The sequence below is a fragment of the Phoenix dactylifera genome, chromosome 11 (genome assembly GCF_051530095.1).
Source record: "Phoenix dactylifera cultivar Ajwa chromosome 11, Ajwa_hap1_PhDact_Kaust_v1.1, whole genome shotgun sequence".
Taxonomy (NCBI): Eukaryota; Viridiplantae; Streptophyta; class Magnoliopsida; order Arecales; family Arecaceae; genus Phoenix; species Phoenix dactylifera.
The window spans coordinates 24,573,192-24,644,660 of NC_143200.1; the positions used below are offsets into that span (position 1 = coordinate 24,573,192).

Here is a 71,469-nt window from a genome sequence, read left to right on the forward strand (position 1 = left end):
CCTTAGATCGGAATGTCGCTCCATAAGTATGGTACTATGTGCCATAAGGAGATTGGTTGAAACATGGGTCATGTTAGTGTTTTACTGCCATGCCAGCTGTGAATATGAATATTTTGGCAATAATATTGGGTCTCCTGGTATTAGGATGCCATCCATTGCTTCAGAATAATTGGACTATAATCGGTGGCGGTGTAATCTTCCAGAGTATATATTCTGAGAGACCAACGAAGCCAAAGGATCATATGGTCAGTATATTTTGTGGATTCGAAAAGTGGAGATATCTAGAATAATCAGTGGTGGTGTGATCTTCCAGAGCATATATTCTGAGAGACCAACGAAGCCAAAGGATCAGATGGTCAGTATATTTTGTGGATTCGAAAAGTGGAGATATCTAGAGCACTCAGGTATTTATTATGTTCCGGCATTGGATCAGATGGTCCAGATCAAATACAAGAACTGACTCTATACCGACTCACGAGCCCGTTCACGGTCCTCACGGGAACCCTCGACCGTCTCCTTTTGATCAGCCGCCTCTCTATATATAGCCACCACGCAAACTGCCATTATTCTCCTGCGACGACGTCGGAGGGAGATCCTCTGTCTCTCCCTTAAGCCCCACTGCTTCTCCCTTCTCCCAATCCGGTCTCACCTCTCTCGGAGCGAATCCCTTGATTTCTGTCCCTGCTATCGGATCGATCGAAGAAGCCACCAAGCCAGCGACTCTCTCGTGCCCTAATCTGCGCTGCCTAGCCCTCGGTCTCGCTCTCGCTAGCTCCTCGGCCTCGCTCTGTTTCCGTGGATTCCCATCTTGATCGGGGGAATGGCGGTGATCAACATGGCGGCGAAATATAAAACAACGGTCAAAGAGCCTGGGATTCCAGGAGTGCTCAAGATGGTGAATCTTCTCTCCAGTCCGCTCCTTTCCTCTGTTTCTTGAATTCTTGCTGTTTTGTATGCTACTCCTTCTTGACCTGCTTTTAGATTGTTAGTTTGACGTTCTTGTTAATTCTTGACTGGTCTGGGACTAGTATTTGATATCTGTCTTTCTTTGTGAACAATTTGGAAACTTCTTGCCTGGATCAATTGTTGTGGAAACTTTGGTCATACGTGTGCTTGGAATCAGGACATTTCTTGAAATAAATCGCGTTTATTGTTTTCTTTTCTATTGATGGTTATTGAGTCGACTGCCATGGTTGAGTAATATCCTCTCTTTTGCTGATGATCAATGTTGCCTTTTGGTTGCAGTCTGAGGAAAAAATTATATTCATTCCAAACGATCCTAGGTCAGCAATGAAGCTTAATGTGGATTTTAGAAGCATTAAAGGTACCGGCTGCTCTATTCTTTTCTCTTATAGAAAAAAGTGTAACTTTTTTGAACAATAATACATTTCATTTTCTAAATTCTAGGACCTTTATGTAGTTTGACAATCTAAAAATGATACTTGTTAATTTCCTTTTCACCCCTTAAAAAAGAACATGAATTGTACGATACAGAAAATATTGCAATAAATTCATCAAACAAACAAACAGTTTTAATCTGTTTGTTGATGGTAAGAGCAGAATGTTGGAGTTAAAACTAGGAAAATAGGTGCATTCCCTATCCACACACCTCTATACTCCTATTGACCGAAAAAACACATCTGATGTAGAGCTGATCAAGGGTTTTCTGGCCTGCCCAGCTCGGCCTGGAATTTTTCGAGCTTAGGCCTTAAAAAAAAAGGCCCATGGGTCGGGTCTGGGCAGAAAAAGCAGCCCGACCCAAAAATCGGGTCGGGCCTGGGAACTTTTAAAAATAGCCTGGCCCAGCCCGTGTTTTATATATAAAACACCACACACACACACACACACACACACACACATATATATATAGTTTTAGAGAGCCCATGAAGCTGTTGGGCCATTCTGGCCCATTTTCAGATTCTAAACAAAGAAAAAATCGGGCCTGTCGGGTCGGGCCTGGACAAAAATTTAAGCCCGACAGTCGGGCCGGGCCTGGGCATAGCCATCGGGCCTAATTTCTGCTGTAGAGCCCGGCCCGGCCCGGGTTTTGATCAGCTCTAATCTGATGGATCACAGGAACTTTCAATTGGATCCTTGTCAATTGGGTTTTAGCATTGTCTCCTTGAATTCTATCAGCTTTATGTTTTTTTTTTTTGTTTCAACCCTTCTTTATTTTTATGCATCTCTCCTTCGATCACTGAACCAAGAAAGAAAGCAACTTTCGATGCTTACCAAGAGCAGATACAAATTAATTGGATGCAATGGCACTAATTTCCACGATACAGCTGTATCTATGACTATCATCTTCAGATTGCATTATGTAATACACTTTTTTCCCAACGTGTTTTGTTTAATGGGGGATTTTGTTTACGCGACGTTAAGATATCTCCTCTCTTTCTCACCTTTTCTCCTCCAAATGATAATATACGTCTACTTGATTTGTAGTTGAAGATAAATTTGAAATAGGGTAGGTGAAGGATATGTTCAAGTTGTGAAGTCTGAAGCCTTTTTTCTTTTCTTTTCTTTAACAGTGGTTAGGCCTTTTTTCTTTTCGCTCAACCACTCTCCAACCTCACCCTAATACCATATAGAACCAATGACCATAATTATTATTTTTTTGTTTTTTAAGGTCCAGGGAGAAAGGTTAAATATTCAGTTAAATAGCATGTTTTAGTTGATCAAGGAATTTAACATCTCGTTAGAAATTCTCATGTTTTGCCAAAGTAGTTAAAATCAGTCCTTTCCTTCAAGTAGTAGGATTCAGCAGGGTCCAACTAGTTATGATAAAAATACTCCTGCTTTTATATTATGTAGGCCAAATCAATATCTGGTTCCATCCTGAAATTATTTAGGACTAATGCATTCAGATTGATTTCAGCCTGATCATGTCAAAGGCTGTGACCTGCTTTTGTTCTTTTGACATTGTCAGACACATAAGAGATCAAAAACATTCTTTCAAAAATTACTGAATTTGCAGCCATAGTGCTGAAGAAGTGATTAATCTATAAACTTCTTCATTCTTTATGTGCTTTCGATTGGTGGATATATAAAATTCTCAATTATTGATTTTTTGAATGCTTGATGTGAGTTTTTTGATGGCTGCTTTTCAGATTTTTGAAGGTGCTCAGACTTTTACACCATATATTTAAAATTTTATGTTTCTTTTTTACACTTCACTGTGCTGCACTTCTGTTCAAAACTCACATTTGAAATAGACCACTCCTCTTTGAAGCATCTATATGGGCTCCAAGATTATGCATACTGAACCAAATATAACCCTTATTTCTGCATAAACTTATGTAGGATCTAAGGTTAAGTAGCATCTGGTGGCATGATGCAGGATGTTCACAGATTCACTCAAGTTTCACATGATCTCTTGACCTATTTTCTCTGTTTGTGTGTAAAGATCTTTCCCAGACTACAATCTACGATTCCAGGTACTTAAACCAGTCTCTGAATCTAGAAGCACATTACCCGATCATTGACCAAAGAAACGATAGAATTCACTTAAATTTCTGAGTTTGCCATCTTTAGATATTAAATGGCATGTTATGAAAGAGCTCACATCTTTCTCCCTGTTTTGAAGAGACATTCAAAACAATGGCTCGATGACTATAGGATGAATACTACCAACTTTGTCTGTGAAAAATTCTATTTCTTTGAGATTCTGTTTGGTATGTTGGGACAGGAAAAGGTGATTGGCATTCTTTATAATGGCTCTTTTATGTTATTTGATTATACTTCTACTTTTCTTATCTGAATTTTAGGTCACAAGTTCAGCAAAGATGGTTCCAAACAAGCATTGTTAAATCTTACACAAGATTCTGAGAAGGTATTAGTTATCATCTAACCACTAATTACGTAGTTCATGAAAGTTGCATGCCGCAAAAACGTTGGTGGACAGATTCAGACACGATAGAATTTGTAATTTATTGTCAATGTTGGCAACATGCATATTGTATAGATTGGTAAATTTAATTTATTTCATGTTTTATACCTTTTGCTGTTGCATTAGGCGTGCTTGATAGATTTACATTTATTTCAGGGCGGAGGCTACATTTTTGAGTTTGACAAATTTTCTGACCGCAATGTTTGCCGAGATTTTGTAGGTAAATTTCAATCTCTTGCATGATAGTTTCGTCATCTTTGCCAACTGAGATCTACATGGGGTCCCCGACTATTTTTATTTTTTATTCCAAAATTTGTTAAATAGAGGGAGCCCCTATATTGGCATATGTTGCTTTCCTTCAGCATTGGTTCCCTCTTCAGGGAGATCAGTCCTAAGTTGTCGATGTAATCACCATTCAGTTGCTCATCTGATTCATGTTTCACACTGTTACCACTAGTTGAGGACAATGATTGCACAATATAATCAGATGTGGAATGGATAGGTTAGGAGTGCTTTAACCTGCTATGATGATCCTGTAGTTTTTACTTTCAGGCTGTTTTGAGTATCATGTGGAGATCAATTAGAATTTTATAGACCATTAACATCTTATGATTCTTATCATATGATTTTGTTCAACGTTGCAGAACTCAACATGCTTCTCTGTGGTCTTTGACATAATAATGAGTTCTTGGGACTCAACCAAATTTTGAACCATATGTGATCTAACCTTATTATAGTGCTATACTGGTTGAGGATGTGTCCCTAGTGTCATTGCAATTAGTTTCACTGTAGGCTTTGAATGGTTTATGTTTTGTCTGACATGGTGTAATTTCATGGTGACATAGTGTTATGTTTCTTTTGGTTTATTATGTGGATATTACTTATTTCGAGCAGTATTGATAGAATCATTATGTTCTTCCACCTATGGCTGTCACCATAAATAGAATATGTCACGTGTAAAATGATTTTGCAAAGCATTACCTTAACTTTTAATGTGATATTTGTAATTTAATATTCGTTAAATGGTATTCTGATGATATTTTCTTAATTTAGTCAGTTTCCTAGAAGTGAGCATATTCTTTTTAGCTGAGTACTCTTTAGGAGCCTAATTTGTTGGAATCTATTCTGTCCATTGCCCATCTTGTATTACTATCTTGCTAAAGTTATTAGCTATAATGCTAGATACTGGTATTAATTTGATATTTTACAAATTATTTCATCCTTTGACATTTGCTTATGGTAACCCAATCCCATACATTCAGTGTACATGAAGCTTGTTCATAAATTGTTTAAGCTAATTAACTTTGGTTGTGGAATTTCAGTCCTACTTTGTTTGCTCTTGATCAGAATTCTTCCTATTGATATATTTATTGCTTTCTTGAAGTTTATAGTGCGAGATGAATGGTTATTGGATACTATTTTCCTAGGTCAGGTTCATGTTGGGATATATGTTACTGTTAGACTATGCTTCCCTAGGTGAGTATGCTATTCTCTGAATTTTTTTAGATGCTTCAAAAAGGATTTTCCTTTAGGATGCCTTTAGTGCATGTGGAAGGAATGTTCTCTTGAAAATTTGAAGCAAAATAGTTGAGAAGATGACATATTCCTGGTCCTCTCAAGACTAGTAGCCTAACTTCCAGCTCTGTGTTTTGTTTTTGTGTGCGTACATATGTAGACATGTGCTTGCATGGCTGCATGCACACATATGTACACATGTATAGATGGAGAAAGAGTTCAGCTATGATCTCCTTGATAAGATTTTGAGCCTGTATCGTATCAATATGAAATTGAAATCCAGACCATTAATCAGGGGCTACCCTATTTTAATGCCTAAAACAAACTACTACATCATTTGGGTGTTTCATCCTTAGTCATCAGTGAGCACACAGTGGGTCATATAATTCAAGAATCCATTTCATTGATCAAGAGCATCTTTAGACCGGCAGGAACCAAAATGCATAGTGGACCATATAACTCCCGAATTCATTTCATTGATCGTGAGCATCTTAAGACCTGCAGGAACCAAATTTTTCTGGTCTGGATGATCCTAAACAATAAATTAAAGATAGTATCTTGCCGACAACATGCTACTTTTGTTTCTACACCCACCCAATGCATAAAGAGGTGCTATGGCGGAGCAGAATAGTGTTAAAACAATATGGAAACTTGGAAACTTTTGAACATCTTTTTTTTTTTTAAATTTTATTTTCAAGTTCTTCAAATGTTAACATCTGTGTTTTTTTCAATTTTCAAGTGTTTCAAATGTTGTAAATAACCTTTAGCATTGTAGGTTTTTAATTTAGACAACTGATAATTGATACACGTATGTATACACTTGTTAGATATACATGCCTTTTTGTGCACATTGTGAATGCGGAGTTGAGCAACTACGATGCTTTCACTAGGTCAGATGGTCAGCCAATTAGTGCTAGTATAGGAAAACTATTTTAACACTAGGAATAATATATCTATTGACCTTTTTATGTCCAATGTATTTGATTTACCTAACTATGTAGTAGCTGGTGGCATCTGAACAGGAAAAGTTCTAGGGAAGTTTCAGGCTATGATGTCCTCTAAACAGAATGAACAACCAGTGCCTGAAAAACCTGCTGCTACAATGCATGGTGAACAACTCAGCACCACGGAGATGGAGCACCGGATGAAGTTGTTGAGAGAGGATAGGTAACTTACTCTGGTTATACTTGTACTGTCATTTCTGTTGATAACCAGGATATTGTTTTGCTTTTAAAACTTTTTTCTTGATTCCTATTACATTTTGCCTATTACAGTCTCATCTTAACATCAATAAGTATATTTATTCTTTTAATTATATTGCCTGCCATTAAGCATTATCATGGGCTTTCTGTTGTTGTTGACCTTGGCTCTTTTTTTATTATTAATGATATACCCTTAATTTATGTTCAATTTAGGATCATTTTGATTCCATAATGCATGTATCTATTTATACTTGTTCTTTCTACTGCTTATGTTCTGAAACAGTAGTGAGGTTGTTCAATTTTTTGGCACATCATCAATAGTTAATAAAGCTAGACATGTATTTCCTGCATATGACATCTCCTTAGTCTGCTGAAATATATATAAAATAGGTTTGACAAGCAAGCTGGAATGACGCCAGAAATAATAGGGAGCTAAGAAAAAAGAGGGAGAAGATATTAACATAGGGGAAATAAGAGATGAAAGATATCAAGCGGAATGCACCAATAAATTCAAACAAAAATAACTTAAACTACCAATTTTTCATTCTCCATTCATTCTCTACCATATGACTCTGTATAGGCACTACATGACTCTTTTTTATTCTAGACAATTCACGATTATTTTCTTTTCCTTTATTCGAGCACCACTTTCTTCTTTTCCCTTTTCCCTTTGCCTAAGATAGCCTTTTTCTCAGGCGGCTTCTCTTAGGGATTATAGGCGTGCCCCCAGACACACTTTGACTTGTTCTGTTGGGTCGCCAGGCATGGAGGCATCTGACGTTGAAGCATGACAATAATACATCTCAATTTTCTAGAAGACACCACAATTACTTCAATAGACTCTAGGAAACACATGCTTGAAGCTTAATTAATAGACACAGAAACTCTTAAGAAAAGACATTCCACATTTATCAAATGTAATTGATGCTAAACAACCTCCAAGTTTTCATACGTAATAAATACTCTTTAACTAGACTTTTGACTTGGAACAAATTATTGACTACTCCAAAATGGGAGGAGCCACACATGGAACATTTTATGTATTCCAATATGTGTGTGGCCTGCAATGGAGGATTATTCATTGTTTAACCGGTGGAAGATTGTAAAGTATGCATTTGATAGTGACTCATGCATGTTTAAGTCCTTATGCATTCCTTTTTTCATTTAATGTCCTAAAGCTAAAGTTCACTAAATTTTTGAGCCTAGAGCTTAGAATTTGATGTGTAGTGTGTGTATTTGTGTAAGTTGTGTTCTAGATTTTATGTGATTATGTCATGTTGCTTCCACATTTTCACTTTATTTGTTTGCTCTTACTGTCTATAACTCAAGATTGGTCTTAACTTTATGGGAGTTTTACCCAATTGAGAAACATCTGTTTATACACACTTTTCCATTATTCTAAATCAATTATCAGTGCGATGATACAAAAGTGAAAAATAGGTATTTATGCGGTACAGATTAAATAGGACAGGATACTGTTAATGTGAAAACTGATTTTCCCAAATGCAAAATGAAGGATTTATTATATGCATTCTAAAGTACGGGAAGATTCACATTATATATATAATTCTCCTATCTTTCTTAAAACATGAAATATTATAACATGCCAAATACTTGTGATAAGTGTGATCTCTCCACTGTTATATTGGTTGACCTTTTCTTTATCATTGTAATAGACTGAAATAGATTCCCACTTTTGCCAATTATTGAAACTTGTTACTGGAGTCGTCATTGAAGTTTCTGACCGGTTGGATTTGCAGTCCTCATGGATGGAGATGGAAGATGGTATATTGTTTGACTTGGATGTGTAATTATTTGGCAACTAAATATGGGTTGTCATCCTATTGTAATGGTTATCTATAAAATTGTGAAATTTCATCTTGTCCTTTTGTGTTTTAAATGAGCGAGTTGGATGAGGTTTAATATGGAGAAAAGTTGATTAGGGGGTCGTTGGTTAGCCCTCTATTTTCAAGCATTCAGCTGGTGTTGACCAGCTTAATGATACGGACAGACACGAAGTCAATAGGAGAGAGAAAGAAAGACGACAGCAAGAGAAGGCCTTGTTATATATTTCAGATATTGAATCATCATGCACTTTAGGCCCTTCTTAAAGCCATGACACAGGGTCACATGAGTAGCGAAAGACTGAGCTCGCTCATGCTCTCATGCTTCACACCAACGCTTTAAAGCCATATCATGTGGATTGGTAAACTCCGCTTCATTTGAATTTCTTACTCATGAGAGTCATCTTACTACTAGTATTAGTGTTGCAAGAAACCTCTAAGCATTTGAGCTCCCATTGACTAAAGATAAACTAAGTTGCTGTATTGGAATTTTCTGGCGGAGTGGTTTCGTTGGAGATTAGTGGGTACATCTGGTGCCTTGGAAGGTAATGCAGTTAGTATAAGGGGGCTTTAGAAGATGGCTATGGAAATAGGTTTTAATGGGAAAACCATGTAGCGACCAGTGGGATCTGCTTCTGGAATTCGAAAGGAGATTGTAAGAGTGATTAATTCTTTTCTTTTGGATGAGGATGAGATTAAGGATTGGTAAGGGAAATGGACTGAGATTTTGGCTCGATATATGCACCAGAAGTAATTGAACTCTTTACCCATGCTTTTTCCAACTAAAATTGGGGAAGATTAGGCTTCTGCTTGTCTTTTTGGTGGGAATCCAGAGGTGGATTTTCAGTAGCAATATATCTTATTAAGCGAGAATTCTGGTTGATGAATCTAGTGGTACGTTATATAACTTTTCTTTTTAGACACAGTGGGTTGACAGATTGGAGGAAAAAGAATGAAGGGTTTGTCTTTAAGCTAATGATCTGGAAAATGCCTTTTTTTTGGTTCAGTAATATGAGTCTTTATAAAAGAACAATTAATTTCTGTTCGAGTTTGACTGCTTGCTATCCACAATATTATGTTGATTGTTGGCAGCACAGATTGATAATGTAGGAAACAGATGATTTTATATCTATCTTTTATTTTCTGATTTTTCTCCTTGCTGTGGTTTTCTCAAGAGCATATAGAGTAGAAGACATTTTGGTGGTGCTGCATTGTAGCTGACCCCAAATAAATGGGACATGGATTCATGGTTATGATTAGGTTCTTATACAATGACAGTGTCTTTGAAATGTTAATGCTTCCAAGTTTATAACTTTTGGAAGTTCTGGAGCAACTTTAAAATAAAAACTATGGCAACTAGCAATTCTTGGTTGCTGTAGTTTCATTTTAAATAATTAGAGTCAACATTGGTATATGAATTTGAAACTGAGATCCAAGGGCTTTGTGTGAATTTGCTGTGTGGACTTCAGAGCTTTGTAAGGAGTCAGTTGCTGATTTTTGCAGTTTTTAAGTATCTTAATTTTGCAAATTACTGAACTGAAAGGTAATTTCTGTAGTGAATTGCAGAAACTACACAAGCAGTTTGTCATTGGTGGTGTGTTAACGGAATCTGAGTTTTGGGCAACAAGAAAGGTCAACATTTTGTTCAACTTATATTTAGATATTTTTGGCATAAGCATTTCTTTATCCTCCACTTTTGATGCAAATCCTAGTAAAATTTTCTTTGGGTTTGTTTTTGATGCAGAGTTTACTTGATGATGATGCGCAGAGAACATCAAAGCAGCAAGCAGGATTCAAAAGTGCTATGCTTGCAGATGTTAGGCCATCGACTGATGGTCGGGTATGATATGGATCCTGTGTTCGAGTTACTCTTAATCCTAGTTATATTGTTTTTACCATCAATGTAATCTAGGATACTGCTGCTTTCACTGCAATTAACTGCTGTAAGAGGAAAAAAAAAAGATTCTTCAATATATTTCAATACATACTAGGATTTGTTTCAAACTTTTTGTCTGTTCTCATTTTTTGTTTGATTCTGTATTTACATGTTATGGAAGGTTTTTGACTTTCATTGCTCACATTCCTTTGCAGACCAACAAAGTCACCTTTAGCCTTACCCCAGAGATCATTCACCAGGTATCTGTGTTAGTGTAGTAGTGGTTGTACTATTGTTTCATCTATGCACTTGCCTTAGCATTTAAGGTTCCATTATTCGAAAAAAATGAGAAAAATGGAAAGAAAAAAAGAAAAATAGTAGGAATTTTTGGATGATCTTATAATTTTTTATATTATGTTTAGACAACTTTGGTGCTGTAATGCTGTCTTGCTGCTGGAGCTGCACCTGTACAAGTGTGTTAAGACATGATATTAATTCACATGGTCGTTTTTTAATTTTAAAGCTTGTAATGGAAATATCTGCACAGGTTTCCTTCCCTTTATACAAAAAGAAAAGACTTTTAATGGATTTTATATAAAGCCCAACTCTGTATATATTACTTACCTGCATGCCTGGGATGTATTTGTTCTAACCTTGACCTGCTTATGCTTAAAAAGTTGAGAAGTTAAGTATTTGGTATTATGCCATCTCATTTAAATTTTTAATATTATTTTTAAAAAATCTTAATAAAAACATTACTCGAAGGAAACTTTTCTTTGGGGCTAGCCAATGTTAAATTGGTAGGAACAAATTTCATAAATAGTAAGTTCTGCTTGAACTGGAGAAGAAAATAATTCATCTCCATAATTTCAGGACCCTGAAACATAGGGGTGAGTAGCATTTGATTGTCTTGTTTTTTTTACTTAGAGCTTGAATATCGGGTGGACGAATGGTCATTTGACAATAGTTCTATTTAAATGATCTAGGTGTAAGATAACAGAGATTGTTCACTACCCAACTTTATGATACACATGATGCTATAGAGGTAATTGTGTAATTTCATATTGCCAAAAGAAAATGTAGTTTATCTTTGTCGTCTGCTTGTGATGGTGTAAGACTAGAGACTTGTATTCACCATAACATTCCTCATGTGCATCTTCAACTTATACAAATTTATTCATATGGCAAACTTTTGTTCAGCATTCTCTTACTTTTTCCTAAGATTCACTAGCTTTCATCAAAACCATGTTGCACTAAGGTTTGCAGTACCAGTGTATACCATCCATATCGGGCATATCATATCATACTGGTAACAAACCGATACTTAGTACGAGGGGGGTGTACCGAATATCTGTATGCTGAACCAATTCTTGTACCAGGCATACCAATACTGTACCAACATAGTATTGGTATAGGGTTCAATACTGAGATTTTGAACCATACATTGCACCAACCAAGGTTTTAAATCTGTGGGACAAGGATGTCCTGGTTTCTCTATGGAACGGGACACCTTGCTATCCCATCCCATCCCAGTGGTAGTTTCGGTCATGCATCCTGGTAGATATCCTCCGTCTCTCTCCCCTTCTTTCTTTTCTTTTTTTCTTTTTCTTCTTTCTTTCCTTCCTTTCTTTTTCTTCTACTTTTTTTTTCTTTTTCTTATCCCTTTGTTTATTTCTTTTTTTTCCTTTTTTCTTCTTCTTTCTCTTTCCTTTCTTCCTCCTTTCCTTTCTTTCTTTTTCTTCGCGCTTCGTTTCTTTCTTTCCTTTCACCTTTTCCTTTTCTTCATTTTTTCTTCCTTTCTTTCTTTCCTCTTTCAGCTTCTCTCCTTGCATGGATGGGTTTCGGAGTCCCGATCCTATCCCAGTCCCATTTTCTTATAGGAACGGGATGAGACGGCTAGGATGGCCCCTATCCTGCCGGGACTTAAAACCTTAGCACCAACTACCTCATTAGCTTTTAAGCTGCCACTTATCTCATCAAACAAAGCTGATAAGCTATTTACTTAAGTTTTAATATGTAAGTTTGCTTTTTGATCCCATGGATTGGCCTATGACAATGAGGGAGCCTCAGATTACTTCTTCTCTTATGGCAGTCTGTGATTTAGCTAGTGGCTCATGTTTTGTGATAATCATGGTGCATGGAGATGGGACTTGGGAACAATGCCACCACATGTTTTGTGATAATCATGTTTTGGTTCTTATGCATTTGTTACATGCTATCTGGTTAATGAACTTACAACTTCACACTTATGTGCATGCACGCACATGGATGGGAGGGAAGGGAGGGAGAGAGGGTAGCAGCTTGCATTAGAGTGATGTTGGACTATTCTTTTACGTATCATCAGTTATATGTTGGTTGGTGTTGATTAATTCATTGTAAGTTTGTTGAATGTACTTTTTGAACAATTCATTTCTAATTTTGAAAATATCTTGCAGATTTTTGCTGAAAAGCCTGCTGTTCATTGGGCATTTCTGAATTTCGTCCCAAGCAAAGTAATGATACTGATTTTAAAGCATGCTAATCTTGAAGATATCTTGTTCTTTCTCTTATATTTTGTTATCATTTTGTTGAAACATCCAGATGACAGAAAAGGATTTCTGGACAAAATATTGTAGAGCAGAATACCTTCACAGGACAAAAAATTCTGTGGTTGCTGCAGCGGAAGCAGCTGAGGATGAGGAACTTGCTGTATTTCTAAAGAATGATGACATATTGGCAAATGAAGCCCGCCGTAAGGTACTTGCCTTACAGCATCTGGACATATGTAGTCACATTCATATGTGTGTTTTTCTAGTGCAACAGCTGTTATATTGCAGGTCAATATGAACCTTTCTTATGCATGTATCCTTCTTTTTCCTGGCATTCTTCTTGTCTGCAGATTAGACGGGTCGATCCAACATTAGATATGGAAGCTGATTTAGGGGATGACTACATTCATCTTCCTGTATGTAAATGATCTGTGTTCATTTTTTTATTCTATTCTTAGATGATGCTGTGATGTTCATTGTATGCTTTTGAGAAGCTGAGCAATTCATGTTATGTATTATTTTGATAGTTTTGGAACAATGTTTTTTTTTTCTTTCTGTGATGAAGTATGGAACCTTGGAGTACCTTTCTATCTATTTTCTATCATAGTGTATATCACATGCGACATCAACTTTTTGGATGGTAAAATTAAAGATTTATGGTTCTTTGCTTTCCTTATTAGGCAGTTTTCATCCTAAGTTGATGTTTCTTGTATCGATTTACAGCTTGGTCGTTGTATTCATATTTGTGGTTCGGAAGTCCCCAGTGTATTGTTTTATATTATCTCAGGATCTTTTTCAATAATGAATTGAAAAGAAAAATTATCGGCGTTTCAAAATTATGGTGGGAAAAAAGAGAGAAAATATAGCTTGAGCATGAACCTATACTTTGAGTAGTTTTTCTTTATTGACTATTTTAATATATAATATATGGCTTGGTATCATGATGTCTATGAGTCCACAACTTCAGGAAATTTGTTGTGCTACTCATGTGATAGATATTGTCACACTTGTGAGGGCTTTCTCCCTCAAACAGTATGTTGATATTAAGATAACTATATGCTTGCAATCTATTTGTACATGAAGAAACTAGTCATGTGACACATACCAACATGCTTGTGAAGACTTTTCCTTCTCAAGCAGTATATCGATATTAAGATGCATTATGCTTGCAATCTACTTATACATGAAGAATCTGTTGTTCATTTTATATGCATGCTTTGATGCCTGCATGTACCTACGACATTGGTAAAATCTTTAGCATCAATGTATCTCTCCGTTACTTTAGAAAGATCTAGGAAGCAAATTATTGAAACCCTAAAATCCAGAAAACTTAGAAAAAGCATTCTATTGCTTCAGAAAAGTAGTAATTGTTAGAAATCATATAATTGGTGATGACATGTTTGTATAACATAAATATAAACCCAATATGAACAAATAAATTATGCATGACAATTACTTATTGAATAGATGTTGGGATTTTTAAACTTAATGAGATTGATATCCTCCATAATAATTCATTCAATTCTTCCCTTTGGTTGATAGTTCAATATTAGGATATGTAACTTTGTACAAAATTTATCTTTTAAATTATAGATTAAAAAAGTTGATCCTGACAAATTTGTTAAAGTATTTTTAGTGCCTTATCCTTATTGGATTCTTTTTTGCTCCTCTTATGGTGACTTGCAGGATCATGGAATTCTTCGGGATGGTAGTAAGGAGACTGTTGATGCTGAGAATGACATAGCTAGGAGGACCCTCTCACAGGATCTTAATCGACATGCAGCTGTTGTTCTTGAAGGAAGGGCATTAGGTAGGACGAGTTCACACTGTTTACGCTATTAAATGCGCTATTTTCTTTTTGTTTGTTAGCAAAGCAAATAAATCTAACATTTTATCTTTTGTAGCTTTTTTTTGCTATAATGAATGACTCATATAAGTCTAGTACGAATCCATCTAAAATGTCAAAAAATAATAAGTCTCAGAGCGCTCTTGGCAGCTCCCCCTTACCAATCTAGAGAACTCTCCTAGAGTGATTTGTCACAAATGAAGCTACCTAATTCATAGCTCTATTGGCCTCCTTATAGACATGCTTGGCCCGAAAGGCGACGTCTCCACCTACCATGCCTCAAATGTCCTGGAGTAGTGGATGGCAGTCACCCATGCCACTGGTGCACCTCTGCACCTAGCTGATCATTGTAGCCGAGTTACCTTCGAGCGGGACTGCGTTGGCCCGCAGTACGCGCCGAGCTTGACGTAGACCAACCCAAGTTGTCCTTAGCTCCGCCCCATAGATAGAAATATCGAAAATTTGGCACCCACCAGCTAACACCACCTTAGAGTCCGGGCCTTTGATCGCAAATCTTGCACTACCCCTTCTGCCACTATCCAACACATCCATCAAAGTTAACCTTGAGAAAACTCGGGGGTGGGGGCTCCCAGGTGATAAACACCGTCCGTGACGTTACAGGAGCAGATGTAGAGCCCCATATGTCTCGAGCTGTCAAAGGTCCGTTTGATGGACCTGCATGGATAATCTCCGCAGCCTGCACACAGGCTCGCTCCACAATGAATCGAGATGTAGGACTGTTTTTTCCAAAGGTCCAGGCATTTCTGGCCAGCCAAATATGGTAAACAAAGTAAGTTTTCCTAATGGCCACATGCCGGGTCTGAGGAGTGGCGGCCCACCGTTTGAGCATAGGTGAAGGGGACGGACTGGTACTGAATATCCGACGGGATATCAACAAGCCTCCAAGCTCTCATAGCTTGATCGCATTGAAACAAAATGTGGTCCACAGACTCCTCCACTTGGCACTTAGGGTAGTGCGGCTGGATGCTCAGTCCACACCTGCTCAGGACAAATTTTGTCGGTAGTCGACCCCAAACCACCTTCCAAAAAAACAGAGCAACCCTTGGGTGAAGACCGAACCTTCAAATCCAGGCGCAATGCTGCCTCGATTGTTGCTTACACTGAAGAAGGCGTAAATGTCTCTCACTCTGATCCTGGGGCTACAGGACGTGTTCCAAACCCTCACATCCGGACCAGCACTCCTCGGAACTGCCAATGACTGAACTCTCTCTGCGAGGTGCTCACCAAATAGATGGCCAATTCGGTTGGTGTCCCAGCCTACCCCGTCAGGGCTGAGGGGATCGCGAACTCGCAGACCGTCCATGGCTTCAATGTTGACCATGATCGGCCAGAGTCTCACCAGAAGAGTATCCCCCCAAGGGTCCTCCACAACATCGACATTGCATCCATCGCCAATCAGCCACTTGGTGTTGGCCAGGCAGTGAGAATGTACCTACATATCTCCCGCCACTGTAGCTTTTTGATGGGTTGCATTTGTAATGCTGTTAAACAAAGCTTATTTTTATATGCGCGCGCACACACACACAGATATTCTTATGTAAAATGGTGGCATTTCAGTTTTATGAATCCTGAAAATGGCATTATGCTCTGAGAAGTATTGGATTTCTGGGATAAAGTCTGTTGGCTTTGGTGGTATTTGTTAATGAAGGAAATGTCATCAAGACCATGGCAATGCTCATAATGTTTATCCTCCAGTATGTTGTTGGTTTTGTTAAATTCTTTGAGTGCTCTTTGGCTTTTTATGATCTACTGCTCTCTCACACTGTATATCATTTCATGTTTCCCCACTTCCTTTTTTGCTGGTCTGCCCTTCAACATGATGGCACAATAGAGAAAAAGTGTTTCAATTACACTGTTGTGGATTCTGCTTTGCTCTCTTTTTCATCCGCACCATTTCATTTATCCAATTCTGTCTCACCGTTAGTTTTTTTTTTTTTGATTGAACATATATTCAATTTTCTTTTTCCAATCTATTCCTTGTTTGCAAGATCAAGGTACAAGGTCCTGTTAAGCTTGTCTTTTGCTTCTTTAACCATATTTATGAAATAGTGAGCTGTTTTTGAGGGGAAAGGAGGGCTGAAGTCCACCCAGTACAAAATGACAAGCTGTTATCTGTTTATATGCGAAATTTTCTTGATTAATGATATGTCTTGGCTATCAATTTCAACTATTTCTTTCTTTATATCTTGTCCATGAATAACATTAAAATTTTTTGAATTTATTTACTTGTTATCTTATGTTTGTTTGTTTTCCCAGTCAGTTTATCATCCAAGAAGTGTATTTGAGCAATCCTAAATTAACTTAATTCTGTATGTTTAGGAAACTACAGCTTTACTCATTATAAACATCACTTGCAGTTGAGTGAGTATCTTGAGGGTCGAATTCCCATATTTATTTTGATTACATATAAACTTTCTGCCTTGGACAATGTAGAATAATTCATGACTTTATTCACCAGTTACATAGTAATTGGTGCATTCCTATGCTATTTGCTGGCAATTAGGGTCCGTATTCCTTTAGTTAGCTATCTATTTTTGATGCAAATGATAAAAAAAATGTGTAATCGTGACATTGCATATGAAGTGGACAGTCAATCTCATGTAACAGAGTGTTTAGAGTCTGTGTTTAAATGCTTAAAATTTTGATGGGTATTGATGACTGATTTGAGTGAAAACTCATGCTACAACTTGCACAGCTTATCATGCAGATGCCTGAATGTCTATCCACAATTTTTTGGCACTCATGCCACACATGACCTTTACTTGATCATCTTTTCCTTGAGTATTGTAGAAGGGATGGGGCTGGGTGCTACATAGATGACAGCCATTAAGAAAACTGGACCTGGAATTGTTCTATATAGTTGGTCACATGTAGCTTATGCCCATGATAAAACCAGTTTGTGATTGCTTTCTTTGACTGCATTATTGTTATATTTATTCTGATGCATTAGTTTTGATATGATTATATTTTGAACTTTTCCCATTCTGTAAGGTCAGAAATTTGCCATTATCAAACTATAATTGTCACCGTATTTTCATTTTTGGATGCAGATGTGGAGTTGGGAGACACACGGACAGTAGCTGAAGCACTTGCAAGGTCTAAACAGGGTTAGAAATGATATTTCTTTTCATCTTTTGTGCATCCCTGTGTTTATCTCACTTGTTACCAAACTTAACTAGGTATTGTTTCTATCTTGGTTCTATAAATGTTCTGCAGCAGAGTCGTCTGCTGAAACCTCAGATGAGAAGACAAACCAAGAACGATTGAAGAGGGTTTCTCGAATGACTGAGATTGAGGATCTCCAGGCTCCCCATAGCCTCCCATATGCACCACTCTGCATCAAGGTGTCAATGGATTGTTGTGATATGATGCAGTGTTTGTTACCCCATTAACTAACAGGTTCTTTATTATGTTATTTCATCAGGATCCACGGGAGTACTTTGATTCACAACAAGCCAATGCTCTCAAAGCTTTAGGAGATACTGACGCTAGAATCAAACCCATTGATTGCAGCCTAAGCACTGAGGAGGCATACATTTATTTGATGGAGCAGATTTCTGAGGTGAAAGTCCGAGGGTTGAATAATCCAGTTGTTCAACCTGAAGCAGCTCTCAAGGTAAATTTATCTGCATTAACAGTGAATTATAAATTTTGTTTTTCGAAATTCTTTGTATAATAACAATAGACTGAATTTGGCAAACAAATTTTTGTATGATGGCTTTAAATAGGATATTTTGCATAAATGGCTACTTAAATTTTTAGATTTGCATAAATGGCGATTTCCATTTCTTTTTGCAGCATCCGCCATTTTTCAAATTCTAAGTTTCTAACTATATTTACCCTGGTCCCATATAATGTGATGCACAAATTCAAGTGGATTTGTGAACTTGTTATGCAGTGCACACATCCAGACTAACTAGTGCTCAAATTTGGGTTGGTATTTAATAGGCTTCTCACATCCAAAATAACTAGTTACATACATTAAACTATTTTGTGCACATAAATACCAACTTTAAGCTAAGTATTTAATAAGCTGTTCACATCCAAAATAACTATTTGCACTTTTTCTTCTTCATCTTACCAAAACCTGATTTGGATAGAGTAACGGGAGAAATCCGCTTTACTAAACTCAAAAAGATTTGAATTTCTGGAAACTATGTTATGCACAAAAATAAGCAAGCGGACAATTTGTGACGTTAACACTTAGGCGGACTGGTGCATTATAAGTGCGATGCAAATCTAGATTGTGCACAGATTCATCAACACCCACAATCTGTGGATTAGTTTTGTGCACCTCCAGGGTGCACAAAATCTTACTAAAAAAATGTACCTAGAGTGTAAAATTTGATTGCTGGATGCCCATTATTCATGTTTATGGGGCCAGGGAGCATTTTGGTTAGGAAAATTGAAAACGACCAATGCTACAAGAAGAAATAAATATAACTATTTCTACAAATCTGAAAATGTGAGTGACCATTTTTGCAAAAATATCCTTTAAATAATGGTGACAATGGGCCTTGTTATCTATGTTTATATAGATTTTTTATTGTTTAAACAAACCATTTAGATGACCCAGCTAGATGGTCTCTTCCCTGAGTGTGTGTTGTCTGTGAAGTGGAGACTAGTTAGGTCAGTTATGAAAAACAAAGTTGTACCGTATAATGGTTCATTTCTTTTAGAATATAGTACAGTTTTTTCTGTTCATTGTAGGCAAAGCAGATTTGGAAACATCATAAAGGGATATGTCAAAATGCTAACTTCTTATACTTTACTTGTGTACCTTTCTAGACACTGATAATTTTTGACATGGAATACTGTTATCTTCTAATGTAAAAATTAGGTCTCAAAAGATTCTTCAACTTGCATTCTCTTTCTTTAGCAATACTGATTAATTTAGCAGCTTCTTGATGTATAAACTTGAATGAATTTCAAGTAGCTTGCTCAACTACGTGGATGATATTGGAAATACCTGAAAGAAAAATGACATTGGTGTTGTGGTAGCTGTTGTGCCTTGTCATTGTTAGGTAGATATAACTAATTCCATCCAAATCATTTAGTCTCTCTCGAGAATATGGTTTTAGTAGTTTTACAGTTTCTCTCTTACATGCAGTTCAGCCATGGTCTATGATGCGAAAGGCTAAGTAAATCTATGCTGGTTGTCTGGTTCTTATATGTTATATGTAGCATGATATGTAAAATGATGATTTTGGTCAAAGGGGGGAAAAACAAATGAAGACATTTAAACCAGTTACTATAATTAGAGAAATGAATATCTTGATTCCAATTGTTCTGTTATTTTATTTATCCCCAGTAAGATGGTCTGCTTGTATTACTGCTTCATTTGGCTTAATATTCATCAGTTATTATAATTGCATGGAGCAGGAAAACCTAACCACCTCACTGGTATGAGCTAGGTTCTTAATGGGTTGAATCAGTATCTTTCAAGTACCAAATATCATCTTGGAAAGAACCCTCAGGAGAGTGTCCTGGACAGGCTGCCAAACAGGACTAAAGATGAACTTATGCATGTGAGTTGCCTCTTGACTCTCGAAGAGTTGCTGCACATTATCACATGCTAGCATTTGCACATCTCTTGAAAATAGAAATCTCTTTCGAACTTAATCATTGATCTGATAAATTACTTTCTTATTCCGTCAAATTAATTGCATATCCTGCACTATTTCACATAGAAAAAGTGAAATCTTTTGCCTATTCTTTTTTTAACTGCAGAGGAAGTAATGCTGCTTGTCTCCATATTGTTAGAATAGATGAAACTGCTCTTATGACTGTTATTTGTTTCAGCACTGGACATCAATTCAGGAGTTGCTACGGCATTTCTGGTCATCATATCCTATTACAACCACATACCTTTATAATAAGGTAATATTTCTTGGTTTTGCAAGACGTTCTCATGATATTATATGGGCCCTGGGAAGGTGGATACTTTTACCTGGCCAGCTTTTTGTTTCCCAACTAACTCTATTATGACAAGAGTCTGTTTCTTCCTGAAAAAATGAATTGGTACAATGAATAAAAATGTCAGTGGAGTAGTAATTCTTCATGCATGCTTCTAGTCATGTTCTCAGTGGCTTTCCTTTTATATTATCTTACAAGGAATGTATTTTAATATGCGAGCAAGCCAATGCATGTTTCCAGGCTTACGTATTTAACAATCAGTTTAGATGCAAATGGATTTCGGGAAGATAATGGAACAAACATGATTGATTTGGTTATTGAATCTTTATTTTTAGACCTTGAAGGTTAGAGAACGACGAATGAAGGAATATGAACACTTGGGGAGAACTCCAAATGTTAACAAGAGAGGATAGTCAAGCAAATATTATTTATATGTTAAAAAATAATTTAAAATGGCAAGAGTTTATTTGTTAGGGAATGAGAAAACACATGTTAAATTGTATATTAATACGCTTCTTATATTCTTGGAGGAGCAGCAACTTCAAGTGTGGAGAGTTTTTTTTTTTCAGATGCATTCTTGGTGAGAGGAGGCTCATATTTGGGGTTTGCTAATCTTACTTTTTTGTAAAATACCAATTATAGATGCATTGATTGTTATTGGATGTCATTATTTCTTTGTTATTTGTTTATGCTAATTGCTATGGAGTAATTAGCAAGGCCACAGAAGGGATAAATGCTAGACTGGAATTAGCATAATCTAAAGAGACTTAAGAGAGTAAACATTGCGAGTTTAGTGGATGTATGTGGTCAGAGTTGCAGCTCTAGTTAAGCAACAATGTAGTACTTGAGCATACTTTATTTGTTAGCTTGGTTTTATTTATTATGAAAAGGACGGAGAAAGATGGAAATGTTTCATATATGACTAACAGCTTAATGATTGCAGGGAAGATTTCACCTCTTGAGTGATAAGAAAAAAATGTAAAAGAAAATATTAGGGCAATTTATTTTGTTTTTGGCCGGGAGTCCTGCATTATTAGTGACAGATTTTTGCCCAACCAACCAAGTTGCAACCCTTCAACTAGTCAAGGAGAGATTAAAGATTATAGGGATTTGGATTTGTTTCAAAGGAGAATATTTTAAATAAAAGAGCTAGATTGAAATATAGATACCATCATGCATTTCTTTTCTGGTTTCATGCCATAGAAACCCTCTTCAGTTAGCAGTTTTCAATTGCATACTAACTGGTGTTTGTATATGTAATTCTCGTGATGTCTTCACCTTCTTTGTTGGTTTCCTTGCATTTGCAACAGGTTTTAAGATTGAAGGATGCTATGACACAGATCTATCATAAGCTACAGGTATGCCCTTGTTTCTTCTAATCCAAGAAGTAATTTGTGTTTTTTTTTTAACTTACTTACTGAGGTAGTTCTTTCCACTTTTTTGGCACATGTATCATGGCTTTGCTATCCTAGCTTGGATGAAGTCTATTGCCTTGTTACAATCTGATGGGGGTGTTCTAGTTTCCAGTCTTATGTTTTATTATTTTTCTGCTATTGGTGGGTTGTCCTTTTGAAGTGTCATGAATGGAAAATTATTGTTGTTGGATTTAGAGATTAAATGCAAGTCAACTTCCTTTCTCTCTTTCTTTTTACTTGCTTCCCAAGTTTACTGCAAACCAATGACACTGGAAAATCCAGTTGAAATATGAGAGTCTGCTGAGCACCATATTATGCTGAACTATAGTATTGCATGTCAAACTCTAATTTTTTCTCTTCTGGGTTTATATCATTGCTAGTATATATGAAGTCTCAAGGAAGTTTTGAACAATATTTGTAGTATGTAACTGTCTCCAATCTCTTAAACTTTCAGGAGACAAAGGAATCTGTTCAGTCAGATTTCCGGCATCAAGTTTCTCGCCTTGTTCAGCCCATGCTCCAGGTAGTCTTGTGCCTATTTCTATATGCGCATATTATGGTACATACTTGCATATACATATATACATACAGAATACATACACACATGTGCATGCATGCATACATACATACTGGGATAAAGGACTAAGAATATACCAGCTTTATTTTTATTTAGGAAAGTGATGTATTAGAGCCCATTGGTTTAGTCAATTGAGAGTTTAGAAGATGATTGTTCCAAAAGAAAAATAGTAGGGTTTTTTAAGTTAAGAAACAGATTCGGGATTACTTGGGTTTTGAAACTTCATATGGATCTTAGAGCTAATATTCACTCCACAGACTCATTTTCTCTTTTTCACCTTGCGGATCTCTCAAAGATCTCCAAAAGTCTGAAAACTGAAAAACTTGTGTCTTTCTTTCGAGCTTTGGTAATGGAACATCCAAAATTCCAAATGCTTCCAGTTTGCTCAAGACTTGCAAACTACGAGTATGATCAGAAAAATTACCTCCCAGAATTTTAACTGATAAACAAATATATGATAAAAATATATAATTTACCCATATGCATTAAATATAGTATTGTATGTCAATTTCATCCACAACTCTGAAACCAACCTTAGTTTCTGGTTAGAGTTTGAACAGAGACATAAAACCATATGGATCTAAGCAAGTAATCCTCATCTGTGGTCTTTGCTAACATGACATCTGTTTATTTGTTTAGCCTCCGCAATCATATTTAAATGTTTATTCTCTAAGCTGACCATTAGATCATTTTTTTTGTGTTGTTTGAGAATTCGTAGAATCATGTTCGGAGACATTCGCTAATGATTATTACCATTAAAGTTTTGCAGAACTCATTGAGTCTATTTAGGGCAACTGGCAGGCGGTTGATTATTATGTGCAAGAAATTGTAAACAAAAAGCTTGGCACTTTCCTCCATGGGGTTAAATCAACTCAATGACTCTAGCCAGCAAGTTCAGCATGAGATATATGGATCTTCTGAAACAATAAATCTTTAAGGCCTCTTCTGACACCTTGTTGCCAGGCTTCCAGATAACTCTCACAAGGTCAGAGTTAGGCAAGGAGAGACTGTGGGTCACAGGACAATTTGACAGGGTTGTGGGAAGATTATTTATCTCATAGTCCAATATTTTTTGGATACCGAAATCTACCTTTATAGCTTGATTTTGGTATCTAATGTATTGGGATTGAAATTCATCAGCTTCCCTGATTCTCCTATTTCTTTCCCCAGCCACCTTGCCTCTGCTGACAACACCTCTTGTGGGAGTTATCCTTGGATCACTGAAACAGGCCCTTAAGAAAACATGATCAAATGGTGTACAGACCTTATTGTGAATATGATATGCACATTTAGGTTTCTACGGTGTTTTCATCCTCCGATAGTTGAGTTTATTATTAGACTTGATGCATGTTGAATTTGTGCATATCATGTTAGCAGTCAAGTGGTATCAAAGATCATTCAAGTAGCATTTTTAGGATTTCAAATGCAGCATTAATAATATCAACCTAACAAGCTTACATGCCCAAAACATCAATATTTTTCTACCATTCTCAATAACAATATTATTTAGATTGACTTCTTCGTGTTGAATTCACATAGTACATTTTTTGAGCTTGTTCATGTACCGGGATCTGCAACCTGGGTGACTTTTTCTTCTTATCTGTCTTTTCCTGGATGATTGTCATTTAATTTACATGCCCAGTGAACTCCCCATCCAACTCAAGACCTGCAAAGCTTATGTCTTTTACTCCCATGTTTCAGGCCTTGGATGCTGCCTTTGCTCACTATGACACAGAACAGCAGAAGCAGTATAATAAAGGTGTCAGTAAACCAAATGGATTTGTCCAATAAAGCTTGCAATTTTATGATATTATGTGTACATGTAATTAAATTTTGATGTTGATAAAGTTGTTTCTTCACCAAATTTTCAATGCTAGAGCTGGCATGCCTGCATGCTTCTCATCTGTCTCGAGACTTCATTCCAAGCATGTATCGGGCTTTTCATATGTATTTCAAGGTCATGAGCTTTCATCTTTCTCATTTGGAAGTCTATATTTCAAGTTCATATGATCTTGTTACAGGGACTTTACCTGTGTAATCTTTATGCCATACAGAAAAATACTGTATTTATGTAGCCTTTTATTCATTTATTCAAACGGGCCCAAATGTGCGGCAGTGCTGTTTTCATGTGAATTTTACATATCACAAATATGGTTCTCGTCATCAAATCATATATATTGATATCTGATATAGTTTATTTGGACTCGAGCATCCATTAGCGGCATAAATTGTTACGTGGAACTTCTTCTGGGCTATCACATTTTGACTGGATGAGTAATAGCATGTCTGCAGGGTTTTGTGCGAGATTATTTATGATTATAAATAAGCACGAAGCTGCTGATTCAGCATCCAAGCTGCCCTCTTTTCCTACGTTTTGTATTAGGAAAAAAGATTGGAAGCAAGTTTATGGCGTGGAGTTTGGTAAATATTCAGCTGTTAGGTTACAGGTTCTTTTTGACATGGTCAGCCGGAATGAGGTTGTAGAACTTGAACTCGGGATAACCCCCTGGGGGCTTGATATCTAGCTGCTAGTTCTCAGAAAAGGAGGAAACGAAAAAGGATTTCTGAACGGCAAGTGTTGGCCCATGTAATGGGCTCTGTAAACTGTTACTCCAGAATTAATCCCCAAGGATCAGGATGTTTGTCAATTGTCTTCTCAGTTGGTTGGACTGAATTTAAAATGTGCGAGACAGGCTGCCTGTTTCAATCCTGGTTTGGGCACTCACAAAAAAAAGGAAGAAAAAAAAGAAGAAGACTTCCAATAGACCAGCTTTGTAATTTCCTTTAGGAACTGTGGGGGAAATCCTTGCACATCGTCTCATATATATGCTGAAGCAGAAAATACGTCAGTTGCTCAAAAAAGAAAAGGAGAAAATATTTCAACGGACCTTTGAGTATTGTATCTTTCAGATAACTGAGCTTTGGCGGACATCCATAGCTTGTGTATTGTTCCCTTCATAAATGGTAAAGATTGATTGTTTTCAAAATCAGTACGCGAGAATTAAGGGCGGATTAGTCATTTAAAGTCAAATTAACCTCCCAAGTATCAAAGCAATGAATGATCTGGTTTGTACGAAGCAAATGTATCCAATAAATGCTAGGAAAAAGTAAGTGTAGGATAGTCGCTTACTAGTTAAAATCTTTGAATTTAGTCGGAGCTTTAGGTCTGAAATGTTGCGTCTTGCTCGCGGCGGTAATTGCAATAGAATTCAACAAATCCCGCTCCCTCCTGTTAGCAGGTAGTGGAGGTACTTGGGATCCATAAAAAAAAGGAAGTTTATTTGCAGCTCCCGCCATCAGGCCTCTTTGGTACAAAATTACCAGCGTAATAAACAAACCCCACCATTGCTTCCGGAAAGCAGAAAACCCCAATATCCCCAGCATGCGAACCCCGTCCAATAAAACGGCCAAGAATCCCCCAAAGCCCACGGCTCTGAACCCCAAATCCCCCTTTCCTCCTCCTCCTCTTTCGGAGCCCATGCTCACCAATGTAATCCCCCTTCTTCTTGAGACTAGCTTTGTTCTTTCGTTCTTAACTCTTTCTGCTGGGGTTTCTTGGCAGGGCCGGTCAGCTGCGCCTGCTTCACCTTCAACGCCGGTCCCCACCCCCCCCCCCCCCCCCCCGGCGGCGCCGCCGCTACCCTCTCGGAGGGCCACCGCGTCCTCCTCATCGAGCGCAGAGGTGCCGCCCAAGAGTTACCTCATTCCTCCGGACCTTGGTGGACACCGACTCCCCTGCCCAGGCCTTCACCTCCGAGGACAGCGTTCCCAACGGCCGCGGCTGCGCAGTGCTATCAACGCCAGCTTCTGCAGCCGCCCCCACGGGGCTTCCCCGCCGAGTCCCACTGGTGGGTCGATTGGCGGTAACGTCCGGCCAGTGCTAGTGCTCCGGAGCTGGCAGTCGGTCGTCGGCGACGGCCTGCTGGAGGCCAACATCACGCCGTATGACATCTTCACCGTCCACCACGTCGTCGGCACCAAGATCGGAGCCCCCACCTTCGACTCCTCCAGCTGCGGCGACAGCGCCGACGATCTTCTCGTTTTTGCCGACCCTGAGTCAACATCCAGGTCCGGGTAGCCCTCCGCGCGGCGTCGATCGGATCTTGCTTGATCCCCTCTTCCGCTTCGCTCGCTGGCACGTTTTGGATTGTTTGATCTCAGCCGTATGATCTTGGGAGGATGGCTGATATGTTTAAATTTGCTTGGGGCCTTATCCTGCATCTTCGGGGGAATAACAGCGAATTGGGTTCTTTGATCATCCATCAGCACAGATTCAATATAGAATGTTTCTTGGAACTTCGATCATACCGCAGAAAAAGTAGCTGTTTTCAGTCATCTTTATCCGTTCGCTTGTTATAAAGTTCCGCAGTTGAAGTTATCATAATCAAGCTAGTCTCAGTTCCCGAGGTTTTATTTATATCTTATTCGAGAAGAACACGCCCTTCCGTTCTTTTGTCATTTTTGGCTATTTTTACATATTCAGCATTCCAAAGCAGTAAGACATATTGTTTATAATAATAGTTTGGGACTTTACATGCAATTTTTTTTTTTTTTTGTTAATACGTCATGACTTAGAAGATCATGATCCATGTCTCCAATTCTTAGCTGCCTTTAAACTTCTCTCCGGCGGCTGTCATCGTCATAATATGCCGTGTTCCTATCTATTCTGTCTGTGATGATAATCAGTGCGCAGTATCATCTTTATTTCTTAGATTATCATGATCTAGAATACTTGCTTCTATTTTACAATTTTTATACTAATTATTCATAATATTTTATAAATATTTTGTGATATACATATATCGTTCAGTAATTAGCAAATAATTACAAGATTACTTAAAACATCACTGCATCAATATGATATATCTGCTAGGTAATCCGATATCTCCAAAAGAGTTTTTTTTTCCCCGTAACACTTCCAATTCATTTTTATCCTCCTGGGAGCAAGATAAGCTCCTCATTTCCTGGCGATCGGGGTGCTGTACCGGACCGGTTCGGAAGGCACCACCACGGGATGACCCGGCCGGGCGGGGAGGTGATCCATTGTGAGCCCCGAGCAGCCCTACCTCTCCTTGCGGGGGATCTTTGGTTTTTCTACCCTTCTTTGTTTTCCTTCCAAATATTTATACATATTCATAACTGAAGAAAAAATAAATGATTGACCGCAAAAGGATCTGTATTTTTTTAATTATTTTCAAAATTCAACTACACAAAAATTTGGCAGTGCGGGTGACATTTCTGTACTACAATGCCATGAAAGCCAAGGCTACAACCAAGGCGCTACCATGCATCTCTACTGCAATGCTTGCGTCATGATTGAACGATAAGAAAGCTGCTGCTCGTAAAGTGACCTGAAAACCTGATATTTAGCATCATGATACTTCTTCACCCTTGGGTCTTTAGATGGACGAATAACCTGCGAAAACTCGCATTAAGTATTGCTACCTGAAGATGCTAAAAAGTTTGTGTCCCAAAATGATGCAAATTAGCGTGCCATGCCCCTCGAGTAAAATATCAGGGCTGTAAAATATCATTAATGATGAAGTAAAATGCTTCACCACAATTCTGAATAGCTTCTGGATGATTCAAAGCAAACCTAATTGAATTATAATTCCATCGACCAACCTGTGGTCATCAAACCAGAAAATCTGCTGATAACTAGACTGCGAGAAACAAAGATGCTACAAGTCATCACATACCTGACCGGCTGCATTTAATGCTCTCATAGCATCATGAAGGCTTGAGTATTTCTTGGCTGCAACAGCACCTAAAATGGCAGCACCTAAAAGCACGGGCTCATTTTCTCTTGGAAGAATGATAGGAAGTCCTGCATTCCATGACCCAGATATGTGAGCTGGAAGGGGGAGGGATTGCGGGGGAGAGAGAGAGAGAGAGAGAGACTTGCCTACAATGTCTGCATGCTCTTGAATATACAATGGGTTCTTGGCAAGTCCACCACACGCAAGAAGTGTGTCAATCTGCAGATTAACAAAGATTGATCATATGTACATAGTGTCAAGAGGGGCAGTCACCTAAAAAACTGCAAAATATTCCACATTTTTCTCACACTGAATTTATCCAACCAACAGTATCCCTCATCTAATCTTCACTGAGGATCCCTACCACCACCTTGACTGATCCAATTTTGTATGCATAACATTTCTTATTTTATCTAGATGCCGAGTCCAAATCTAACAATTTATGCAAGATAACCCTGAACGCATTATATCATCCTTGATAGTTTTGGTCGTCTTTGCTCAGTGACCTATGAAATGCAGGTTTTGCTCGATAGAGATGGAACTTTGGAAGCAGATTTTGGATGTACATTGCATAGTTGAAATCCTTTATTCCAAAATGACAGCATAAGCCAATATGCTTTTCACCAGGGGCATTCCTTTTTGACTCCAGGACCAACATGTCCATGAGCTTTAAGTGAAGGTTTTAGGAGTTCTTTGTTGATTGCCGCTATCTATTCCAGGCTATTGCTCTGCTTTTTGTCAGATAGTTAACATGATCCATATTTTTTTTAATCAAAACTTCATGTGATCCTTTGACCAATAGAGGATGTACTAAGGTAACAAATGCTTCCGACAACTTAATATTACGCTACATGACTTGAAATGTTACTCGATGCATAAAATATTACCTGGTGCTACATGTGGATATGATTTTGCAATCTTTTGCACACAGCGTCTAAAGAAGGATAGCAAAATAAGTATTCATCCCAAGGTGCTCAAAATGATAAGTTAATCAGTACCTTATGCCCATGAGAATTGCAGTGCTCCACTATGTGGCGGGTACCATACGCAATGCCCTGAACTGTTGCAAGGTATAGAAGTGCCAATTGTTTCTCACTTGCATCAAGAGTTAAACCACAAACCATTCCTTTGGAGTTTGGATCAGCAATTGGTGACCTAACCCATTAAAACCATATATGTATTTCAGAAACAGAATTAGGGTCTAATAGGGCATCTAAATCAAATTATATGACTTCATACTATCATTAGGAATGTAGGAGATTTCTGAACATCTTTCCATACCTATTTCCATGAAAGTCAGGAAGGACATGCATGTCTTTAGTCAAGGCAGAAAGAAATGAAATATTGCTTTCATGCATCATGGATGCCAATATCTTGTTCAACAACTCATATAGAGAAATACCTAGACAATATGCACTAAGAAAATTAGCCCCAAGCTTCTGAAATTGGTTTTGGACATCAGCTGAAGTAATGACAATCTTCGTGCTTGTGTATAAGCAGTATTAGCTTCAAACGTCTGAAAATGTTTCAGACATTTCTGAAACTGATACCACAATGTACTTGTGCATACAAAAACAAAAAGCCATATCAGGAAGCATCACCTCTCTTCAGATACAAACCAGGAAACTTACTTTGCGAAGCAGCACGGTTGGCAAGGAGAGGAGCAGCAACATGGTTCTCAACCATGTAATCTAGAAGGGCACCAGTTGCACTTTGACCACCTTCAGTGAGCCAGTATTCAGGCACCATGGCTAAATATGCAAGCAAAAGCATCAACAGCAACATAGTTATTAATATGCCAACCACCAAGAATGTCAGTATATACTGATCATACTAAATAAAGAAAATAGATTTGAAAACCAACACCAACAAAGAGGCATTAAGAAAAATGCAGGTAAAGAGGATATAGTGACCAATGCATATCACATGCCAGAGATGTACCCGACCAGAATGGTCCCCATACACCTGGTATAAACAGTTTGTTCCGTGAGACAGACATATGGCAAGTAGATGTTCCACATACTAAAGCCATGCGATGGCATATGACTTCCTCAGCAGACACTGAAACACGGAAACTTCTTCCATTAGGAATACACATCTAGCCTTAAAATTGACCAGGACATTATGTATAAATAATCATAATCAAAAAATGAAGCATATCTGGCAGTAACACACACCATCAGCTCTGGACTCTGATATAGGCATGCTTTCCATAACCCCAACACCACCAGCATGGGCATCAATAAGTGAAGTTCCAACAGGTGTTCCAGCTAATAGGCCTAGCTCCTGAAATTGAAAAGATCTTTAAAAGGATTAAAAGAGATGCAATGTAGATACTACAATCTGACATACAGCCACCCTCCAATAAGCAATTTATATAGTTGGCGTATTTTTTTAGTAACATGTGTGTTCACCACATTAATGATCTCAAAGCATTGCCATTGAAATCAGACTTCATGACTACTAAATTTCTTGCCTTTGCAGCAGCATGTGTCAGACCAGAACCCAAAGGATGACCAGGAAAAGCAACACTCCGTCCTGTTTGCATTGTTTATACCACATCATTAGTGTGTGACAAATTCAAAGATGATGTTAAAATTACAAGATTGAGAAATGGTACGATAGATTGAGAAGGGGACAGCCACAGGCTTTCATAGAAGATGACCGAAGGAAAACATAGAAAAAAGCCTGACTAATTTGCATAGCCTATAAGTAGCGAAAGTGGTTGTCATTACATGTAGATCCATTAGAGAAAATTTTCAGCCAATTTGCTTACTGTCAAACAAGTTGCCTAATAAGACAACCCAATGATGAACTTCTAGCTCTCACTAACATCCTGACATCTCTTTTAAAAGGACCCCAAAACCGAGCCCAATACCATCACCAGATTTACACCTAAATTTTCTGCATCCAAGAAACCAATTAAATCAAATTTTTAGCATCGAAGCTCCGGACAAAACTAAAACCCATAAAATGAAAGACATGGGGTACAAAGTCAGAAACAAAGTGTTGCATGCCATATGGGTTTGTTGATCATTGATAATGCTTCCAGAAGGCAACTAATTCTTTTTATATGAAAAGTGACTCTTTGCTTCTACAACTTTACTTCCATAGAAAGCTGATCTGCATTACATCTCCTGCTTTCCTCTCTATCATGAAAAAAGAAAAAGGCCCTTACTGTACAGAAGCAAATAAGGCTTGCACTATAATTGTCTGTTTGTGATATGAAATGATGATTACAAGGTCCAGATATGTTTCCTGTAACCAACCATTTCAATCAGCTTATGTTTCAAAGAAAAGCTTCAGCCTTCCCACTTAACTGACTCGAAGACTTCAGTCAAGGTGCCTAATGGTAGTATGACATCAAAATGAATTTGCAGGAGAGAATCAATTTATATGTTTTTCAGAATTGTAAAGATTTCTCCCACAGTTGGACTATTAATTGATGAAAAACCAGAATTGTTATCTATAATCCAAAAATTGAAGTCATTGAGCATATATAATCATCCATCTAAGCAATATACATAGGAAAGCCGAAAAGCAAAACCAGAAAAAGGAGGTAACAAGTTCTCTAAGTCCCATAGCTTATTGCACTGTGACCCAGAATTATGTTTTAAAAAAAGGCTATTACCCCAGCTATGGTCCTCGCAATCCAGGATCCTAGAACGGCAGACTGGGGACAGACCTAACCTTTGTCCTTTTTTTTTATCTTTTTTTTTTTTGTATAAAGTGGCTGCCCTAAGACTTGAGCCCGCACCATCATGCTTGTCAGCCCAAGCCTTTCTCCACAGAGCAAAGCTTGTCCCCTTGTGATGCATTCTTTTTTATTAATAGATACCTGCTATGTAAAATATATGCATATCAGCAACTAATTTTTATAAAGCTTCTGATTTACCAAATTAAATCTAGGCCTGGGCAAAACTTTGGTATTCTTATCGGTTTCTATTATGTAAGTAAACAAATGAGAAAGTGTTGCATATGAGTTAAGTAACCAGTTTGGCAAACTATCCAAAAAAATAAGCATTAAAATCATAGGGTGAAGAAGAGATTTATGAGCAACTAAAGACATCAGATATCTTTTCAAACATGGTTTCAGCACCACTGCTTTTTCTTTTTTCCGTGTCTCACATAATATCACGTGCACATATTCAGTAGTTTGTGATTCTTCATAGTTGCTGCCAGCACTCCAAATGTCATTTTAAGCTTGTCACAGTTATGCAACACAGAAGACGTCACGTGGCAATTTAACAAATGAAGGACTGAATAAGAAACAGATATGTAATTTTGCAAATAATTTTTGTTCAGCGTAGTTGAGGCTATCACTACAGAGAACTAAGCACTATTAGAAATGAGATGAGTAAATAATATACCAATTTTTGCATGATTCCCTTCCACAAGATCTCCTAAGCCAATCTCCTCCCAAAAGTCATCATCCCATCCACAAGATTCCATAATATGAGACTCTTTCTCACTAGCTAGTTCCATGTGTGCATGTCCAAGGTATGTCCACTTGCAGACAGTTGTACATAAACTCCGAGTATCATCCCCTGTTGCTCTACAAAAATGCATTCATACTATAAATAACAAAAAGAGCTGTCATGTAAATAAATAATTAACTTCAACGCCTTGTGCAAATAAATTATATAAATCACTGAATAACATTGGGAGATCTATCAGAAGAATTACCTGTATGATAACCAGTCACTTAAATCCATCCACCTAAACACCATGGACCAAGATTCTTGCAGGTTTTCTTTTACCCATAGTAGCTGCATATATTTATTTTAGACGTTCTAGTTATGATTCTTCAACTATTAAGATATCAAGAGGATAAATAATGATTCTTCAACTATTAAGATATCAAGAGGATAAATAATGATTCTTCAACTATTAAGATCAAGTTCAACAAGCTTCTTTAGCCATGGCTTGTGTAAAAAAAGAAGGGTGTCTGGTGATCTCCATATTACATACAAACCTTTCATATACTACATATATGCAAGCTTATGATAGAACTTACAATGTCACCACAGTTTTCTAATAATCCACCTTAATTATTATCCAAAAGCAGGATTACAACAATGTTTGAAACCTTTAGTCATGAACCATCTGTTCTAATAGATTAACAACATGACTGTGGTAACCTATACAATTACCAACAAACTTTATTTATCTAAATAGGCTCAGCTTTCTGGACCAAGTAGGATCCATCAAGGTCTAAAAAATGTAAGACAATTCTCAATCAGAGGTCAACCTTTTGATCCAGTACTGAATCCCTTACCAAGTTAACTTCAAGCAAGAGGATGTTACTAATCAGCAGGTAAAAAGACCTACAGAGTAGCCTTCTATGTTCCCCTAGACTTGAAAAGACACTATTCAGAGAGAGAAAAATGCATTTGATATTGGAACCTGCATATGTTTTGAATCTGCTTCTCATGCACAAGCATGCACGCATGCATGCATGCAGAGTATAGCTGAGCTACCATTATTAGGGTACTGGCCCAAATCTTTTAGATCTCTCAGCCATGTATTTTTGAAAAGAAAGAAAGCAACTCCAGGAATTAGTAAATAATCTTAGGATGGCATCTTCCCTTCTGTTTGCCTCGCTGAAACCCTAAATGCCCCAATTGCTACCAGCAGATACCTTCAACCCTTCACCAAATGGCCTCATTTTCTCCCTTTCTGAGCAGCAACACCACCACTTTGCCACCTTTACCCCTATCACCGAATCTCCAGCCTTCTCCTTTCCCTCTACAATCGCCCCACTGCCCCCACTGTCCCACTACTTCATTCCATCCCTTCCCAAAAGTTCCCCCTAAATCACAAAATACTGCATTTCCTAGATGTGCAACATTGAACATTATTAAAGTTGGATAGGGAACTAATGAATATATACATGCCCCTCTTTATGTTGTGTATCTAAAACAACATTCTCTCTTTTGGACCTTGATATACATTCCTAATCAAGGGCTGAGTTCATGTTTTAACAAACTCTTTTGATACATATGTACATATACACATACACATATTCATTTATGCTTTTGTGATTGTACACATGTTCATACATATTAATGAATGTATGTACATAAATAAGTATTCACATTCTCACAAATAAATTATGCAATAATTTTGAGAAAAAGTGATGGCACCACCTAAAATTTATTAAAAGAAAATGAGAGTTCTCTTTTCTTTTTGAGACTAGGAGGCGCTCTAACCCAATCAGCAGGTACCCACCCCAACCCAACCCACCTAGGTAGGAGCTTAGGCCTCCAGGCAGACCAAGTCCAACAGCCAAAGCTCATGGAACCTGGGCTTTTGCTAATCGCAGGTCAAAGCAAGGGTACACACCACTTGGAATCAAACCCCTGATGTTCCTTAGCAAGGGACAAGATAATACCATCAAAGCAAGCACTTTGTGGTGAAAATAAAAACATTTACTAATGTTCCTTAGCAATCCCCCTCCGAAACAAATAAAAAAAAAAACAAAATAAAAGGATTCAGCATTACCTAATTTTAATGCTCAACACCTCCATGTTCTCCCCCATCCCAAAAGAGAGAGATAGAAAGAAAGAAAGGCAAATATGCTGGTCAGACTAAAGTGTTCTATTAGAATTACTTTAAAACCAAGGTAAGAATTCCAAAAGACTTGAAGGGGTAGTATAGTGACTTCATGTTAAGAAGATGATGTTAGAAAACCCTTCATCAAACCACTTTAATGATAAAAACATTGTCTAGTGATTAAGTCTAAGATGAACCTGAGATATTGTTAGTGATGATAAAATGGGTGCTAGCTATCCATTTTACAAACTTTTCAGCTTGGTTGCTGTATCCCATGGTAAAAAAAATACAGTCATGCCGCTATGGTATAACCTAATAACATCACCAAAATCTAATGGCCCAAAACATCAGCTTGTTTGTGTAGATTCTACAGAGCCAGTATTTTGCATATACCAAAAGAGTAACAGCAACAAGACTATGGAAACAGATAAAAGGATCAACATAGTTCTTTAATTTGCTGATAAAAAAAGGTACTGTTGATTCTCTCAGTCAGGATACTTTGGTTACCTTAGGGGCTTGCATTTCAGGGGAGACAGACCCACCACAATATTGTAGTACTGGCGAGTTGCGAAAATTAATGTGCTCAGCCTGATTTACAGCCCTGTGGTCCATCCATACTATGATATTTCTTCTTGCATCACCACTCCATGAAACTGAAACAGGAGATCCATCAGAATCGACGGCAACTGCAAACAATACCCAATTCCAAAAAGAGCTTAGGTTTTACATACCACTTCTTACAGCACACAAATAGTCAATATACAAAAAATGTTCTGCAAGGAGGTGACATACCAAGGGAGCAAGTAGCTGCAAATCCTATACCAACCACTTCCTCAGCAACGGCATTTGCCAATGAGCATGCTGTTTTCACAGCTGCACATACCGCATGCCAGATATCTGTTGAGGATTGCTATTTGAAGAAAGACATATTTTAGCAGCAGTTATCATATCAGCCATTTTACAAATATTCTAGATAAACCGAAGTAATAGATTCCACAAATGTACAACCTCAATACAACCTCGTTCCTTCCATATCTGTATGGGGCTACTGGCTGAGACTAGCAGCCTACCCTGATCATCGAAGAGACCTGAATCAAAAGGTCATACCAATAAGAAAAAAATCAAAAAAGTCAAGATATAACATTTTGAATTTCAGAAACTAGCATAATGTAATAATTTGTATTTTTGTAAGCTTTTTGCATGGGTGAAACAATGCAAAGCTGGAATTCTAAATATCATGAAGCTATACATAAACAATGTGCCAAAAGATTAGACGGGCAATGACCTTGCAGATATAAAATTCATCAACCCAAAAAAAGGCAATATAGCTTGTTATTATTGAAAAAAAATGTCAGAAAATAAAGAGAGATCAATATTAAGGATATCAGTGGAAGTTTAAACATCGAAAATCCATAATTAAAATTACAATTTTTTACTCTCTCTAGACTTGGATGCTCCATCCGACTAAATGCACTTCAAACCATACCAAGATTTTATCTCAAAAAATTCGATGGTGATGCCCCAAAATCTCCCAAAGGAACTAAAAAAAATGCTGCAGGGGAACTTCCAGAAAAATAACAAAGACATTTTTGCCAACAGAACGAAACAATCTCTTATGGTGTGGCAACAAAAACTATTTGAGATAACATCACTTGACAAATGTTTTTTTGCAGATGATGTCATGATAATAGATGACAAGATTTTCTTTTCTTCATTTTCCTGAACTATAAAAAATACAACAACATCAATTCTCCCTCACATACATTTGTAGTGCTATATTTCTACATACCAACAAAAGTAATTCCTGCAGGTAGTTTCTTTGTCTTAATTGATCCTGACTGTGATTTCTAGTCCATCTGCAAGCCAATCTGTGATCATATGGGCCTCTCTTTGAGTAAATGACATTCACACCTCTTCAAATTGGTTGAGCACTCACCCAACTTCTGACAATATACAATCCATTTCTAAAGGTTGCATGAAATTGTCTGTGATGTACCCAACAGGTGCAGAAAGAATCTGACTCTGCCCAAACTCTGGTCGTGCCTTCTTAAATTTCTAACGTAAGACCTTCATAGATTGCAAAATAACTATAATCTGATCTACAAGGACTTTGATTATTTTAAATTAGACCATCTTTTACCTTCACTATCTTACATGCAACGGAAAGAGAGAAAAGGGGATGTCTCATGCTAACCAGTGGTGTGCCACAAGACAAAGTGATCACCAATTCTGAGGTGGAGTTAGGGAAGAAGGTAATTTCTTGGATGAAAATTCAACCACCCTCCTAGCATCATTTTTTCCCTTGTAGATTGTACTTAAATTCCAAAGTTGGGTCTGTTGGCTGGATCATCACACAATTAATATTGTGTCTTGAGGTAATTTTGGCTTGACAGTTTTAGGTGGACTGGGTACGGACTGGGCTTATCATGTGTTTGATTCATCTCTAATTAGGTTGCCTTTGCTTGTGGCTCGGACATAGACTTACAGTTTTAGGTTGCACCTGCTAGGTATTAAAATAGAATCCTAGCTGAATCCAGTAAAATTTTATTGGATTATTGTCACCAAAAGGAAGCGCTTGGCCTAAGAAAAACCTATTTCTACAGAAGCAACCACTTAGGAGGTTTCATATATTACCATAACTGTTTCTTTTTGGCTATTCCACTCACCACATCATCTTGTTACAGATTTGTACAGAACCATCTTGGCTGTCATGAATTCTCTCTGCTTTTAAATGTGATTTATTAATACCATAATCAAATTAAAGATATCTACACAAGACTTATTTGTTTTATGAGTTTTGTGGATCAGAATGTTGCACAATCAAGATATATAAACATAGCTATTTGCACTCAGCATTACAAATCCTTATTTCCCTAGAATTCCTACCTTGCTGCCTCTGATTTTTAGCTACAACGAAGTGAGCATCTGACTAAGAATTTAAGACAGGGTAAAGATCAAAACATGGTTAGCAAAACAGCACGAATGTCAAGCTTGAAAAATATGTCAAGGCAGATGTAGAGTAAGATCACAATCATTAGCAGAAGCTTGGAAATATCACGTATTATGGCGTTCTATAACTTGCTCGTCGATCAAAGAGTGATGACACGCCCTCGCATAAAAATCGATAAGATCAAAAAGAGGAGAGACCATAATAACTTAGATGATTCATTTTTGTTAATCTAAGCAGAAATATCTAGCAATTCGTTAGATAGCAAGAGAAATCCTCATTCGGAAAACTATCGTGACGATCAGGGAAACTAGAAATAGAATGAATTCTTCATGAAATAATTCGATGCAAAACTGAACCTATCTTCAAACACAAAATATTAAAAAATAACGAATTCGTGCAAATGTCTCGAAAAGCATCGATCAATCGACCGGCGCCGGAAAAACAAAAAGATTCCGACATCAAACTACACCAAACAAGCACTAAGGAAATCCAGTCAGAAGAAGAGGAGGGTTAAGATGTAGGAGGAGGGATAAAGAGGAGGAGAAGGAGCACGGGCCTGCCCGGGCGCTGCCGGTGCCGACGTCGACGCCGAGGTAGACGGTACGGGAGGCGGCGGGGGCGGGGGCGGCGGCGGCCATCTCGAGGGTGGCGGTGGAGGCCCGATCGGCGTGGAGCGGGAGCAGAGGCGTCGTATCCGATAACGAAGAAGACGACCACGTCCTCGCCCCTGACATTCTCTTCACTCGATTGCTTCGTCCCTTCTGATGACGATGGAGAGATTAGATTACGTTAATGGCCACAGCCTATTGGTCCAAGCTTATGTTAGGAGACCGATTAGAACGTCATCTTCTGTTTAAACTTTTAATAATGGGACCGGTCCACGCACTCTAATATCTGACCGGTTGATGTGGCGACTTCAGAACTTGCGAAAGGAACAGCGACACACCAGAGGTCACACTTTTGAGTTGGCCAGGTCAGGTCTTCTTGAGCGGAAGAACCGGTGGGACCGAGGAATGATTCGGGTGGGGAGCGATCCCCCAAGTGGCCGAGAGAGGATTAGGTTGAGCCCTGTGAGTTTGAGCCCATGGGTGGTATTCTGCCTATGTTCCAGAGAGTACAATCTTATCAGATGTGGATGATGTTGCTTGTCCAAGTACTCACTGAATAACTTGATGCAAGTACTCTCAATCGGAAATTTCCTCGTAAGGCAGATTAGTTGAATGAAAAATCTCCTCTTTTTTTTTTCTTTTTTTTTTTTTTAAGAAAGTAGCCATGAATCTCACCAGAGACGTAGGGGGTTAGATTCTGTGTAGATGGAGACTTGAACAAAATGACCCCCTTTCACCTTTTTTTTGTTTATAATTGTAGCTGTTCTTTGGGTAGATTGCTCGATAATCCAGCTAAAACTTTATCAAAATTTTCAAACCCATCCCATAATAATAATAATAATAATAATAATAATAATAATAATAATAATAAATTCATCGACTATTCGAACCTGCCCAATTAATCTTTATTTGGGTTGAGCGAGTACCCAATCCAGAATTACAAAAAAAAATAAAATGAGAGATGGTGGGAAGAGGAAAGAGGGGAGAGGGTAGTAAGAAAGACTTTTGCATGATAACTAATATCAAGTAAAAATCAATAATATAACTAATAATATAGTTTACTAAGATCAAAAATATATGGCAGAGGTTAGTTGTGTTTGAGCTTTGGGGTTCAAGTCCCCTCGTCTTTCTTTTGTTTGTGTGTGTGTGTATATATATATTAATTTTTACAAAAAAATTATTAGTATATATAATCAGGCTCATATAGCGGATATTTAGGGGTCAAATTTCAAATCCATCACAAACGGTAACGAATTTTAATTTTAAATTCCAAAATCTTCCCAAACCTTAAGTGGTTTTCTTAAATTATTCCTATTAGAATTCGGGATAGATAGGATATCCGAAAAAATCCATGCGGCTGCCTAGTGGAATTTTGAGGGCAAAATCAACTCATTAAAAAAAAAAAGAAGAAGAAAAATCACTCCAACCCAAAGCAACAAGTGAGTTGGACCGATTTTGTTTGGGCTAAATGTAACCCAAATTGCATCCTTGGTATAAACCGATGGATACTTGATGTGTCAAGCCTCTGGTCCACTTTCACTTTGATTTCTGCAGCAGAGAGGCGGCAATGGGCCAGGTCAAAGTTACAAATCAAGTTTTTATAGGCCAACCCAACTTGCTTGTAGGTCTATGATGTACAATCTGAACTTTATCCAAGATGAACCCATCTGACTAGAACGGACCTATTGATGCAGTTACAAGCCAAGCCAATTTAGTTTTGGAAATTTTATCGCATGGACATACAAATTGTTTTTTTTTTTTTCTCTTTTTGCCATGTGTGACTTGCTGGTTGCTTAGAATCCCATTTTAATCTCTGTTTTTATCCAATGTTTAAGCCCTCAATCAATATTCATGACTCATATCATTTTTTTCTTTAACATTTATTATATAATTTTTTTTTTGAAAAAATTGTTGCTTAACTTGAATTCAACCAAATACGCTAGAGGGTCAAGGTTAGCCGACTTGTATGAGACATACGAACCTACAAGGTTGGGTCAGATGCATTGCATAAATGAGTTCAGTATCTGTTGCTGCCCTTGTGCCATTGAAGGTATTTGGATATCGAGCAATCAGATGCTAAGTTTGGTGCATTGATTAAAGAGTTTGAATCCTTCCTTGTTCCAGGCTAAATTGAAGATTTTCAGTTTTTTAATCACGACCATGCTAATACAAGCATGACCATCATGCAAAGCAAGGGCTGTCATGACTGCAAGACTAGATCTCTTTAGTTTAGCTTTGAATTGAAAAAGATGCTAACTCTTTATTCGGTCTAGCATTGACGGATGTACATCTAGTCAATTCTTTGACCTAGTTTTTTTTTTTTTTTGTCCAGTATCAGAATGAATTTGCGCTAGCTACAAGAATTTAATTTTCCCTAGTCCACCTTTTGGGATTATCGACAAAAAAATTCAATTCGATTTTGCTGGCATTTCTTATTATGCAGAATCATAAAATCATTTTCATAGCAAAGAGATTATGTTAGGTTAAGCCGTGAAACTTCTACCATTCTTGAATTGAGACCCATTACTTTTGAATTAATACATTCAAATCTCCTCAAAATCCAATCATTTATAACATGACCAATTAATCAAGTGATATATCTAAGAGTAGGTTTCATTCTTATTCAAGATCATAGGCAAAAAAGGGAGGAAAAAAAAGGAATGAAAGACCTTAAATAAGGAAACTTTCTGCTGGCTCCCTTAGAATACTCCAAAAGCTAGCTAGGCTAGCTTCTTAAATCTCGCCTTGAATATGACAAGCAGTATCTATCACTAATGGCTCTCATGATCTTTGAAGAGAAATGAGTTGTTACTTTTAAAGTTTCTTTTGATGCTACGACTACCTCTCCTCTATTTTAAAGGTAAAGGCATTAGGGCATGTAACCTCGCGCCGATGTTTGATCTTACGTATTTCTCTCAAGCTTCCATGAGACAACATTTGGTGCATGGCCCTTGTTGAGTCTTGGCAGTTTTACTGTGCACTAATCCATATGAGATGCTTTTATATACATTTTATTTGCTTTGAGGGAATATAAATTATACATTGATCTATGCTTTTGATTGGTTATACCTTACAATCCACTATAGGACTGGTAAGAGGTACCTATAATTCTTATTACTAATGTTTTCTCTTTGATTCTTGTTACTATTGTTAAAATTCAAAGTAATCTGACATTCTATTGAAGAGAGTTGATACCATGCTGCTTGTCCAAATGCCCCATTATTTCCCCTCCCTAGCACCATTAAAGGTATTCGGATACTGGTCATTCCAATTCTAAGTTTGGTGCCTTGAAGTCACAATTTTAGATCCTCTCTAGTTGGCTGCGGAATTAGAGAGGTTCAAATTTTCATGTCTTTCCCTGAATTGTACAAAGGTTGTAATTATGTCTCCTAAATAATTTATACAATGCTCTATCCCATGTACCTTGCAAGTTCATGCAGCCATAGCCTGATGTAATACATGGACGGCTATGATTGCAAGACTGGACATCTCCAATTCTACTTTCAGATGTGGTACATCCTAAACTCTCTCTCTATAGCATTGAAAGATGTACACCTACTTAATTCTTTGACCTACAACATCACGTTGAATTTGTGCTAGCTATAAGAATTTAATTTTCTCACTCCTACTTTTTGGCTAATCGACAAAGAATTTCAATTTGACTTTGTTGGAACTTCTTTAAAAAAATAATCATGATGTCATTTTCCTTGCAAAAAGATTATGCTAGGTTAAGTTCAAATATAAGTTAACCTTGTTGAACGGGTATCCGTTACTTTTTTAATTAACACATTCTTATCTCCTCATCCCATCATTTATGGCATGACCTATAAATCAAGTGATATCTCTAAGAGAATGTGGGTTTCGTTCTTGTTCAAGGCCATAGGCAAAAACAGAGGAAAAATAAAATGGAATTAAAGACCTTGAATAGCGAAACCTCAAACGGAGCTCCCTTAGAAACACTCCAAAAGCTAGCCCCAGCCAGCTTCTCAAATCTCTCTTTCGATATAGCAAGCAAATCTATCTCTGATGGCTCTCGTGCTCTTCAAATTGAGATAAGTTGCTCTCTTTAAAGTTCTTTTGTCATGAGGCTTGTAAACTTGCGCCAACATTTGATCTTATGTATTTCTCTCAAGCTTCAATGAAATAATATTTTGTGGCAGTTGATAAGTGTTAGCAATTTTTTGCAGATTGATTAACATATATTCAAGTTCTATGTTTTGAATATACTGCACGTCAATCTATATGGCTTAAAAATGATATGCTTTCTGTGATACATTATTTGGTTTAAGGTATTAGTACATTATAAATCGATTGTCTAAATCTATGCTTTTGATTGGTTATGGCCAGTATTCATTTGCAATCCACTATCGATATTTTTTGTTACTGACGTTAAAATTAGGGGTCTGAAGTTCTATTGAGGAGAGTTGAGATCATGACTTCTCTATCATGTTTCACTAGATCTATGTACACGCCCCCCTCCCCAAAAAAAAAAAAAAAGGAAAAACAAGTTATACCTATACCTTCATTACTCAATAAGTTGAGAAGTCTCGAGTCGAACCCAACTAGACATTCTAGCAAGTAAAGGTCAGTTGACCGATGCTAGACCTATGAACACAACAAGTTGAGATAGGTGGGTTGCATAGACAAGTTCGATCGGGTAATGATTGCCAGTGCCACTAAAAATAGTTAGATATTGATCATTCCGATGCTAAGTTTGGTGCAATGCGTCAAGAGTTTGGATCTTATTCAGTTTGGATTGAATTTATCAATTTTTCAATCATGACCATTCATGTGTTCTATGACGGTCATGATTGTGTGCATCTTACGTAATACGTGCAATGTGCTATCTGGTGTATCTAGCAAAAACCATGCTATCATGCAACATATGGGATGTCATGATTGAAAGATTGGATCTTCCCATTTCAGCTTTGAGCTATAGAAGATCCTGACTCTTGGTCCAACCTAACATTGAAGTATATGCATTGGATCAATCTTTTGCCTAGAGTGCTTTCGTCTAGTATCACATTGAATTTGTGCTAACTACAAGAATTTAATTTTTCCCACTTATTTCCTTTTGGCTAATCGACAAAGAAAATCAATTTAATTTTGTTGGCACTTCTTATTAATTATATAGAATAATGACTTAATTTTCTTGCCAAAAGATTATGTTAGTTTAAGTTTATAAGAATTTATTGTTGTTGAATAGTTATCTATGACTTTTTAATTAATACATTCATAACATCCTATGGAGCTTTCTTAGAATCATTCCACAAGCTAAACCAAGCTAGCTTCTCAAATCTTTCTTTCCATATGATAGGAGGTGTCCATCTCTCATCATGCTCTTTGAATAGAAACGAGATGTTATTGTAACTTTTATTTTCTCCGGAAGGTTTGTAACCTTGTGCACATTTGATGTTATGTATTTCTCGAGCCTTTTTTTTTTTGGCTAAAATAAAAGTATTATACTAAGCATGTACGAATACAACCAAAAAAATTAAAAAAATAAAACATCTCGAAGAGCACTAGGCAACTCTGTCCCACCCACCCATAAGTGTTCACCCCAATGGTTGCAGTGAAGGAAGCCACCCAATCGGCAGCTGCATTGGCCTCTCGAAAAACATGCTTCGCCTGGATGATCATCGCATCCCGAACCATAGCTCGGATATCTCGCAGCAGCGGATGGTAGACGCTGACTCCCCTCCTCCGATAACCGCAGAATCCATCTGATGATCGTCGTGGAATCGCCCTCCAAGAGGACCATCGTTGTCTCGAGCTTCGAGGAAATAAATTTGGTGCATGGCAATTGTTGAGTGCTGTCAATTTTGTGCAGATTGATGGAGCACTAACTTATATCGAAGTTGCATATTTTGTATATGTTATGTGCGGATATGATTTGAAATTGAGATATTTGCTACAATATATTATTTTTGGTTTGAGCCATCCATACATCATGCACGGACGGTCTAAATCTATGCTTTTGATTGGCCATGATGGTTGGCGATCCGCTAAAATGCTGTCAAGAGGTACGGGCAAATCTGAACTTCTACTGAGGAAGTTGGCCATAGCTAAAATCTATTGAAGCCATGCGAAAGTTGTTTGCCAGGCTTCATATTGGGCCAAATTCTTGTGTTGGGATTTAGTAGTACCCAAATTGATCAGTCTGAAAGCCTTGGTAAAGAGAACGGTCGAATTTATATGTGGTGATGAGCTCACGATTAAACTTCGCTAAGGCTTATCTCCAGAATTTCTTAACCATGAGATGCGTAGAGTCGTTGATGGAGACTGGAGGCACACGAACGTTTCAGAGGCAGATGCTAGTATCTTTTTTTTTGTAGAAAATATGGAGGAAGCGAGTCACTTCCCCTACTTCATTAGAAAGTAGTACGGTCCAAAAACATGCATTTCCTTAATAAGTGCAAGTGCTTCTAGCCATGATGAATGACTGAATTCGCAAAACGGACAAATACGGAGATAGCCATCCAATTATATGGAATACATGTACATTGGTAATAAAGTTGAACTCCTTATGGATAGCTTATGTATATCGGAAGACGAACAGTGCAACAGACTGGATTATCTTGTATGTCGTCCGGCACTCTAAAAAAATTTTTTAGACAAGCTTAGCTAATATTCCGCATCTTTTATACTGCTTATTTCAGTCAATTTGGTAGAGTTATATGAATTGAAATGCAGTTTTGATCCAAAAAAAAAAAAACAACCGCAAGCAAAGACCTCGTGTTGGTCACCTTGCCCTCCCGTCCAAAATGTCAAAATCACCCACCCACCTATGGTCTCTCGCTGATGATCTCATTCGTTTCAGTTGACGATGAAACATCTCGATCTCATGGGTCCTTGCATGGGGCCCACCTTCTCATCGCCTCATATAATAATTTTCATGGCCCATCCCATCAATACCTCGCTTCAGCCTCTCAACCCAAAGAGAGTTTTAAATGCCCTCGTCGATTTAGCTTCAAACCAGAAAAGCCTGCAGTTTCTTTCATTGCATAGGTTCCACCAACCTATTGCAGTTAGGCTCTCGATTGGGGGGTAGGGGTCAGCTTCTTGCCCAGATTTTTCTGAGGACGGATGCATGCTTGCCGAGCCAATTTGGGCTAGCTTGTGGCAGGTGTAGTTTAAGTCCTTTGCAAGACATGCCAAAGGAAAACCAATAATTGAGTCTTTTTGAAAATTTCTTACATCAAGAGAAAATGCTTGATAGAATTTTGAGTATAGAGTACCGTTTCAATTTTTATGAAGCAAATTGCCATGTTGTGCAAAGAAAATTTTGAACATGGCAGAAGTATCACCATGACATCTCTCTCTGGTGGGAAGATGCATATTTTTATTAGATTTACATATTTGATGACATGGTAAGTTGATAATTCAACACCATCCTTTAGAGGGTAGTGGCAATAAATCTCATGAATATAGATAAAATGATTTGGCATATCTCTGAGACATTTGAGTCCCGATTATGTGATGAGAAATAGACTGACCCGAGAACTGTGACTTCTAAATGATTAATAAAACAAGATTCGAGGCACTGAATTGCAATAAAAGTCACTATTCTGCTTGGCTTCAATCTCATTGTTAACAAGCCTCGTTTTTTAAGTATATCTTTTCTTTGGGTATCTTGTTTAATCAATCTGACTTCGCAAACAAAAAAGGAAAAAAAAAACAAGATTATCTACTTTGGCTTCAATATCAATCCTTGTTTGGTTTCACTTGAAGAAGGTTGGTTACAATTATAAAACAGGGTGCTGAATTCTCGAGATAGCTCTCTAGCGAAAACTGGTTGCTCCTGGAGATTTTCTCATGGAAACAAGTCACTAGGGGTGCCTCCAATTAGGTAGGTTCTAACCTTTCTTTCCATCATCCGTTGAGATCTAGGATATATACATAGAGAGAGAGAGAGAGTATATTAATTTGTAAGCAAGTTACCATAACCATCTCCCTTGTTATCCTTACATTACTTGTAACACTTCCAAACTCAAATGATAAAGATGCATGCAGGGCTGGCCAACCGCTTATGATTACCTTCGAATACAAATGTTCTGTTCTACCGTTCTTGGTAATTGTGAAAAAATTGCTTACCAGCATTTAACGTTATCTCCAGCACACGCAGAGAGAATGAAGAGTTCAGAGAGTTGATTATAGAAAGAAAGGGGGAGTAAAGCAATTCATAATTTCAGAGACGATCGAGTCAACCACTTGAGGAGCTCTTCCAAGAAGGAAGGAAAAAAAAAAAACAAAAAAAATGAAACTTATTGACCGGTCTCTCAGTGGACCGGACTCTCACCAAAAACTCTCTCTCTTCACCTCTTTTTTCTCTCTAACAACTCAAAGCAACTCAAAGCCTCAGGGACAGATCAATTTCTTGGGCGAGCTCTTCCTTGCTATCCCTCTCATCATAGCTCGCCGCCCTTGTCGCTGCCATCGCTGCCCCCTCCTCCCTCCTCTCGAGCCCAGCCGAGCCTGAGCGGGGCACCTCCCAATGGCTCGAGCTGGCATGTTGGCGCGCAGCCAGTCCCAGATCCCGCTTCCTCTTGGTCAGGCTTCGCTCGAGCTTGTGGGCGTTCTGGTGGCCCCCCAGCGCCTGGGAGGTGCAGAACTTGCGCTGACAGTAGTGGCACGAGAACACCCGGGCTGGCTCCGGTGGGCTCGACGGCTCCAGCCCCAGGTCCAGGTTCAGCTCCTGATTCTTGGGCTCCAGCTCCATCTTTTTAGAGAGAGAGAGAGAGAACAGAGTTGTTGTTATGGTGGCGAGAATGGGGGTGGGGGCGTGTCTTCATATGTGGGAAGATGAAGGAATCAGTGGGCGAAGTGCGTCGGAGGGGTCGTCGCCTCGCTTTATAGAGGAGGCAAGAAGATGCATCTGCGAACTTCTCAGGACGAGATCCATCGCTGGTTAGTATCTTTTTCGGGGGCCCTGGGCTCTTGACAACCGTTAGGGTGGGGATAACCAATTAAGACCATGCATGTTAGTGCTCTAAGTTTCTGCGGCTGACGACAAACGGTTGCCGGTCACCTTTTTTTATGGATGTCATGCGAATCATTTAAAATGTTGAAATGCCGGGTTTTTGAACGAATGGACATACTCACCTACTCCCCCCCTCCGATCTTCCCCGGAAAACAAACACACACACAGGGGCAGAGGCGTACAGGGTGTTGCAGCAGTGTAAATACATGAAAAAGTTCTGCTTTCTCAAATGGGACGGCTGCCATTGGACATGATGAGTTGGATGCAAATTGGGTTTTTGTGCAACGATCGAGTGGCATAAAAACGGGACTGATTGCTATGTACCTAATGAAATTTTGGGATCAGTTGCTATTCTTTCGAGCAATAAGGTGGAAACCCATATCATATTCCATTAATGCGGCGTAAAGATAAGCACGGCGGATGAATTTATTGATAAGTGTAAGTCTGAGATTGCAACGTGGAAATCATGCAATAATCAATCAGACTTAGCTTAGTTGGTTGAAGATTTGAATAAGACGCGCACTTCTTGGAGGATCAAAAAAAAAAAATCTACTTTTTGGTATTTTGGACTAATTAAATTTTTTTATTCGTTGATGCTCAATCAAATTTTCTTTTTTTAATGGTCAAATCCACCTCTATAGTCCCATATTTAGTAATTCTTAAACTATTTCTTCTATATTATGGATCATGAAAATAAGCAAGAATACTATTTCTACCTAAAATAGGGAGACTTTGGGTTCAACTTTTAGTGGTAACAGCGGTCTCGTATCTCTCAAAAATAAAATTGCTACTTATTAATTATATACTGCCCTTAAATTATACACAAAACTACAAATATAAAGTAGCAATTGCCTAGTTGATTTATTTAACCATCAATACAAGTTTCATCACCTCATCTTCAATTATGTCTCAACTCAATGAAGTATGAAAATGCTAAATGGATGCAACTTACTGCAATCTTTGCCATTTATAAATGGACAATGGTCTTGCAACGCTAACATTCAACAAGTGCCAGTCCTAATCCAATACGTTGAGTTCCCATCTGCTTGTCATACTCCACAAACTCACAAATAATTCATCTTTGCAATCATACATGGTCATGCGTAAGTGTGCATGTGAGATTGGTTGACCGGAGCTGCCAGACCTTAGAATGATAACAAGGAGAGATGGAACAAAAAATCTATGAATGAGAACAATTCCCTTGGGTCTAAGCACTAAATTAAAATGGCGAAATTTACTCCACCAATCGATGCAATATGATCTACAACAGCTATCTATTTGTAGTGAGAAATTATACCTTACATCGCACGCACCATTGTAGCTATCTATTTGCTATGGACCAATCGAGATGAGCATATGATGAATGGAGTCCATAGAAAGAAGATGAGGTGAATTGTGTGGTGCATGACTATATGATGCATGCAATGAAGAGTATAATTTTTCAATTCTCTGGCCCTCCAAAGGTGGTGACTGTTCAAATTGACAGTTGCCGAGCCATGGCCGTAGTGGAGAAGTAGCATGTGACCTCATCGAGACTTGTGTGGATAGACATAAGGTGGTGGAGACGAGGCATGGTCCTAAGGGTTTACTCGCGCATGCTTTGACGCCGGTGTGCCCCACGCCAATAGCCCTAACGGATGCTAGCCATGACTGTTCATTGTAACAGCCAATTATTCCTATTTTGATGTGACAACGTGACAATTATATCCATCCATGTACACCATAAACATTGTCTGACCAAGTTGACATTATAGATTTTTTTTTCAGTGATTTAGGGGGTGGGGGGAGAGGAGTTAAACGACGAGATATAAGATTCATTTAATTTTGTGTTAATTAAATGTCAGATTCTACTCCCACATTCCTACTAATTAATCTATATATATATAAAGTGCTTATTGAAAAGAAAAAATACACAATCATAAGAACACACTTTATATCTAGCAGCAAATTGATCATCCGAAAACAGCCCCAGGTCCTGTTTCTTATCTCTCGTCCATTTCTCTAGCTAGAAGGATGTTCTGCTTGTATATATGTACTTCAAAGAATCGGTGACGCTATCCTTTTTTCCTTTTACAAGAATGTGTAAAATTCCACTGCCACCATCAAACTTCAAGTTTGGTTCAGGTCCACAACTTATACAGATATCTATGTCAACCATATAGTCTATAGTTCCAGCTGAAGCACTAAGACATAATTCAAACACACAACCATCCAGTCAAATGCATAAGCTTTACATCATGATTTCCACCTCATTTTAGAGCCGAAGTTGTGGATCCACACCAAAAAGAGTAAAGGCTAATGTTCATACCAAGCTTCCAAGATCGCAAGTCAAGCACACGGGAACACTAGTATTTTCGCTAGCATCCACGCCATTCCCAACTGTCCTCGTGTTCGGACAGAGAATTAAAACTGAACCACTGGAAGATGGATCTCGAACATAGTTTCTTGTGGACGCAAAGCTATTGCGTGTCCCTTCCATCACAGACAAGTGCTGCAGTGGAGTTGGGGACAAGTGCTGTAGTAGTTATTTTCCAAGGTATACGCATGCATGGCAGCTGGTTAGGACATATAGGAGGGAGGAGCAAGAGCAAGAAGCTCACATGGGACCATGCATGTGCTGTGGGAACCAGTAGCTCGTCTCTCGTCCGGTCAGAAATTTGGTCCGGAAGATTAGATTCTGTCTGTCGATTCCCATGAATGTAGCTGATGGGTCTTATTGGGTTTTGTTTCCCATAGAGCAGGCAAATTCTGCGTGAAGATCTAAGCCAGATTCGACATGATCTTGTGAATTCGTTGCGTTGAAGGAGTGCTGTATTCTGTTTGGTTTAACAGAGTTTTTATTTTTTTTTAAAGAAATAGTGGTGTTTTATTTTGAATTTCCTTTGGTTCTACAGTGTGGATGTCATCAATCATTTCATAGTTAAGGAAACATGAATATAGAAGACTTACCCATGCCGAATAGTTAAAGGAAACACTTGATAATGCTAATGAGCAAATATGGATCATCCTTCCAACGAAGTAGGTGTTCAATCATCAGCTTGGTTTGATAAAAAAAACTGCTACCTTGTAGATGAGAAATAATTAGTTGGACCAGGCCAGTCCAACCAGAAAGCAATATATGTAATAATAATTTTTTTCTTCTTTTTTTTTTAATGTGTAATAGCATGCAGCGCGCGCAAATTTATCAATGGTTCATTAATTAACAGTCTAAGGTGGATCTAATCCACCAAACAATTTTTTCTTGTTATCTACAGGCATGGCCAATATTGGGGAATATGAAGTTGGAACCTGAATATTAAAGGTCTCTAGCATGTTAGAACTATGTCCTGTAAATATTAAAATCATTGGAATTTAAAACTAAGTCCTGCATCACTTCCCATGTGATATGCTTGCAGTGGTAGCAAATGCTGTGAGAAAACAGTAGCATGGCTGGTTGTATTCATTCATAAAAAGATTACTGATACAGCGAGCCAGTCTCCCACAAAACGTTCTCCGTGCCAGGCTTGCCTTATTCATTCATAGAAGAACCTTAAAAAAAAAAAAGAGCCGGTGCATCGCAAAACGTTCTCCGTGCCATGCGACAGTAAGGGTAGAAATTGAGGAACCAAAACAAGGCAAGCAAAGCACCAGCGCTCGGCTCGTTTTATAGTAGAATTGCTGGAACTAGTCCATTTAATTTCAAGCTGCATTTGAGTTATTCATAAACAAATTATTTGAAAGATCCAATGATAATTTAAAATTATATAACAAATTATTTATATGATTTAAAATAATAATTTTGATTTCAAGTTAAGTTTGAGTTAAACTTCTTAACCAAGCATGTTGGACTCGAGTATAATCTTGCGCTAGCTTGTAAATAGCTTGCTTTTGGAGAAAACCTAGATAGGAAGATATTGATGTGCTACATTATTTTCGAGGTCTGCACATCCAACTGAGCTCCATCAAATTCCGTAAACTTGGCCCTGAGATCTTTTATGAGAGTGATACCCCTTTTCTATATATATATACATATACATGTGCATATAAATACACTCCATACATACATCCATGCATACATATAGAGAGAAAAGGAGAACTTGACTTGATTATACTCTGGTAGATTTTCATTTGGAGCTAGTCAAGTCTAAATTAGAGAATGAAGGTTCCATGAACCATTCGATATGATTTACAACCACTAAACTACTTGCACATCAAGAATTATATGGCTTGAAAATTCTTACATTATGCATCAAATGGTTTTAAAAAATTGAAAAGATTAAATAACATAAAACAATATAGCCAAGTCAAATTTTACATTTATATATATATATATATATATATATATATATAGAGAGAGAGAGAGAGAGAGAGAGAGAGAGAGAGAGAGAGAGAGAGAAGATCATATGCATCATCTCGGATTGTCTACGTGGAATCTTCGTCCTCCAATCTAGAAAGAATCTTTTGTATGGCTGAACGGCGCGGCCTAGTATTTTTCTTGGTAAAACAGGTTTTCACATCAGACGAGGAACCTGGAATTTGGACCACACTTTATTCCTGCACGCGAGAAAAAGAAAAATCTCGGATCCATCATTCCATATACGTCTATCAGGTTTTGGTGGTCGCAGGGATAGAGCTTAATTCCCACCTCGTGACTCGTGAGGCCCTTTCCGTCCAAGATAACGTGCGACTAAACGGGAAACACTTCTCCGATGTTTCTTTCTCCTTGTTTTTATTTGCAGAGGGATAGGTTTTATAGGATGGGGATGGAGCCCCTTGGAGATAAGCTCCATTTTTGGATGAACATGAAGGACAAGCTCCAGGCACACGTCACCAAAATTGGTCGTGAAATTCAGAAGTTTATGTAACTGCATGCATGATGTGCTTTTCCTTATCAAACAAATTTAATGAACTCTGCAGCCTCTCATCAATTCTTTTTTTCAAAAGAACCTTCTTAGATTTCAGAAAAGATTAATTGATCAAGGCTGAGGCAATAGATCATTTAACACAGTTTTTTTTTTTTTTTTTTTGGAGGAAAAAAGAGAAAGCAAGAAGCTCACGTTGTTTAGTCTCATATTGTTTATTTGCCGAAGAGATTTTGGGTACTTATATAAAACTAAGAAACTCAAAAAAATATCTTCCGACTAGCCATGTTAGATGAGATTTTAGGTTGTTACAAAACTTTCTTCCAAAATTTATTTGATGAAGAAAATATGTACGAGCGTGAAGGAGGTAGGGTAAAAAATATGAAGATGTGGTCAATCGAAGGGGCAATGCACAAGAGACGCTATGCTATTCCACAGCTTGATGTGGCCTTCAATCTACTTCTTACTGCATAGTGGCTTCCAAAAGTGAAATGTATGCAAAGCTCTTTCTAAGGTTGAATAGATAGAATACTTCTTTTTCAATCATTTAAGCATAGTTGACAGTCACTCAGTATCTTCATGGCACGTATACCTTTGCGTTCATTCGCATCTTAAGCACACCATTTGTGGGTCAATCAGGGTTTTACTATAGATCTCCCAATACAACCACTCTTTAGTTATATGCAGTGCCGGCTCGAGCCTTAGGCGACTCAGGCGGTCGCCTAAGGCCCCCGGCCCAGGGAAGGCCCCCACCCAACCTTTTTTTTTATTCCACCATGGCGCTATGGCAGACTGCATATGAGACGGGGAGTGGGTTTGGGCGGCGACGTGAAAGGCTGAGACTGAGCTGGGACTAGCAACGGGCGACGGCAGTCGGCAGACGGGGACTGGCGACAGGCGACGGGCGACGGGCGATGGCGTGGTCGAGCGGTCGAGTCGTCGACAAGCAACGGGCAACGCAACGACTATTTCCTTCCCGGCTCCCCCCTTCTCTCCCCCCTTCTCTACCTTTTTAATGCCGGAACCTTCTCCGGTTCTTCATTCTTGGCACTCGGCAGTCGGCAGAATCGGCTTGCAAAGTTGCAGAGCGGCGAGCGCAAAACCCTCTCCAGCTCTCCTCCTCGTCGACGTCGCCGTCCTCGGCTCCGAGCTCCGGCCTCCGACTCCGAGCTCCGAGCTCCGGTCCATCATGCGTCCGTGCAGAGTCCCGTTCTCTCCTCGCCGACTCCGAGTCGCCGTCCTCGGCTCCTCCCGTCCTCTGACCTCCGACTCCGCGGCGACCGACGCGGCGAGGCCTCCCGAGTCCCGACTTCCGACTCCGAGCTCCGCGGCTCCGGTCTCGTCGGCTCCGCCGCTCCGCAGCTCCGGCCTCGTCGGCTCCGCTCTAAAATCCACTCCACTGGATTTTCAATTTTGATAGGGAAGGTGAGACCGTGAGACCCTAATTTGTGCTTATTAAATGTTAAATAGTTGAGCTCTGATCCGGGTTTTGTTTGGGTTGTTCACAGTCCACACATTAATCTTTTAGCCATCAAATCACCCTCTTTCTGCTGCGAGAGTCTTAAAAATCTAATTTTTTTAATGCTTTCTTTCTCTGTCTTCTCTCAAATATATTAGATTTGGAGGAATGAGATACCATTGGGCAGGGGCCGCTGAAGGAGAGAATAGTTTCATTTGAGGTCAGTAAGAGCATTTAGTTCTTAATTCTCATACCTTGTTTTTGACATTCAGGGTTATCTTTTTGTTCTTCTTTTTGGCGTTCATCTTTTTTCCTGTATCTGGTTTTTTCTGGAGAGTTTTGGGGTTCTTCACGCTTTTGATCATGCTTTGGATTGAGTTGAGGCTGGCTTTTTTTAAAAAGTCATTCTCTCCCCAGAAGTCCAAACTCTCAGACATCCTTTCAAAGTTTAGACTGGTTGTCATCCGAGAGAGCTAGGGCCGGGCAAATTTGTCTCGCACAGGTCTCTACATCTCAGAGAAATAATTGACCAATGCCCTCACCTCCCTATCGTGTTGAAGGCCACCCAGCTGGCTAAACCTTTTCTGCATCATAATGACTTCGAGCCTCTTCACTATGAAGTCTATCATCAGGTGGACAAAAGAGTCATAGTTGCTGGATGTAGCCACACCATATTGGGCACTTCCAAGTTCCAACAAGCAATTTTTGCTTGCAATTTTTGTTGCTTACTCCTGATGAGTTTCTTCAAAGATTTGACTTTTTTGATCAAAGATTGAGGTCTTTGGGTTTCATTGCACTTATTAAATTTTTTTTCATAATAACAATAAAAAAAGGCCCCTCTTACTGAGTTCGCCTTAGGCCTCCAAACGCATTGGGCCGCCCCTGGTTATATGTGGCAAGCAGGGCTGGTGCAGTACGCAAAGGGAGGGATGGAAGCTTGGGGAAGCGAGAGGGAAGCGATGTCCATCAGGGCTCCAAGTATTGTTCCACCAATCACCGACTTCCACCTAAAGGCAGTGATCCAAATGATTGGCTTTAAGCTTTTTTTTCTTTTTTCCCAACCATGATGTTTGTGGCACATGTTCATGGAGAAAGCCATTTAAATACATGTGTAGATTGAACGCTATCTCAAGATCATATTGTTTGAGTTAAGCACACTCGGCCTAAATTGAGTTCATCTGGTCAGCTCAACTACTTTATCAAGGTAAGATGATACTCATGATGGTCAATCAATTGAAGCTTATTCTAATAAATTGGGTGGCATCGCCTCCCTTACATCAAATACAAGACAAACGAACACACACACACACACACACACACCAAAAAAAAATAAAGAGCTTCAATGACAATACTTCTTTGAAGGATATCATATGGCATTTTTTTCTCAAAATCCTCTTGATCTTTCCCCCTCCCCTGTCCCATCTTCCTTTTTCAAGCATATTGACGCATCTCTTTTCGCTTAATGCATTCACGATGCTAAAAAGACTAGACGGGCTCCCGCAATCAGAGGCCAGCTTCCATCCATTGGGCCCAACTAACCTTTACCGTATATTTGGATATTGGCCGAACCCTGGGCCATTTAGACCTAAATCTCGGTCCCACACCCATTCTCCTTTTAGCCTGACCATTGCCGAGAAAGATTCCAGCCTAAGCCGACTCATCCAAGGATACCGATACACCTCGGAACCAGTCTATATTGATAAGATAAACCGATCAATAAAAGCTCACCATCTAACCATTCAAAACTTTCCATGTGGCCTACCCAAAGGATGCACGGAGAGTTCTATAACTCGGCCGAATCGTTAGTTGCTTTCTAATAAACACAGGAACTTCAGTGACCATTGTTAACTTGGTACGTAGGTCGGATTGGTTTCCAGCGGCAACCGATACTAAAATTTCATCATGTGATGATACTCCGACGGACGGCAAGAATGCAGTAGGGTTGCCCGCGCCCTTGACCGGACCTTCGACAAGTAGAAATGAATCCTACCAGGTTATCCGGCAATATTTTATTATATAATTTCTCCAAATCAAAGTTCTTTTCAATGTTAATTCTGTAGGTGTAAGGATAGATACCCTTCTGCTGCATGCTCCGTGTTAATTCCTAGTACACATCAAAGGCAGCATTGGGATGTTCAAATTTCAATTAAAAGATTCAGAAGGTGCAGGATCCCTTCTCATTACTTCTTTTACACAGTGCCTGTTTTCTCTACTCAATATTTGTCCAGGCGTGGATGTGAGTTTGTGATACAGCTAAAAAATGGTATGTAAATACAAATTATGATGGTAATTCGATTGTAGAAAAATTATGGCATATCTTTTTTTGGAGCAAAAGAAGTCATAGCATATTATATATGAACACAACACACCCCACCCAAAAAACAAACTTTACATATGTATGTATGTATGTATAGTTTGCAGCTGGATTGGGAGACATTATATGGTCGCTAGCTTTGCTCTTAAATCCTTTCTTAAGATTTTGCCAGTGGGGGCCTTCGGAATGGCGTCGGTAAAGAAAACCCTGTTTATCCTCTTGTAGAAAACCACCTGAGAGAAACAAAGATACGTGTGAGGCTCAAACTACATTCATGTGCTCTACAAGCAAATGAGCAATCCTCCAAGATTTCAGAAAAAATTGATTTAATCAGGCCTCTCTTTTAGCACTTCACGTTTGGCCTTTACACAATTAGCATTTTGGGTTTGGTTCCTATGCTCATTTAGAACTATTTTTAAACTGTTTTTTTTTTTTTTACGCACGAGCAAAGCATATACACACAAGACCAAAGATTATGCATAAAAATAGCTGTTTTATCACAAAAAAAAACACATAAAAATAGCCATCAAAATTAACGACTTAGTACAGTATTTTTAATCATCGTAAACTACGCATAAGTTGATGGTCAATCTAGGAGGTTAATGTTAATATTTAGGCCTATTCTTTTACTTCAAATAATTTATTATAGTTCGTCAAATCTTAATGGACTAATAGCTACATTACGCCAGCTAGGTTAAGATTGTCCTAGCTTTCTTTCAAACACGATTAAAGCTTGAAAAGTAGATTTATGTGCTGTTGTGTGGGATTTGATGTAGTTTGATATAATTATAAAATCAAATTTTGAACGTAGTGTTTCTATAGCTCAGCAGTAGAGCATTTGCTTATGGATTAGAAGGCCATCAATTTGAACTTGGTTGGGACTGAGTATTAGCTATTATTATTTTTGTTCAACAACAAAAAATTATTGGCTTCCCTATTCATGTTTTATGTCTATATTTCCAGCAATGTAGAAAATTATTGGCTTCATCTTTATTTTTCCTAGTATTTATTAGCTTACCTATTCAGGTCTGATCAGTTCTATGATGAATTTCTATTTTTTTTCAATAATATAGATAAGTGCTAGCCTTATTTTGATGTTATTTTGTCTATCTTTTTCCCCAAAAAAAATATTTATTGGCTTTTTTTGTTCAACAATATAAATAATTATAGGCTTGCCTATTCAAGTTTTTTTTTATCTTTTTCATCAACGTAGACAATTATTGGCTTTATTTTTATTTTTCCTAGTAGTTATTGGCTTATCTATTCATGACGAGAACTATAATGAACTTCGGGTGGCCCATTACCTCCCTTACCATCAAAAAAAAAAAAAAAACTATGATGAATTTGTGCAAGATCTTGCAAGTTTATTTTTTAAATGAGGTCCAATCTTGAGTTGAGTTGCTTCTCTTCCTAATATATGAACATTAGCTTTGGGTATTTTTTTTTATTGGTTGAGAGGGGTGGAGGGATCATGAACCTTATACATACCTTCTTTGAGATGTATTGCTTGATCTCATCCTCTGTAATTTCAGAGCCCGTCTTTCGGACAACAAAGGCTACAGGGACTTCCCCAGCGAGTTCATCTTTCATACTGCAAAAATTTGTAAACTTTAGCAAATTTAATGGCATCAGAAGCTTATTGTATAGTCATCCAAGATATTTAAGGTCTTGATCATACTATCAAGTATCTACTTCGTGAAAGTTTGATATAACTACTAAATTCCAGGAAAATAATAAAATATACTCTTTTTTCTTTTTCTCGAGTAAAAATATATTCCTGTCTCTCTAAATTATAAATGATGTTGCTACAAGTTTACAACCAACTTTTGAAAACTATGGCATGATGGCCTCACTGCCTAATCACAAAATTATATTGGTTCTAAGGAAACATATTTGGATATCTAGCTACTTTGAGAAATCAGAAATGAGATATTTAGATTTTCTAAAGCAAATCATTTAGAAGGTGTGATTAAAACAATACCTCCGACAAAACATATCTCTGTACTCTCCTACTAACACAAGTGTCTTACTCTGTATTTTAGCAAAATCCAACTTGTAGGGGGTTTAGTGCTTTTCCTCTTTCTAAAAAAATGACCATGTAACAATTTTTAAGTGTATAAAAAATGGTTTTGAAGAAAAAAAAAAAAACAACTTGTGATAATTTATGAAAGCTCAGATTTAGGTGTCAGAACTTACGGGACAACAGCAGCATCTACGATGTTGGGATGAGTAATGAGCATGGCTTCAAGCTCTGCAGGGGCAACTTGGAACCCTTTGTATTTGATGAGCTCCTTTAGTCTATCTACGATGAAGATCTCATCATCATCATCCACGTAACCAATATCTCCAGTGTGCAACCAACCTTCCTCGTCTATAGTATTCTTTGTAGCCTCGGGATCATTGAGATAACCTGAGTAGTTTATCCACAGCATCATTCAAATGACACACAACAATATATGGTTTCTCAGATGTGTAGTAGAAGAACAACTTTTTATATATCTATATATATATATATAAATAATTATATTACACTGCAGTGGACATTGCTTCGTCCTTCTTCATTAATAAGAAGAAATTTTTCTCTTGAGAGCACAAATATCACAAAGTTCCCTATTTCTCAACCTGGTGAGCACAAATATTGACCATATGATCACTCCGAAAGAACACATACCTACCTACTTCAAAGGAAGCACGGAAAAGCCCAGCCAGCTTCATTTCAAAGAGAAACTAGAACTGAAAAAGCACATGGTTACAAATGATTTTTTTTTTTCTTTTTCCTTTTGTGTGTGTGTGTGTGTGTGTGTGTGTTAGGAGAAGACTAGTGACATTGGAAGAAGGTGTTATATTATTATTCTAAAATAACCAAAGAATTTTTCGTAAGAATAGGTTTGGTAGAACAGCCACCAATCAAGTTCATTTCTTTTTCGGTTCTTTTCCATAAATCGCTTTAAGCTGATTCTAAATTTACAAATAAATAATCACAATCTGGTGCCCACCTACCAACATTTTAATATTTAATTAATTATCTAACTCATTCCAATGAGATTTATATTATATATATATATATATATAATTTATATTTGTTAATGGATGTAAACAAAGAATTCTCAAATCAGTTCATAACGACTCTTTTTTTTTCTAATATTTTCCTTCTCTATTTTCTCTCAAAAAAATATATAAAAAAAGCTTTATATCTGAAGTTGAAATCAACATAGGGGCCGACCATTGTCAGAGCATTATAATATAATTGGCATGCAAAAAAAAAAAAAAGGCATGCAAATTCCCAAACTAATAATATAGAATGATCAAATGCTTAGCTAACAAGGGAATATTAGATATTAATTTCAAAGGCTGACCTTTCATTATTTGGGCTCCCTTGATGCAGATCTCCCCCGGCTGGTTCCGTCCTAAGGATGCCCGTGTCTCAGGATCAACTATCTTCATCTCGGCGTTCCTCACAACGGTCCCACAGGCCCCAGACTTTGTTTTCGATGGCTCCTTAGCGAATGCCAGGTTCATCGCAAGCACCGGCCCGGCCTCGGTCATCCCATAGCCCTGTAAATTGAAGACAAATTATATGTTTAACACTTAATTAGCATCTAAAGTTCTAAACCTTTTCTTGCAAAAATAAATTAACCTAGGTAGATTGACTTGATTGAGAAGGGGCAGATGAGAATTTCCAAAAAAAAAGGAAAAAAAAGTTGTGTAATTGAGCTGATACACGGTAGCTACCTTAATTTATATTAATTGCTACTTCATCTAGGTGCTCCATCCAAACACATCGAGCATGATGGTAATAATTTTTTTCATATGTGATGATCTTTATTGTTCGAATTTTGAAAAAATAAAAACACATTTTAAGGAAACTTTTTCGAGAAAAACTACAGCACCGGCGGAGAAATTCAAGACAAAGGCCATGGGAACGTCATACACTATAAGTAAAAAGGGCTTTACCAACAGAAAATTTCGTAAGAAAAAATAATAAAAATCGTTGGAAAAATTTTCTTGACCGTTTTTTAGTTGGTTGAAAGCCGCCGGGAAAGATCTTGTCGGCGTAAATAACAAGTAATTGAAAAAATTGGATTTATGAAAAAAATTTGTCCAAGAGTAAACGCTTTTACTATAGTTTTATTACTGCAGGAAATAATTGAAATTTCTGGTAACAAGTAGTTATTCTTTGGCAAAGTTATGAGCATTGACTCGTAACAAACTATTTTTGCGATGGTTATATTGGGAAGGACTATCACCAAGGATTTAGTCCATTGAAAATGATATTTCTTTTTTTTTGGCAAAAAATATATTTAAATCATAAATTTACCAATGTATCAAATGAGAGTTAATTATAAAATCAAAATTTAATCAGCTAATAAATATGCCTGCCAATGCAAAATGCAAACTCAGAACTTAATTAATAAAACCATAAGTACTAAAGATACATTGTTTAATCAGACTCCATCAGATAAATATGGTCAAAAACAGTCACATCCATAGTAGTACGGTTTGCTTTGTGCTCTACTAAATCATTTCCTCAATCGTTTCCAAATGGTAGTTATCCTTGGTGATGGGGGGCGAAATGGATCATTCAGCCCACAACAAAAGGCCGCCCAATTTTGGCCCAACAAACGCCAACGCTGATCGGTTGAATCCTCAGTCCAACTCAGAATCATTCCGGCCTCGGACTCTACCAAAAGCTCCATTGACCTCCAATATTCGCCGACTCGCCCCGACCGAGCTCGGAGCGATCGCTTCAGTAGTACGCATCGATCCTCAAGCTCGGAGCGCTCCACTGAGCACACCTCGGAACCCGATAGTTGAGCTATCATCGGCACTCGTCTAACCAACCTTGCCAGACACATGATATGACCTCTCAACGGGTTTGAACTCGCCAACAGCCGCACCCATATGTACGTCCACGCCCTCCTACATGGTCGTACATTGCAACGCCACCGCGCCACGCTTCGATAGCTGGCCCTCGACAGTCAAAGGACAACACCATGACTACTCTGACCATATCCTGCTACGACTGTCAACACCTTACCGTTCTTAAGAACAAACAGCACCACATGCCATCGGCCAGCCTTAGCTGCGCGTCAGTCGACTCAGAGCCACCTCCCTCTCATGATGAGGGCGGACAATATCTCTGCCATTCGGGTCTCTCCACCGGGACTATAAAATAGCCTAGACGCAAAGGAGGTAGCCCCCGTCTTTTTCCTCCAACGACCAGAGACTCCCTCCACTCCTTTGGCATGGTCGCCCTCATGCCAAATTTGAACCACAATACTTAGGAATTCATTTACCTAAACTTGTAAATAGCAACGAATAAAGTATCTTTTTATTGGTTATAAAATGAAGCACCATGATGAATTGATGACTTGCCTGGAGGCCAAAGTCGACGCGGACTAATTGCAAGAAAAGTTAGACGTACACAGCTGGGTCTACTGAATTTAAGAGATTCCCACGCGCCCCAAAAGTAAGGATCGAGTTGGGAAACGTCGTGTTTCATGACCAACGAAAATATACAATGTAGACTCAACTGGGTTTACCAACTTTAAGAGATTCCCACGCGTTCCAAAAGGGGATACTGAAGTCCCTTATGCTTTGTTTTCTTTCCTTTCGGCTGATGTAGGTGGCTTAAAAAAAAAAAAAATCAAACAGGGCGGAGTTGGGTAACGTCGTATATCATAACCAAGGAAATATACCATGTACACTGATTGCAAGAAAAGTTCTACGCACGTACACAACTGGGTTCACCAACTTTAAGAGATTCCCACGCGTTCCCAAAAAAAAAAAAAAGGACGGAGTTGGGGAAAGTCGTATGCATGGAACATCAATAAATACTAGAAGACGGACGTATTATCTAATGGTATATATGGCTTTTGTCTTCTGTTTTAATTTTCTAAGATTTAAATTAAAATAGAGTAATAATATCAAACAAAGATGAGGGAAGCTCAGCAAACGCTATCACCAACATCAATTTCCAATGCGGTATCCACTTATATACCAAAAAAATAGTAATATCAAACAGATGCTAAGTTTAAACCACGTACCTGGCCGAGCTTGGCATTGGGGATCTTGGCCCTCAGCTTGTCCTCCAGTTCCTTCCCCATGGGCGCCGCCCCGGACACCACCTTCCGTATCGACGAGAGGTCGTAGCTATCCACGACCGGGCTTTTCGTGATCTCCATCACGATCGGCGGCACGAACGGCGCTATCGTCACCCGGAAACGCTGCACCAGCTCTAGCATCGCCACCACCTCGAACTTCCTCATGATCAATAACGCGGCCCCCACCCTCAGCGCACACAGCAACACCGAGTTCAACGAGTATATATGGAACAGTGGCAGCACGCACAGTATCACGTCCTCTTTGTGGTAGTAGAGGTTGGGATTGTCGCCGTCCACTTGCTGGGCCACGCTCGTGATCAACCCCCGGTGTGTTAGCATGACACCTTTTGGTAGCCCGGTAGTCCCCGATGAGTACGGCAGCGCCACCACGTCGTCGGGATTTATCTCCACGTCGGGAAGATCGCCGTCGTTCGATTGGAGTAGCTCGGAGAAATGGCGGCAACCTTCGGGAGTGTCGTCGACGCAGACGATTGTGATACCGCGTTCCGCGGCGAAGGCGCGGACTTTGTGGACGTGGGCGGACTCGGTGATGATGAGGCAGGCGCCGGAGGCGGCGGCCTGCTTGTGGATCTCGTCCGGCGTGTACAAGGGGTTGGCGGTAGTGGCAACGGCGCCGCGGAAGGAGGCGCCGAGGAAGGCAAGGACGAACTCCGGGGTGTTGCGAAGGAGAATCAGGATGACGCGGCCCTGGCCGACGCCGAGGCGGTGGAGGCCGGCGGAGACTCGGCGGGCGGCTAGGTGGACGTCGGCGTAGGTGTGGACCTCACCGGTGGCGCCGTCGATGATGCAGGGCCGGTCTGCGAAGTCGGGCAGGTGCTCGAAGCAGTAGGTGTGGAGGGGCTGGTCGTTCTGGATCTCGATGTCCGGCAGCTTCGACCGGAAGATGATCGCCTCCGGCGGCAGGAACGACTTCATGGCGGAGACGGGGATGGTGGTAGGTGCAGCGGAGGTGGTTGTTGTAGTGGAGAAGAGCTCGGCTAGTATTATTCTCGTCAAAGCTCCTCCCTGAGGGGAGCAGGGTGGGAGCAGGGAGAAGTATAAGTAATATGCGGGTGGAGGGGGCCGGGGAGTTGGTGAGGACATAGAAGGAATTAAAATATTGGTGAGGACAAAAAATGGAAGAAAAAATTAGATGCGGTTGGTGAGAGAAGGGGGGAATTGGGGTGGTTCTATATACACCCCCCCTATTGCTAAGGACACCCCCCCCCCAAAACCAAAAAGAAAATACCCAAACTAACCTTTAGTGTAATTGCCATAGTGCCCTTGAAATTTTCTCAGTACACCCTCCCTTCCTCCTCACTGCCGCCTCCTCCTCCTCCTCCTCCGCCTCACTGCCGCCTCCTCCCCTCCCCCTCCTCCTCACTGCCGCCTCCTCCTCCTCCTCCTCCGCCTCCCCCATCACCCCTCCCCCTCCTCCTCCTCCTCCCCATCCCCCACCTCCCCGTCCTCCTCCTCCGCCTCCTCCTCCTCCTCCGCCTCCCCCATCACCCCTCCGCCTCGTCTTCCTCCCCCCCTCCCCCCTGCGCCCGCTTCCTCCTCCTCCCCATCCCCCACCTCCCCGTCCTCCTTCCTCCTCCTCCCCATCCCCCACCTCCCCCCCTCCTCCCCTCCACCTCCCCGTCCTCCTCCGCCACCTCCTCTCACTCCTCTTCCCCCACCTCCCCGTCCTCCTTCCTCCTCCTCCCCATCCCCCACCTCCCCCTCCACCTCCCCCCGCCTCCCCGTCCTCCTCCTCCGCCTCCTCCCTCCTCCTCCGCCGGTGAGGTGCTCGTTGCTCGGGAGATGGCCGGGGAGGTGCTTGAGGCGAGGTTTTTTGGGCGGAAGGGAGAAGCCGGCGGGTGTTTTGGAGGGGAAGAGCGGGGTGGGGGGGGGTGTAGAGAGCAATTTAGGTGAGGGGGTGGGAAGGATGGGGGGTAATTTAGGAATTTTTAATTTTTTAGGGGTGTCCTTAGCAAATGGGGGGGGGGGGTGTAGAGAGTATTTAATTTTTTTTTAATTTTTGGGGGGTGTCCTGAGCAATAGGGGGGGTGTATATAGAACCACCCGGGGAATTGGTTGACCAATAGACGAAGTAACCGGCTCCAAGTTTGCCACGTCGGCGACGCACACTAGAGTTCGGGCCTGGTCTCGGTCTAACCTTCTGGGAGCCAGCACAAGTGGACCGGTTCAGGAGTGGCTCGAGCGACATCAGGAAGGCGGCGGTAGTTCTACTTGGTTCGCGGACGGGCAATCAAGGCTGTCGATCCGAATGGTAGGCTAGATCTAACGGTTAACAGAGAAGAATACTTTTCGGGGGTTGGTGCCGTCTGGGTTATAAGAGGGCAAGCGAGGGCTTCCCCCTCACCCACCCCCGCCACGTGGATGTGGAAAGTGGCACGGAGGAGGAGAAATTATTAGATCCCCCGATTCCACAATGAATATAGAATAAAATCACCATCCAATATTTTTTTTGTGAAAAAAAATATAGTGTGCATAAGTTGACATATGTCATTATGTGGAGTCTTGGTAAAAACTACACGATATGGATAGATCAAGAAAAACAATTGGACAATCATTCAAAGGCAGAATCATCAAACAACTCATTTGGAGGAACATAATTTACTAATGCCTCTGGTTAAGCTATAAGACTAGGTCTTGTAAATGAGAATGGAAATTGACATAAACTGGTTCAATCTTATCTGAGCTTGATTTAATAGTAGTACAATATGCAAATCAAGTACATAGCATATATCACCAAATTCATTGGAGCAAACCAATCATCCATTAGTCGGCCTCTATTTGTAAGTGGAAACGAACGTTGTAATTATATATTTCCTAATGTTAATATTGTTATATGCATATGAGTTAGTTTTAAATCAAGTATTAGTTGATCACATGATTTCTTTACTCTAGCGACTTGTTACCCCGAGATAGTTGTATATAAGATGTCATCATCATGTACCCTCCCCTTAGCACCTTTCTTACCTAACAAAAGTTTTGGCATGGGTCAAACCATTCACCGAATGCCTAAAATTAGTGGAATCAACAAATCATATGAATCATCTTTTTTTTATTGTCCTCAGAAGAAATTACAGTATGTGAAGTTTATAAATTTTCTTCTCCTAGCATTATTTTTTGGTGGACCGGCCAACTAACGCAATAACAGAACATTGTATCTTCGAACAAGGTTGTCCCACGCGTGCAAATATATATATACACACACACATAAAGAGAGAGAATATTGAATATATTTTTTTAAAAATTGACAAAAGTTGAATCTAAATTATCTCTGAAGAGAAAAAGGTTAAGATCTTTTTCATGGAATCAAAAGGCGATGAAGTTGACATTGTTACTTCAACTGCCTTCCAAATTTCTGGTTCAAAGGTTACATCCATATATCATAACAAGTTGCATCTATCTCGCCTTTCTTCATAAGTCTAGTAAATTCCACATGGAAAACTGAAACGTGTAGAAAGCTCATCAAACGTCATCGGAGATGCCAGTGGTGAATGGAAGCTGCTATTTTGGTGAAGTCCATATAATTTTGTTTAATTTTTTAAGCTTAAGGCTTATAGCACTAGCTTTCACGTCTTCACCTAATCCTCCACATTTGTGATACCATATTCAATAAACTTGTTAGCTCCATGAAGTGACTTCGCCGGCCTGCTGTTGGGGCTTAGCCCAATTTTATTCACGTCTTCCTTGTTAAACAAATCTAAGGTTAGAATAGACAAGAATTGTGTTTTCGAATTTGTGCAGTTTATGATATTGGCGGAAGGTGGGTGATCAAAAGGTATGTGATTCCAAACATTTTCTAGTATTATTATTATTACTATTATTTTTTCATACATTAAATTCTAGATATACATGGTGCACATGTAATACATCTCGACTCAAAATCATTATTCTTCTCGCAGTAGATGTTAGAAATTAATTTTTGTAAATTCAGAAAAAAATAATTTTTGAAACTATTTTTTAGATTGGATGGGGTCAAATTTAGGCTTGATCTTGGATTGGCGCTTTAGGTTGCTAATCACCATGGAACCCTATTTTTGAAAGAAAAGAAAGCAGAAATGGGCTCTATGCTACTATTTTTTTATTTAAATAATGCTTGATGTATCCCAGTTTGTAAATTAGTGCACATCTCAACCAGAGTTTTTGTGGGCTGCTGAGGTTAAAATGGGTATTAGAATCGCTTTTAAACCACCCTTGCAGTCTATTTAGCACTACTCTTCTTTTTTTTTTAATTAGTTGTTTCTTATTGTTACATGTTTTTATTGTCTATTTTTCTACTTCGTATAGCTGATTCTATATAGTAGTAGTTTTCAGACTCCTAATTTTATGTAATGTGCAGAGCTTATGAAAGTAGGGAAAAAGAAAGAATAAAAAATAAATTAAGTGACCACTGAGGGCATGCAGCAAATTTAATGTAATTCCCCAGCATTATAACCATATGTGAGGCCATCAAGGTAACATATTGTTAAGTATATTTTCCATTATGTTTATATACCTGTTTCGATGTGATTGATACTTTCTTATTAGGCTTGATACATTTTTCTTATTAGCTTTATTACTAGGTTATATATTGATAAATATACAACTGTGAATACCATATATAAATATTTTATCTTTTTTTTCTTATGTTAACACATGTAATATTTGCTATAATTTATAAGATTATAGCTGATCACAAGAGCCCTGTTCAGCCTTGGAGCTTGTTAACAGGCTGTAAGATATGATTTAATTTATATGAATGGGAAAAAGAAAAAAGAGGTTTAGTAATAGGCAGGAGTTGGCGAAATGTTATGCGATGGGGAGAGAATATTTAATCATAGTAGAAAACTTGGATTCATAACAATCTATATTTAAGGTAAGTAACCTTTCAAATAAAATAAATAATCTAATTTTTTCAAGGATTGTGAGTTCCGGATGGCCTTGATTCCTGAAATCCTTGTTTCTCTCTTCCAGCATTTCTCCTCTCTTTATTTTAAATTCTAAATGAAGCAGGTCTCGACTAATGAATAACGTATGCTTGAAAGGGTCTTTGATATTAAATACATGGTTATTAAATAATTATATGAGATGATTTGTTGACATAGTCGCATGTTCGATATTCGGGAACTAGAATACTTCTATGCACCCACACGGGAAAGGTAAGAGTCCTTGCAAAATAAGAAAGAAAGGAGCTCGAGTAAAAAATTATTATATATTTGATAGCCTTGAGTAACCGGGTCCCATTGGGTTCTCCCATATTTTCAGATTTTTTAAGAAAAAAAAAAAACTTGCAGACCGGGGTTGCCGACGTACCCTCTTTGGTTTAGGATATTTGCCGAGGGATCATACTATTTTTTGGAACAATCATGCCTACTATAAGGCTGATAAAGCTGCCGACTAGATTGCATCCTTTGTGGCAAAGTATTCAGAAAATATATTATAAGTTGTTTGTGCAACCATGCATGCCTTTTCTTCTGAAATATTTTATTAAATATATTTATACAAAATTTATGTAATTTGTTGAAAAAAACAATGCAACTCTCAAAAAAATATATCGAAAAACGTAACTAGAGTGGGCATGCTTGGTCATCAAGTGCATGAAGATGTCTTTTTTGGAAATAATACGGGTAAACATGATGACTTCCAATTTAGAAAAAAATGTTAGAAGTTCAAAAGAATCCATATAACCCCAAAAAATATAAATAAAAACCAAAATAATGCATAACTTATTTAAAATATTTACAAATTTATTTATTTAAAATAGTTGCAGGAGAGTTGGGAATAGCAAAAGATAGCAAAAAAATCACTCCTAGCAGCAACACATAAAAGTTTCTTAAATTAGTCATAAAATATCTCATGAATAAATTATGCTTAACTTCAGGACAATTGAATAGTTCTAGATTGATTCTTTTGGAGAATATTCCGGGGAACTATTCGGCCAAGGAAAATATTGAGAATAATTCAAAATTTTTCCATAATTCAGATAATCTAATAACTAAAGTTGATTTTTATATATAATTTCGTAGATTGTTAGGACTGCTAGGTAGCAGAATGGGCCAGGCTTAGATCAGGTTGTGATCGCTTCAATTATGCTTGCATGTAATCTGCCCAAACTTAGTCCAATATGATCAAAGGCTCGCCAATTAAGCCTAAGATTGGCTAGCCCAGCCATCATATAAAATAGCCTTGCCATGCCAAGTCCAGCTAATTGCTATTATCTGCCTATATGTGGCTGTCAATAGGATGGCTTCAAGATTAAGCATACTCAAATAAAAATATATAAATAGGTTTATATAATACGCTCACAATCATCATCATTATCGTAACCACATCTTCCAAGACGTTCGAATTTTTTGTTAGATTAGTCATTCCTGGCTTGCAGAAGAATATGCCTTTATCCGTGGGCAAAATGCTTCTCCACAACTAAATATTATATATATCATAATATATAATATTATAATATATAATATATATAATGTAATATATAATATATATTACATTATATCATAATACATTAATATGTTATGTTAAATAATTTAATATTATGTTATATTACCAAATATTAATTTACTCTAATAATTATATTACTATTATGCTATATTAACATAATATTATTTTATATTACAATAATATTATACTATATCGTATATTTATGTATTAATTTATGTTATGTTTTATTATGTTCTGTTGTATAATACTATGCAATGTCCTTTATGATAATTTTGTCATACAAAAGTACTTTCTCGGTTTGTTTACCAAACATAAAACAAAGTACCACAGCACTTTACGAATGTAGTTACCAAACAGCAAACAGCTTTTTATAACAACTCTACTTCAGACAGCTCTACTTCCAACAACTCTACTTCTAACAGCTCTACTGCCAACAGCTTCCTCAGGGCCTAAGTTGTTTATTATCTCCATTTCAACCGGTCGGAGTCTTGCTCTAAACTTTCCTGTTCCCACCCCGTCATGGCAAATAAAAAGGAAAAGAAAAGGTTGCGATGATGCAATTCGTTTTGGATTGGATGAAGCCTCTGACTCTCGCAAACATTGCCCTTTCCAAAAGCCCAGAAGTCTTGCGACCTATATAACCATATTTCTTCTCTCTCCCGCGCGCTCTCCCCCTCTTCCCCATATAATTAAGCAACAGACTCTTCTACTTCTCCCACTCCCCTCCTGTCCCTTACAAGACCAAAAAACCTTCTTCTTCTTCTTCTCCGTAGTCTTTAGCCATGGCCATAAAAAATCTGTTGCTTTCGAGATACCTAAGTAGTATGATACAGAGGTTAAAGTTGCTTCTCTCTCCCGGAGCCAACAAATGGATCTTGTGTTCTCTCGTAGCTTCCCAGAGTCCCCACCACCGGTTGGGCTTCGAGCGCCAACCGAGCCTGCTCGACTGCGCCACCAGCTCCGACTTGGAGGACTACTGCGATGCATGCTCATCGTTTGGCCCGTCGAGGACTACGAGCCCCATCGGGAATGTCTCGAGGACTAATAGCCGCCCGAGGATCGGGAGTGCAACACCGGAAGACATCGACAAGAGAGCTGAGATTTTTATCGCTGATTTCTACCGTCATTTTTGGCTCGAGCGGCAGGTCTCACCCCAACTCCGGCTCTGTAATGACAAACCGAGTGCCCGATAGTTTCCATGGCCAAGCCCAATCTCACCGGATAGTTACTTCTCTTTCATGTCAAAGTTTAACGTTCCAGTACCCCCTACAAGCTCTCCGCCCATCTCCGCAGCTGTTAAAATCTCTCCTAGAGCGACTTCATCATCCATCAGGTATCCTGATCCTGTTCCACCTCTCATGAAAGGGAGGCCCACGATCGTTATCCAGAAAACAGTAGCATCGTCAAACTGCTCCAGGGTGCAGGAGATAGAGGAAGTTCAAGTTGGTAGACGATAAATAGCCATTTGATAGGAATATTTCTGTCATATTCTCCTTTTCTTTGTACCGAACGTTGAATCAATCTTTTTAAAATTGGAGTGAGTTTCTAATCTGATTAAAAGCAAGTCTTGACATTTTTTGAGTCTTACTGTCTCTTTTCAATTTAAATTCTCTTTAGTTAACTCCGTTGTCAGGTGATTGGGTTATAATAAACAATCTATGTTTTTTCTGAATTATTTTGATGCTTAAATTTGGTTTTTCTGGTCATGGTTTTCACGAAGGAAATGCTTTGGGAACTAATCCAAACCCATGCATGCCCGCCTTTGGGGCCTCCTTCTTCTTCTTCTTCTTCTTCGGAGCAGTTGGGAATACCTGCCCACCTTTATTTATATGATGATCGCAGTTATAATGAAGGTAACAACCCAGGGCCTCATCCAAAATAGCTAGCCGGAATGTATTATTTAGGTTTCTTGATTCTATATAAGTACCCAAGATCTACCCAACGAATAACCGATCTGGAACTAAACACAGGCCCGCACGGATCCTCACATATTTTTCCCGTTCAAGCTCTGACGTCCTCATCAAGTTAAGGATTCAAATTCATTCAAATCTAATCACAAATACCATGATCGGCTCATGGTTAGCCCCAATGGATCCGTGCTACAGTGTCCTCTAGTCCACATAGATTATGGGCCGGATCCGCTCTGATACCATTTGTAATAACCCAGGACCTCATCCAAAATAACTAATCGGAAGGTATTATTTAGGTTCCTTGATCCTGTATAAGTACCTAAGATCTACCCAACGAATAACGGATGTGGAACTAAATACACGCCCACGCGGATCCTCACAATGAACCCCGGATTTCTTTAGACGAATTATATCTTTGTGTAGGGAGTGATTGCCGATTGCGTAGATTCGACGCCCACGATCTCTGGATAGCGATCCCGGTCCCCCCGACCAACTCGACCAATCTATTCAGGCCTTCTCAACCAGGCAAACAGGTCCGGAAGAGAAAAGGTGCAAGTCCTCAACACTCGAGAGGAATCCTCTTCAGGAGGGCCCACAGTTTGCGTGCATGAGTTGCGATTGCATTCAAATCCTCTCCACTCACCCATGTTCCTGGGAAGGCTAAAAAACACCCCTTCCTGTTCCGAATGCTCGCTATTCACCATAATCGCTACTTTATGCTACAGCTCCATCATGTATCAGATCAAAGCTATGGATCACATCATGTATCAAGTCCATTGATTGTGCTTTAAGTAGGTTTACCGACTTGGTTCTACTAAATTCTGTCGACAGGCCTGCTGATTAATGTCCTGAACTCATCGGCTTAGAATCCTAAGATGCACGGGGACAACGAAGGAGTGCTTGAAACAAATTTTGT

The 71,469-nt window shown here is 38.7% G+C and overlaps 4 protein-coding genes across 13 annotated transcripts; 1 reads left to right on the plus strand and 3 right to left on the minus strand.

Annotated features, from left to right (window-relative positions):
* The first annotated feature begins 525 nt into the window (after nucleotides 1-525).
* Nucleotides 526-24,762, plus strand: LOC103707094 (general transcription and DNA repair factor IIH subunit TFB1-1-like). Of its 7 annotated transcripts, none has more exons than XM_008791456.5 (20): nucleotides 526-895; nucleotides 1,246-1,324; nucleotides 3,768-3,832; nucleotides 4,046-4,109; nucleotides 6,427-6,571; nucleotides 10,007-10,082; nucleotides 10,195-10,290; nucleotides 10,542-10,586; nucleotides 12,762-12,818; nucleotides 12,907-13,062; nucleotides 13,205-13,270; nucleotides 14,541-14,664; nucleotides 17,772-17,828; nucleotides 17,938-18,065; nucleotides 18,146-18,337; nucleotides 20,136-20,249; nucleotides 20,524-20,601; nucleotides 21,948-21,995; nucleotides 22,507-22,575; nucleotides 24,331-24,762. In XM_008791456.5, exons 1-20 carry the CDS (start codon nucleotides 821-823, stop codon nucleotides 24,418-24,420), a joined length of 1,824 nt encoding a protein of 607 aa, XP_008789678.1. In that variant the 5' UTR covers nucleotides 526-820; the 3' UTR covers nucleotides 24,421-24,762. The 7 variants fall into 7 exon arrangements, with proteins under 7 accessions (XP_008789678.1, XP_008789679.1, XP_088563504.1 ...); XM_008791457.4 differs by having other exon boundaries at nucleotides 566-895; nucleotides 17,941-18,065; XM_088707380.1 differs by lacking the exon at nucleotides 24,331-24,762 and adding an exon at nucleotides 3,341-3,437 and having other exon boundaries at nucleotides 571-895; nucleotides 22,507-22,835.
* A 3,025-nt stretch (nucleotides 24,763-27,787) lies between these two features.
* Nucleotides 27,788-38,649, minus strand: LOC103707093 (FGGY family of carbohydrate kinase). Of its 3 annotated transcripts, none has more exons than XM_008791454.6 (15): nucleotides 38,450-38,649; nucleotides 35,952-36,031; nucleotides 35,736-35,853; nucleotides 35,451-35,629; nucleotides 33,075-33,157; nucleotides 32,759-32,943; nucleotides 30,865-30,926; nucleotides 30,566-30,674; nucleotides 30,330-30,449; nucleotides 30,020-30,139; nucleotides 29,670-29,790; nucleotides 29,387-29,543; nucleotides 28,535-28,607; nucleotides 28,329-28,456; nucleotides 27,788-28,045 (listed from the first exon to the last, which is right to left on the minus strand). In XM_008791454.6, exons 1-15 carry the CDS (start codon nucleotides 38,625-38,627, stop codon nucleotides 27,923-27,925), a joined length of 1,836 nt encoding a protein of 611 aa, XP_008789676.4. In that variant the 5' UTR covers nucleotides 38,628-38,649; the 3' UTR covers nucleotides 27,788-27,922. The 3 variants fall into 3 exon arrangements, with proteins under 3 accessions (XP_008789676.4, XP_008789677.4, XP_088563509.1); XM_008791455.6 differs by having other exon boundaries at nucleotides 35,451-35,596; nucleotides 38,450-38,642; XM_088707383.2 differs by having other exon boundaries at nucleotides 35,736-35,840; nucleotides 38,450-38,629.
* Nucleotides 38,650-46,851: 8,202 nt separating this feature from the next.
* On the minus strand, nucleotides 46,852-47,220 carry LOC103707130 (uncharacterized). Its single transcript, XM_008791507.1, has one exon. It carries the CDS (start codon nucleotides 47,218-47,220, stop codon nucleotides 46,852-46,854), a length of 369 nt encoding a protein of 122 aa, XP_008789729.1.
* An 8,856-nt stretch (nucleotides 47,221-56,076) lies between these two features.
* LOC103707092 (4-coumarate--CoA ligase 2-like) lies at nucleotides 56,077-63,530 on the minus strand. Of its 2 annotated transcripts, XM_089926182.1 has the most exons (6): nucleotides 63,459-63,530; nucleotides 62,143-63,225; nucleotides 59,452-59,650; nucleotides 58,292-58,505; nucleotides 57,584-57,686; nucleotides 56,077-56,328 (listed from the first exon to the last, which is right to left on the minus strand). In XM_089926182.1, exons 1-6 carry the CDS (start codon nucleotides 63,474-63,476, stop codon nucleotides 56,218-56,220), a joined length of 1,728 nt encoding a protein of 575 aa, XP_089782308.1. In that variant the 5' UTR covers nucleotides 63,477-63,530; the 3' UTR covers nucleotides 56,077-56,217. The 2 variants fall into 2 exon arrangements, with proteins under 2 accessions (XP_089782308.1, XP_008789675.4); XM_008791453.6 differs by lacking the exon at nucleotides 63,459-63,530 and having other exon boundaries at nucleotides 62,143-63,370.
* Nucleotides 63,531-71,469: the final 7,939 nt, after the last annotated feature.

Excerpts from the sequence above, each read along its gene's own strand:
- LOC103707094 (XM_088707378.1), top strand. The coding sequence starts at position 821 with ATGGCGGTGATCAACATGGCGGCGAAATATAAAACAACGGTCAAAGAG. Across the intron at positions 10,291-10,541 it reads GGCCATCGACTGATGGTCGG|ACCAACAAAGTCACCTTTAG; the intron begins GTATGATATGGA and ends ATTCCTTTGCAG. Across the intron at positions 13,063-13,204 it reads CAAATGAAGCCCGCCGTAAG|ATTAGACGGGTCGATCCAAC; the intron begins GTACTTGCCTTA and ends TCTTGTCTGCAG.
- LOC103707093 (XM_008791454.6), bottom strand. The coding sequence starts at position 38,627 with ATGTCAGGGGCGAGGACGTGGTCGTCTTCTTCGTTATCGGATACGACG. Across the intron at positions 35,854-35,951 it reads AGGAACGAGGTTGTATTGAG|CAATCCTCAACAGATATCTG; the intron begins GTTGTACATTTG and ends TTCTTCAAATAG. Across the intron at positions 33,158-35,450 it reads CTGAAATGCAAGCCCCTAAG|CTACTATGGGTAAAAGAAAA; the intron begins GTAACCAAAGTA and ends AAATATATGCAG.
- LOC103707130 (XM_008791507.1), bottom strand. The coding sequence starts at position 47,220 with ATGGAGCTGGAGCCCAAGAATCAGGAGCTGAACCTGGACCTGGGGCTG.
- LOC103707092 (XM_008791453.6), bottom strand. The coding sequence starts at position 63,303 with ATGTCCTCACCAACTCCCCGGCCCCCTCCACCCGCATATTACTTATAC. Across the intron at positions 58,506-59,451 it reads GGGAGCCCAAATAATGAAAG|GTTATCTCAATGATCCCGAG; the intron begins GTCAGCCTTTGA and ends TAAACTACTCAG. Across the intron at positions 57,687-58,291 it reads GTAGATGCTGCTGTTGTCCC|TATGAAAGATGAACTCGCTG; the intron begins GTAAGTTCTGAC and ends AAATTTTTGCAG.